The 71,687-nt window shown below is 33.7% G+C and overlaps 7 protein-coding genes and 1 non-coding gene across 8 annotated transcripts in view; 7 read left to right on the top strand and 1 right to left on the bottom strand.

Moving 5' to 3' along the window:
* The first annotated feature begins 4,478 nt into the window (after window positions 1-4,478).
* Window positions 4,479-5,834, top strand: LOC123895132 (ethylene-responsive transcription factor 4). The gene has a single exon (XM_045945347.1). The coding sequence runs from the start codon at window positions 4,831-4,833 to the stop codon at window positions 5,479-5,481; it is 651 nt and encodes a 216-aa protein (XP_045801303.1). The 5' UTR covers window positions 4,479-4,830; the 3' UTR covers window positions 5,482-5,834.
* A 17,395-nt stretch (window positions 5,835-23,229) lies between these two features.
* Window positions 23,230-26,834, top strand: LOC123895131 (protein yippee-like At5g53940). Its single transcript, XM_045945346.1, has 5 exons — window positions 23,230-23,463; window positions 24,550-24,593; window positions 25,524-25,632; window positions 26,308-26,363; window positions 26,471-26,834. Exons 1-5 carry the CDS (start codon window positions 23,368-23,370, stop codon window positions 26,553-26,555), a joined length of 390 nt encoding a protein of 129 aa, XP_045801302.1. The 5' UTR covers window positions 23,230-23,367; the 3' UTR covers window positions 26,556-26,834.
* Window positions 26,835-30,767: 3,933 nt separating this feature from the next.
* On the top strand, window positions 30,768-34,280 carry LOC123895129 (peptidyl-prolyl cis-trans isomerase G). The gene is made up of 3 exons (XM_045945345.1): window positions 30,768-31,036; window positions 31,735-33,651; window positions 33,782-34,280. Exons 1-3 carry the CDS (start codon window positions 30,983-30,985, stop codon window positions 33,845-33,847), a joined length of 2,037 nt encoding a protein of 678 aa, XP_045801301.1. The 5' UTR covers window positions 30,768-30,982; the 3' UTR covers window positions 33,848-34,280.
* A 1,485-nt stretch (window positions 34,281-35,765) lies between these two features.
* Window positions 35,766-38,779, top strand: LOC123895128 (PRA1 family protein H). The gene is made up of 4 exons (XM_045945344.1): window positions 35,766-36,234; window positions 37,144-37,280; window positions 38,059-38,130; window positions 38,220-38,779. The coding sequence occupies exons 1-4, from the start codon at window positions 35,828-35,830 to the stop codon at window positions 38,288-38,290; spliced, it is 687 nt and encodes a 228-aa protein (XP_045801300.1). The 5' UTR covers window positions 35,766-35,827; the 3' UTR covers window positions 38,291-38,779.
* A 1,599-nt stretch (window positions 38,780-40,378) lies between these two features.
* Window positions 40,379-46,210, top strand: LOC123895127 (E3 SUMO-protein ligase MMS21). Its single transcript, XM_045945343.1, has 7 exons — window positions 40,379-40,697; window positions 40,816-40,887; window positions 41,716-41,826; window positions 42,279-42,389; window positions 43,204-43,343; window positions 45,701-45,786; window positions 45,891-46,210. Exons 1-7 carry the CDS (start codon window positions 40,494-40,496, stop codon window positions 46,019-46,021), a joined length of 855 nt encoding a protein of 284 aa, XP_045801299.1. The 5' UTR covers window positions 40,379-40,493; the 3' UTR covers window positions 46,022-46,210.
* An 888-nt stretch (window positions 46,211-47,098) lies between these two features.
* On the bottom strand, window positions 47,099-47,171 carry TRNAR-ACG. The gene has a single exon. It is a non-coding gene; the product is annotated as a tRNA-Arg (tRNA).
* A 2,696-nt stretch (window positions 47,172-49,867) lies between these two features.
* LOC123895126 lies at window positions 49,868-60,266 on the top strand. The gene is made up of 6 exons (XM_045945342.1): window positions 49,868-51,713; window positions 52,761-52,901; window positions 53,008-54,760; window positions 55,181-55,482; window positions 57,890-58,743; window positions 59,042-60,266. Exons 1-6 carry the CDS (start codon window positions 50,364-50,366, stop codon window positions 60,162-60,164), a joined length of 5,523 nt encoding a protein of 1,840 aa, XP_045801298.1. The 5' UTR covers window positions 49,868-50,363; the 3' UTR covers window positions 60,165-60,266.
* A 9,632-nt stretch (window positions 60,267-69,898) lies between these two features.
* The window catches only part of LOC123895125, a 3,236-nt gene continuing 1,447 nt past the window's right edge, over window positions 69,899-71,687 (top strand). Inside the window, exon 1 of the mRNA XM_045945341.1 lies at window positions 69,899-71,687. This exon is cut by the window's right edge and continues 87 nt beyond it. Coding sequence (XP_045801297.1) covers window positions 71,196-71,687 — 492 coding nt within the window. The 5' untranslated portion in view covers window positions 69,899-71,195.

Genomic DNA, 71,687 nt, shown 5'->3' with positions numbered 1-71,687 from the left:
GCTTATAAAAAAAAATGTTAATAATTTTTTTCTTGTTAAAAAAAAACACAGAAGTATAAAATAATTTAGAAAACACATTTTATAAAAGTTGTTGCGTGAAAAAGAATTTGAAAGGTGTGGAAAGGAAGAAAAAATAAGGACGGCAGTCGGCAGTAGATAGATGATGACATTTCTGTATAAAGATGGCACCATATTCCTGTGCGTGTCTCCCTCCAGGGATCCAAACACCACGTGTCACTCTCTCAAACCATCATTATTACAAACCGTTCGATCCAATCCGAAATATTCAAACAAATTTCTTGTGATCCTAATCCATCTCACGCGGCGAAGAGGCGGAGAATACAGACAAATGTCTCCGCAATAATAATCATCACTTTCTCAACTTCTAACACCGTTATCACATTGCCGTAAAATTGACGGGTTACTTGACTGCCGTTATATATGAAACGCAGCCTCATAAAGAAACGAAAGAGACCGAAATAGAATGATTTTAAAGAGTTTAATTGTTGTGCACCGTCAGTGTAATTTTTTTTTACACATACATCCAATGACGCGTTGCCACATCATTTAATGAATGTGACACATCATGTATTTTTAATTACCATACATGATGTGTCGGTATATTATTGGACTCATGTGCAAAACAACTTTACACTGACGGTGCATATAAATTAAATTCGATTTTAAAATAGGAAAAATAACATAATTTAGAGTTTAATTCTTGTGCACCGTCGGTGTAAATATTTTTTACACGTACATCTAATGACGTGTTGCTAAATCATTTAATGAATGTGACACATCATGTGTTTTTAATTACCATACATGATGTGTCGGTATATTATTGGACGCATGTGCAAAATAACTTTAGACTGACGGTGCATATAAATTAAATTCTAATCTTTATCTTATTTTTTTTTGTAATATTTTGATTCTTTATTTTTTTTTTAACACTTTGGTCCTTATCTTATTTATTTATAAAAATAAAATAAAGGACTAATGTGTTACAAAAAAATAAGATAAACAACATGAAGTGTAATTTTACTTTAAAATATGAAGACTAATTTTATAAATGAGTTAAAATTAGAGCTGTAAAAAGGGCCTTAAGGGGCCGGCCCTTTAAGGGGCGGACCCACTTATTCCTGATTATTAATTTTATTTAAATTTTAAACACAGTTTTTTTAGGGTGCCGATCGTGGACAGTGCTGATTGAAGAAAAAGAGAATAAGTTCACGACACTAGAAAAATTGTTTAAAATTTAAATAAAATTAATAATCAGGAATAAGTGGGTCCGCCCCTTAAAGGGCCGGCCCCTTAAGGCCCTTTTTACAGCTCTAGTTAAAATATAGATCAAAATTCTAATTAATTTTAACTTTTGTATTATTAAATGTAAAATTTCTACTATTTTAACATGCGCCTTAAATTTTTGATCCAATCTCAAGTATATAGCTAGTGTAAACTATTGTTGTTGATTAAACTCATTTGATACTTAAATTAACTACCTAAAAATATTTCAAATAATTAAAATAATAAAATATATTATAAATGTATTTGTAATCCAATAAATTTAAAACACAAATATATCAACGAGTTATACTTTCAAGCACTAAAAAGACACTGTTTCGGGCGAGACTAAAATATTCTAGGATGGGTCTGATCTGCTATTTTTGTCAAAGGCTCAGAGCATACGTTTACCCTTCAATAAGCACACATCGCCAAAGCAGAGATTCGGCCACCCCATTGGTAGTCTCAAAAAATAAGTAGTCATTCAAAGGGTTTGGTCGTTCTACCTTATCCTATAAGGGGAAATAGGTCCGAAAAATAGGGGCACGTGAGATAACTTCCATTACTTTATCAACTAGCTCCACTATTCTCTATATATAAAAGGATTATACACATGAGGAAAGACGCGTTCTTCTTTAACGAAATACTCAAAATTTTATATTATACTTGTAGTTGTAAGTTCAATATTAATTGGAAATCAAAAAAGAAAATAAAATAATTTACTTTATTGAAAATTTTAATATTTAATTCTTTTATAGGACAGGATAGTAATTAAGCATTTGGTTGGTAATGGGAGCAACCAAACCACGTGTCGCATAAAAAAGGAAGCAGCGTGGATAGGGGCGGCCCAGTTTAAACGCAATTATTAATGTTGGTGGGACCCACGAACACGCTCTCTCGGCGCTGGGGCGGCGCGGTGCTTTATTATTATGTGGAGAAGTGCAAGGAAACAATGTTGAGTTGAGTGCTTTATTACGTACAAAACTAAAAACAGTAGAGTCAATTTTACCTCGTTGACCGTGCCAAGTGTTTTAATAACATGGGTCATTAACATTTACTATGTTGATCGGTTTTCTCCTACGCGCTTCTTGTTTTGTTGAGTGTGTGTGTGTGGGATACTTTATCTACACGTGTAACCGATTTTATTTCTTGTTGTCTCTTTCCTATCAAGATGCTTCGTTGTCCCTTCCCTTCTCCTCCTTGCAATCCGATGAGATCATTTTCTTTTTGGGTCTTGTTAACATGTGCCCTATACCAAAATAAAAATTCAGCATTTAATGATACAAAAAATTTAATGCTTTAAAAGTCAAAATGTACAAATTAGCATTTAATAATTTCTATTTTTGCTTCCTTAACATGTGCTTTAAGGGCACAAGATAACATTCTCCTTTCTTTTTTAATAATACTTCCTCGGTCATTTATTATACAAAGCGTAAAGATTCAATAAAAAATAAATATATTTAGTCTAAAATAATAAGTTTCATTGAGATTTTTACATATTAAGAGAAGTTGATAGTGTAATTAACATTAATATGTATCCTCTATCACAAAATATAAGAAATCATTGATTATTGCACTTATGTCAATATATAATTTTAATTACGAATGTCTTTAATTATTTATTAGCAAAAATTATAAAATTTTGATATTTTGAAAATATTCATCGATAAAAATCAAATAAGATCTTATATGATACTCTCTCCTATCGTTATTATAAGAAAAAAATTATTTTTTACATTCATAGAATGTTTGATGTATTTGATCCATATTATTGACTAAATACATCAAATATTCTATGAATTTAAAAAGTAAATTTCTTCATATAATAAGGAATAGAGGGAGTAGTAATATTTATATACTTTTAGAAAAAAATATGGTCAATGTAACAAAAAAAACGGTTAAAACAAGACATATATAGATAGTGCATTTAGTCAGAATTTCTTTATTAATAAAAAATACTTTTAAGATGTTAAATGTACAAATTTAAAAGACAAAATTTCTTTATTAATAAGTCTAATTAGTATCTCGAAAACACCGTTTAACATTTTCCCTAATACGGAAACCATTTTGATGCATAGATAGAAAAATAATTCTTTTTATACATTGAGTTGTTTTGCCATGGGTATCACAAGAAGACAACAAAGAAAGGGCAACCAATGTTTTTGGTAGAACCAACACAAAGTGTGAAAGTTATTTTTAGGGTAAAGAGAACTAGAAGTTAAGAATGCCGAATTTTAGCATATAAAAAGCCATTTTCCAATTTTGCCACCCTAAGTCCCTAACTACCAGTTACCACAGGCGATTTTGCCGTTAAACTTGCTTTTACAGCAAAGGATTAATTTTACACCATATTTGGTCACACACCACTAGTGCAAAAACTACCGATATGCCCTTTCCAAAAATAAAAACTAAGGGTGTATGTCCCCAACAAACCATGCACTACTCTTGTATTTTAGCGGTGCAGTTTGTGTTCGCTTACCTTCCATTCATGTGTAATTATTTTGACTATATATATAAAATTTCTGCAAAAGAGTACCAAAAAATACAGATACTATATGTTCAAAATTATTTCTAATATTTTTAAGGAAAATGCTAAACAGTGGCCCTGGACAATAGTTAAGCTTATTAATATGGAAATTATGTCTTTGAATTTGTGTATTAAATACCTCAAAATTGTAAAAAGTTATCTTTTTAACATTAACTTTATTTTATATTTCCTTTTTTAGTATGCTTAACAAGTGTCCGAGAGCACTATTTAGCATGACCCTTTTTAATTAGTTTATAAAAATACATAAAAAATAAACTTTTTTATTTGCAAGAAAAGGAAAAAAAAAAGTGATAATACAAGATAATCCTTTTTAATTTTTGTTTATTAGTAGAAAAATAAGGTCCATATATACCCTTATTTAATTACTCTTTATTCAACTAATTTATTTATTTTTAAATTCTCTCTCATAATAAATAAGGGCATAAGTGAAATTGAACATTTAAAACCTTTAAAAATTGGTCAAAGTTTCTTATAAAAAGGACCAAATTTTTTGCCCTAAGTGTTCCTTATAAAAAGGACCGGAGGGAGTAGTATATAACAGTCAACTGTGTCAATCAAATTGAGACATATGGAGTTTGGATCAGAACAACAATGAATAGGAAATGAAGATAAATATATGAGACTCAACTGAAGTTAACAAGTCAGGTGAATGGTTTATTTAACTAGAAACGATTGGCAAACAAACAACATCCACAAAAGCACTTCATTCGTGTTAAAGAAGCCACGTTTTAAGCAACTAAACAACACTCGCCTAAAACGCGCGTAGCTTTATATTAACACACTCCTTTCACCACGCAGTCACGCACACACGCACGCGCCGTAGTTTCTCTCTCTTCATTTCCCTCCTATAAAACCACCTCAATTTCCCCCTTATTTCCCTCAGACATTGTCTCAGTTTCACAAATCAAAAAGAAACATCATCAACAAAAAAAAAAAAACTCATAGTGCTTATTTTTGTTTGAGCTGTTTTGTTTCCACTTTTCTTTGTCTCCATAACAACAATGGCTCCAAGAGATAACAACAGAGTCGTCACCACCGCAATTAATGGGCCTAACTCAACGGCCCAGGCCCAAACTCAAGCCCAAAAAGAGATCCGTTTCAGAGGCGTGAGAAAACGTCCATGGGGTCGTTACGCCGCCGAGATCCGTGACCCAGGTAAAAAGACACGTGTCTGGCTAGGAACATTCGACACCGCAGAAGAAGCGGCGCGTGCTTACGACACAGCGGCACGTGAGTTTCGTGGTTCAAAAGCGAAAACAAATTTTCCAACACCGATGGAGATTATTAATAACCGTAGCCCAAGCCAAAGTAGTACTCTTGAATCACCTTCACCACCACCGCTTGATCTAACACTCACACCATTCGCCGCCGCCGGTTTCACCGGCGGAACCGGCGGCGGTGTTACGATGGCGTTTCCGGTTGCTCGTCCGGTTATGTTTTTCGACGCTTTTGCTCGGTCTGAAACAAAGCTTAGCGTCGTTGGTAGACGTGAGATGTGTGGATTTGATCTTCCTGTGACGGATTTTCGACGCGCCGCCGTTCAGAGTAGTGACTCTGGTTCATCTTCTTCTGTTGTTGATTATGAACATGTGCCACGTCAGAGACACTTGGATCTTGATCTTAATGTTCCACCTCCACCTGAAGTTGCTTGATCTATGATCTGTTTTCAAGATCTATAAGCAAAGATTTAATTTTTAATTTTTTTTTCTTTTTTTGAAAGACCCATTTTGATAAACGGAATCACTCTCGATTATTATTAAATATTTAACGGAGAAAGAAAAGAGAGAGAAGAAACGCAAAGTGTGTTGCTCTGTTGCTGTTGCTGACATAGTGCTCTGATTTGAAGATGATGATGATAACGAGCACGCTTTGTAAATATAACTGAAAAGAAGAACAAGAAGTTTTTATTATTTTTCTGTTTTTTTTCAACGGAGAATTTATTTGTATCTCAAGTTGTTTCTGCAATTAATCTTGAATCATGAATTGAAATTTTAGTTCTTAATTAGTAGTACTACTATACTAGTATGATATGAATATGATGAAATTTTTCATAATTTGTTTTTTTTCTTTTATTTCTTTGGTTTGATGAAAGTGGGGGACATAGATTTGAAAGAAGAAAAGAGTATTTTAATTTTTTAATTGATTTTAGTATTTTTATGTAACGTTATCCACTAGGTAGAGTTTTTTTATGTTCACTTTTTTAAGGTACAGTTGAAGCTATGTTTGTTTTTTAATGTATTCGGTGAGTTGTTGTTGGATTTTGGCGGTGGAGATTTTTGTGATTTGTGAATGTAGCCGCCGATGTGAGTTAAATTAGGTTATCAAAAAAAACTAATCGTGGTCTCTCGTGGGGTCTTTTTCTCTAACTAACGTAACTTGATTGGTTTCTTCTTTTGAATAAGGTAAGTGACTTGATTTGGCTACATTACAGTATCAATGTGGGCTCCATTTTGTTCTATTTTGTTAATCAGAAAAAATGGAATAATTAGGCTTTTGTTTTTTTAAGTAAGGAATACCTATGTTAAGTAAGTTTGTTGGGAGATTCAAATGGCTTTAACAATTGTGCTTCAATGGAAATTTTGGTTGAACATTACTATAAATTATCAACATACTCCTATTAAAGAACACACAAAGGCGTGATCATATGAGAACAACACCTATTAAGTTTTCTTATTAAGAATAAGGAGGCTAAAAGACTAATAGAGATATGCTAACAAGAGGAATATCAACAATATGCCCTTAAGAGCTAGGGTATAGTACAAGAGTTTGTTAGATGAATTGACCCCTAATTAACATAATTTGATTACATCTACTTTGAAGTCCTCATATACGATACAATAGTAATTTGAATTTAGCCATGTTCTGCACTTGGCCTAAATACAATTTAGGTGAGTTCAGTCTATTTAGGTGTAAAATTCCGTTTAATTGTACGTTAGTTCAAAGATTCGCTTTTCCGTTCAATAACCACAAAAGTCTCCTCTTATGTAACAACCGACATCAAATTGAATGATATTTACCGTGAATCATGACTCTTTAGTTGTTATATCGACAATCACCAACATTGAGGATGCCGGATCCATCCTTACATTGATAGTATTGGCTCTACATAAGAATAGTTTAGTTGAGTAATTATTAATAACATTATTAAAAGGGTGATATTCAAACTTAAGATTCCTCATTCCTTCACACTTATAGTGTATATTCTAACATCGGATTCCTCACTTCTTCACACTTATAGTGTTAATCTAACCACATATCCGACAACTCTAAAGTGAAAGTACATTTTAGAGTGTAAAATAAGCAATATCAGCCGATAATTAATAAATCATAGGTAGATGGGTAAAATGTGTAATATCAACCGATAATTAAAAAATCAAAGGTAAATGATCATAACAAATCATAAAGTTGTTACAATCACAACATTTGATTTTTCTCATTTTACTCACTTTAAGGCTAAAAAAATTTGGGGTTTCGATTCAACGTAATAAGTGCATCACAATTACGCATTTTTGTCATCTAATATGAAATTGATGGTTGAGAGTTGAGATTGTGTATAATTAATTTTTTTTAATGTGTAATCTAAACTCGTGATCTCTATTTAATAGTTGAAATGTGAAACTGTGTCAAACTACAAGTTTACTCAACAATAGACAATCTAGGTTTATTTAATAGCCAAAATATGTAACTGTATTCAAATTGAAATCACAAATCGATTTAAAAAACCAAAAGCTGCACACAACCAAATATTTTTTAACGTTCTTCTACGAAAAGCATTTAGATCGGATCTAATTTTGAATTTATTTTTTCAAAATTGATCCAAACAAAATCGCGTACATATATCTTAATATTTAAAACTAGTATTTTTTTATAAGACTATACTACTATTTTTTTTCTCCAAGATGTAAAGCCCTCAACTTCGGTGGTGCTTAGCCCCTCACGGCCGCACCACCGTCTCACCCATTTGTGGTTGGCCGAAACCCCTCTCCTTCTGACAATTGAATTGATCCAGCGTGTTTTCGTCCTCCTCCGTCGTCGTTTCTTCTGGTTCTTCATCGTTGGTTTGGTTCACGATGGATGGTGGTGGTTTCAGACTACGGATTTGGGTTTTGGTCCTCTGTTTCATCTATATTCTCTGCAAGTACGAATTAGGGTTGTTTATACTTGCTTGAGATTGGTTTCCGTTCAAGTCGCTGTTTTTAATTCATATAGTTTGTTGCTTTGTTTTTGTTCATGTTCTTATCAGAGATTGGACGAAAGCATTTAGTTTTGTAAACCCGTAAGGCTATTGGTTTTTCTCAACATGTTGGACTCATCCCTCGATCTAGGTTCAATTTTGTATGTTCTTGGTTTCTGGTTGTGTTAGTGCTCTTGTGCTATTTTATTCTCTAATGTTCCAGGTTTGATGAGATCAGCAGGTTTGAAGATGTCGGGTATCTTTACCTTCACCTCGTTTTCTTATCTGTCTCGGTCCTTATGACTGTGCTCGAATATGCCCGCTGCTTTTATTCAGGGGGTTGTTGGCACGTGAATCTAGTTCTATGTTAGCGGTTGATCCATTCTCTAAGTTTTGAACCCTTTTTAATCTTTGTTGATGCTCTCGCTCTTCATCTTTTTTTTGGTAACTTGGTTTCGTGCCCGTACAATATGAGTTCGTTGGATTGCGCTAGTGTTTGTATTGTTATGATTGATTAGGGTTGTTCCACCTAGTTTTGTATGATCACAATGTATTCCCTTCTAGTTTGTAGATGGATCAAGTCTAATGCTCCAAGTCTCTCTATGCTTTTATTTTTATTTAGGACCCGTTTGGATTAGCTTATTTTTGAGCTTATGCAAACAACTTATGAAATTTTTGTGTATTATTTATAAGTTTATCGTATTTTAAGATAAAATAGCTTATAAAAATACAATTTTTACTAATATGAACTTATAAAATAATATAAAGTTTAATTTATATTGCATAAGCTATTTGCATAACTTAAAAATAAGTTAATCCAAACCGATCCTTAATATATTTATCCTTCTGCTTAAAAATCTACTTATTTTTATTATTTCATATGTTTCAAATATAGATTATTGTTATTCTATAATGTTAATTTTTAATATATTATCTTATTTTTTATATCATTATTTTTTTCTCATATTTTTAAAATTATAATGTTTAATTAAATAATATAATGTATAATTTAATAAAATATACCAAAAAAGAAATTTAATTAATTATCCAAAATAAAAACACAGTAAAATTGTTGGTTTCTTGTTAGTAAAAATATGAAAGCAGGAAACAAAAAGAAAGTGACTTTTTGAGGTTAATAATGAATAAGATGAGAAGCGTGGGTATTTGATCTGAAGGGTTCAGAACAATAATGCAAAGAAATTGTTATCGTGATTCGTGTATTGATTGGGTTTATCTTGATTGCGGCGTGAATCTCAATGGAAAATTTAATCCTACGGCGCGTTATATGCGACTAGGTCCACACCAAATGAATGAATAGAGAGTACTAGTGTATTCGTTTCTTTTCTTCTTTTATTATCATGATGACTCGTTCTCATTCATTCTGTTATCTATTCCTGTGTTGCGTGTTGTTTAAAAAGAGATTAATTAACTAAGTCATCGGGCTCAAGTGGTTAATAAGCTTCAAAAAAAATGATGGATTTCGGGAGAATTCGTGTTCGAGTCCTGGGTGAAACAATTTTTTGGTCAAACTTTACTTATCTCGCGGCCGAACTCTGAACTACTAGGACCCATTCTCCTAGAAATTAGAGAGTTATAAAAATAAAAATAAAAAGAGATTAATTAAGAAAGAAAATGATTAAATTAGTGAATTGATTAATGTGAGTAATTAAAGTGCAGGCGGCACCGACGGCGAAAACACTGCTGCTGTGTAAGAAGAAAAGAGAGCGAATGAGATGGGGGCGGTGGGCCCCAAAGGAGTATTCCGTGTTGACTATGTGCATGTCGGAAGGAGTTCATGTTGTTGTTTGTCTTCACGTGATGTTTCAGCGCCCCCATCTTTTCTCTGTCTCCACCTTTTCCCACTCTATTCTCTTTTCCATTACACATTTTTTTATTGAAAAGAAAATTGGTAATCCCATTCGTTTTAAAACTAGTGAGGTAACTTCAATTACGCAATAAATGGAGTCAAAAATTAATTTCAAATCAAAATATAACTCTTGTAAAAAAAAATAATCAGAATATTTCGTCCTATAATGAGCGAGTCAGTTGATCGCGTCATACATGACAATACATAACTTTGACGATTAATATTTTTAATTATGATGACATTCGATCATTTGAGTATTTTTTATTATTATTTTAAGTATTTTAATTAGTTTTTAGTAGAATTGCATAGTCAAAGAGAAGAATTTAGGAAGAAATTAACATGTAAAAGAGTTTGAAGCCTAAAGACTAAAGGAGAAAAAAAAAAGACTTAGAAAGATACAAGTTTTGAAGCTCAATTAAGCCTGCACTTCTTGTATTTTTCGCAGCACTGTACAAGTTCTATAGTGGCGCGATTTGAATTTCATTACATGATAATGACGTGTGCCATAGTGACACGTGCAATTTGTTTTTTTATTCTTTGATGATGTGTCACAATGCTACAGGCTGGATGCCTTCATTAGTGGAACGATTTATCCCTCTTTGGAGGATATAAAAAGCAGCTCTCTTTAACCTAGAAACCAGGAAGGAACGCAGACTTGGGAGAAACCAGAGGAGAATCACGCATAACTTCTGGGGGAGAAAAAAATACGTGCGGCAGCGGCAGTGAAGAGAAGAAAATTCAAGGGTTTCGTCGTCGCGGTCTTCATCGGTTATTCATGTATAATTTTCTTAACTCTTTTGTTATGTCAATTATTATTATGAGTAACTAATCTCATTAGATTAGGAATTATAGATGATTCTCTTTGAAACTATCTGAACCATGTAACTACGTGTTCTAGTTTATTCAATGAAAACTTATAATTATTCAGTTAATTTTGTGTTTATTGCTTTTCGTTAATTGATCACTTTCGAATTGATTTTAAGTTATAAATCACTATTGACCCTAGGGTTTATACTGGAACTAGATTAATTGTTTGTCAATCGTAATTGCTATAGGAATATAGAATTAATTGGCATGATTGTTAATATAACATTCGTTAAAGCTTTTGATAATATTAGTTTCGCCTAAGGAATTAGGGTACTTTATTAGATAAATGGGATCGATGAGCCAAGGAATTGGACTCGGTCTATTTTGTTATATTGTCGTAATTATAAGAATTTCATTGTTGAGGGCTAGAACCTAGAGTACCAGATAGGGACAAAGAGATGATTCAAAATAATTCCTAATCGTCTTTCTCTCATAAAAGTTCACTTTTCAACTTTCTTGCAATTTTAATTATTGTCATTGTTACTACAAATCAATCTAAAAACCCCCCTTTGCAATTTATTAATTAATCCTAAATTCATTGAATTGTTTCGTTGAAATAAGAACAATCCCTGTGGATACGAATCTTATAAATTTTATTACTTAACGACGAATTTAGTTCACTTGCTAAAATTGTCATCAAGTTTTTGGCGCCGTTGCCGGGGATTGTTGATTAATTTCAGCAAGGCAATTTCGTTTATTTAGGATTTCTTTTATTTTTCGTTTTATTAGAAAAATTAAAAAAATTTATAGCATACTTATTTCTATTAATTATATTGTGCAGTGCTATTGAGGTATTTTCTGGTTGTTTATGCGAGGTAGAAAAGTTGCAAGAGAGCTTCTCTTCGACGCTGAAATCGAGAAAACCGCAAAGGCGAACAGGAAAGCAGTACGGTTAGCACGGTTAGCTGAGCAAGAGCTAGTTGAAGCATCAACAGGAATCTCTTCAGACACAGGTTCTCAGTTTGAAGAAGAAGGCAAGATGGCCAATAACCCACCACCGCCGCCTAGGCGTACTATGGGAGATTACTGTCGCAGAACTGATACAGGGCAAATTTCTATGGGGTTCCAACCGGCGAATCCTTTGACTTTTGACATCAAGAATACGGTTCTCACCGGGCTAAGGGATAATCAATTTGATGGAAGTGCAATCAGAGATCCATGGGCTCATCTAGAGCGTTTTTATGAGACATGCACCATGTGTCGTCCTGATGGGTACACTGATAGTCAGATTAAACTCAGGCTGTTTGGGTTTACTTTGATTGGAAGAGCAAAAGACTGGTTGCAGTGCATTCCGAGTGGCACTATTAACAATTGGAAAGAGCTCGAAGATAAATTTTTGGAGCGTTTCTTTACTAACGACATGTTTCTGGCTAGAAAAGCTGACATTACTGGGTTTGAACAGGGAGAATCAGAGTCCTTGTTCGAAGCTTATGAACGTTTCAAACTTTTATTAAGGAAATGTCCGAATCACTCTTTGGACAATATGGAGCAAATGCAGATATTTATCAGAGGTCTGAGAATGCAATCAAGAATTCTAATAGATGCTTCAGCTGGAGGCACAATTAGACACAAAAATGAGGATGAAGTCAGAGAACTAGTGGAGAATATGTGCATGAATGAATATCGTTCCAAGAGCGAGAGGGATCCTAAAAAGAGAGGAGTATTCGAGGTTGACACAAACACAGCTTTACTAGCCCAGATCGAGATGTTAAACAAAAAGTTGGCTGCTAAGACTTTAGCGGAGGCGAATGTTAGTCAGGTTCAAGAAGTCAGATGTGATTTTTGCCACGGGCCGCATGCTAATGGAATGTGTTCACTAGAAGCCGAATCAGAAGAAGCTAATTATGCCGGAGGATATCAGAAAAATAACCCTTATTCCAACACATACAACCCAGGTTGGAAAGACCACCCTAATCTGCAATGGGGTAATCAAGGAAGTTCTCCTCAAGGTAACTCTCAAAATCCACCTGCTAGAAAACCATCTCCCTTGGAAGAAACAATTAATAAGTTTATGCAGATGACTCAAAGTAACTTCGAAGCCATGAGAGCCAGTCAAGAAACATCCAACAGAAATCATGAGGCTTCCATCCGAAATCTTGAAACACAAATTGGGCAAATATCAAAACAGGTGGCTGCTCAATCAAGTGGGGGATTTGCGGGAAACACCTTAGACAATCCGAAAAATGAGAGTTGTAAGGCTATAGAGTTGAGAAGTAGAGTTGTGCCATCTGTAGTGGACACTAAGAGAGAAAATAAAAAAAAGGTGGAAGTAGAAAACAAAAGTGAGGGTGAGGGAGAAGTTGAAAATGAGTGGTTGATTGTAGACGAGGTTGAAGTTGAAAATGAGAGAGTTGAGGAAGAAAAAAGTGAGAATGGGGTGAAGGGAACTAGTGAGGGAGAAGTTGAAAAGAAAGAAAAATTAATTGATGAAGGTTCTATTCTTAGAAAAACCAAGAAACAAATTCTTGAGGACTGCGGTAAGGAGCAAGTCATTCCCCCTTATGTCAAATTGCCATACCCCCATTTGAAGAAAAAGAAAGACAAGGAAGAGGGTCAATTTAAAAAATTCATGGAGATGTTTACAAAGTTACAGGTTAATGTTCCCTTTGGTGAGGCATTGGAACAGATGCCAGTTTACGCAAAGTTTATGAAAGATCTCTTGTCCGGAAAAAGGAAGCTGAAGGATGATGAAAACATTGCCTTGTCAGAAGAGTGTAGTGCTATTCTCCAAAGAAAGTTACCACCTAAATTGAAAGATCCTGGTAGTTTTACTATTCCATGTTCCATTGGTGAATTGAAAATTGGAAGGGCTTTATGCGACTTGGGGGCAAGCATCAACCTGATGCCGTTGTCCATGATGAAGAAATTAAAGTGTGGAGAACCGAAGCCAACAAGAATGACATTGACATTGGCTGATCGATCTGTTACATACCCTTATGGGGTACTAGAAGATGTGTTGGTTAAGGTAAATGACTTGCTCTTTCCAGCTGACTTTGTTATACTTGATATGGATGAGGACTCCGAGGTACCGTTGTTGTTGGGAAGACCTTTCTTGGCTACTGGTAGGGCACTTATTGATGTTGAGCTAGGGGAGTTGATGTTGAGATTTCAAGATGAACAAGTTATTTTCAATGTGTTTGAAGCTATGCGTCATCAAAACGAAAATCCTCAATGTTATCGGGTTGATGTTATTGAAAATATTGTTGAAGAAACCTCTCGAGTTGAGAAACCAGTTTTACCGATGGAAAATGTGATCGTTAACTCAATTACGTTAGTTGACAAAGGCCAAGAAAAGGAGATTGAAGAGTGTGTGCGTCAGTTAGAAGCCTTGGAAGTTGAGAAAGTGCAAAATAAAATAGAGGATCTTAATGTTACAAGGTCGGGTGATTCAAAAGAAGAGGCGTCAACACCATCTGCACCTGAGCTGAAGGAGTTACCAACACACCTCAAATATGTCTTTTTAAGCGAAAAATCTATGCATCCCGCTATCATCAGTAGTTCCTTGAATGCTTTGGAAGAAGAAAAACTCCTAAGAGTGCTTAGAGAAAATAAAAAAGCACTCGGGTGGAGCATATCTGACTTGAAGGGAATCAGTCCAGCCTACTGCATGCACAAGATCAAGTTAGAAGAGGAATTTAAACCTGTCGTCCAACCACAACGGCGACTGAATCCAACCATGAAAGATGTTGTGAAGAAAGAGGTTACAAAGTTGCTTGAAGCAGGGATGATCTATCCCATATCAGACAGTTCATGGGTAAGTCCGGTACATGTAGTCCCTAAAAAGGGAGGAATGACAGTCATCAGGAATGAAAAGAACGAGTTGATTCCAACTCGTACAGTTACTGGGTGGCGCATGTGCATAGACTACAGGAGGTTGAATCAAGCAACAAGGAAGGATCACTTTCCTTTACCTTATATGGATCAAATGTTAGAGAGGCTGGCTGGTCAAGCCTTTTATTGCTTCTTAGACGGCTACTCTGGCTACAATCAAATAGCTGTAGACCCGGCAGATCAAGAGAAAACGGCTTTCACATGTCCATACGGAGTATTTGCTTACCGGAGAATGCCTTTCGGCTTATGCAATGCTCCCGCTACTTTTCAAAGGTGCATGTTTTCTATCTTTTCTGATATGATTGAAAATTCCATTGAGATTTTTATGGATGACTTTTCTGTGTTTGGTAAAAGCTTTGATATTTGTCTTGCCCACTTAGATGTTGTTTTGAAGAGATGTGTCGACACTAATTTAGTTTTAAATTGGGAAAAGTGTCATTTTATGGTTACCGAAGGAATAGTGTTAGGACACAAAATCTCTTCAAAAGGCATAGAAGTGGATAAAGCAAAAATTGAAGTTATAGAAAAATTACCACCTCCGATTAATGTGAAAGGAGTGAGGAGTTTTTTAGGGCACGCCGGTTTCTATCGACGTTTCATAAAGGACTTCTCAAAAATTGCTAGACCTTTGTGCAATCTCCTGGTGAAAGAGAATGATTTTAAATTTGATGATGAATGCTTGAATTCTTTTTCCATTATTAAAAATAAGTTGGTCACCGCGCCCGTAATCACAGCCCCTAATTGGGAATTACCTTTTGAACTTATGTGTGATGCCAGTGATTACGCGGTTGGAGCAGTGCTTGGCCAACGACACGCAAAATTTTTTCATGCTATATATTACGCGAGCAAAGTCCTTAATGAAAACCAAGTGAATTACTCCACAACTGAAAAGGAATTGCTTGCTGTAATATTTGCTTTGGAAAAGTTTCGCTCTTATTTAATTGGTTCGAAGGTTATTATTTTTACAGATCATGCAGCATTGAAGTTTCTACTCACAAAGGGGGATTCTAAACCCCGGTTACTTAGATGGATATTGTTGTTGCAAGAATTTGATATTGAGATCAAGGACAAGAAAGGGGTTGAGAATGTGGTAGCTGACCACCTCTCAAGGTTGGCAAACCCCGAAATAACGAAAAAGGAGAAAAGTATAGTAGCCGAGTTCCCAGATGAGCAGCTATTAACAGTGACTGAAAGACCATGGTTCGCAGACATGGCAAATTTTAAAGCCGGAAATTTAGTTCCAGATGATTATAGTTGGCAGCAGAGAAAGAAATTTTTCAATGACGCTAAATTTTATCTTTGGGATGATCCATATTTATTTAAGGTAGGTCCTGACGGTTTGATAAGACGATGTGTTGCAGGTGGGGAAGCAAAAAGTATCATGTGGCATTGTCATAGTTCAGCTTACGGAGGCCACCACGGCGGAGAAAGAACTGCAGCAAAAATTCTTCAATGCGGGTTTTGGTGGCCTACCATGTTTAAGGATTGTGTTGAATTTGTAAAAAATTGTGATAAATGCCAACGAACAGGTAGTATTGCCATGAGGAATGAGATGCCCCAAAATGGAATTTTAGAGATCGAACCTTTCGATTGTTGGGGTATTGACTTCATGGGTCCTTTTCCCTCATCTTATTCTAACCTTTACATTCTTGTTTGTGTTGATTATGTCACCAAGTGGGTTGAAGCAACTACTTGTGTTGCTAATGATGCTCATACTGTTGTTAACTTCTTGAAAAAGAATGTTTTTGCTAGGTTCGGAGTACCCAGAATTTTGATCAGTGATGGGGGGAAGCATTTTTGCAACAAATACTTGGAAAGTGTGCTAGCTAAATACAATGTCAAACACAAAGTTGCTACCCCCTATCATCCACAAACATGTGGACAAGTTGAAGTATCCAACAGGCAGTTGAAACAAATCCTTGAGAAGACTGTTGCTAACTCAAGGAAAGATTGGGCAAAGAAGTTAGATGATGCGCTTTGGGCGTATAGGACTGCATTCAAGACTCATCTTGGGTTGTCACCATATCAGTTGGTGTATGGAAAAGCATGTCATTTACCGGTGGAGTTAGAACACAAGGCCTATTGGGCGGTAAAATTTCTAAATTTTGATGAAAAAGCGGCAGGTAGGAAGAGGTTGCTGAAGTTGAACGAGTTGGAAGAGATGAGGCTGCAAGCTTATGAAAATGCAGTCATTTACAAGGAGAGGACCAAGAGGTATCATGATAAAAAATTGGTTAGAAAAGAGTTTTACCCGGGACAAAGTGTATTGTTATTTAATTCGAAATTGAAACTCTTTCCCGGTAAACTCAAATCTAAATGGTCAGGACCATATATGATCAAAGAAGTTTTTTCTCATGGAGCGGTAGAATTAGAAGAGCCATTATCGAAGAGGACATTTAAAGTAAATGGCCAAAGAATTAAGCTCTACAACGGAGGCGAGATTCCTACTGAGAGGGTCTCATTGGTACTGAATGACCTTTAAGGTCAGCATGAGTCAAGCTAGTGACGGTAAAGAAGCGCTTGATGGGAGGCAACCCATCCGGTATGCTTTATTTCAGTCTTTATTTTTAGAAGAAAAAAAAAAACAAAAAAAAAGAAAGAAAAAGAAAACAAAAAAAAAGAGAGACTATCAATGATGTCATTTGCTGACAATCCCTTGTGTTTCATCGTTCTGTTGTCTTTTTTATTATCAAGTTTAATGTTTTTATGTCTTTTCAGAATTGTCAGTGTGTTAATACCTGAATTTGCATGATGAAAATCTCTTAGACTTGCACATAAAAGAATAACAGACGTGTGACTGCTCATGAAGTGCAATGGTTCAAGAGACAAAGAGACGAATTGGAAAGATGGAGTTTTGCACAGTGTACTAGTTCAATCTTCAGATACCTCAGCTGGTGAGCATATTGAGCCAAATAAATTCCATGGTATACCCTTTTCTTTCACAGCTTATGAGTGTATCCATGCTTTGTATATTTTCTAGAACTTGCGACTATTCTCTACTGTTGATTGGTTTTGCATTTACACACATAGAGGCATATTTGTTTGGTACTCTGAGCCTTTTCAAGCTACCCTGTTTATTATTTATCCGTTGCTAAACCAATTTGAGCCTAAAAAAAAAAAAAAAATTCCCCTTTTCTTTCGGTGACATACCAAATTATAAGCCTTTTAGACCTGAAATTTTTTATCTGTTTGCCCTCCTTGGAGTTAGGTCGAAGCTATAAATTTTCTTGTCATGGCATCATTTTAAGTTTGGGGTTGCTTCTGGAATTAGCAACATCTTAAGTTTGGGGTAGGGGTACTAGAGAACTTGAAAAAAAAAAAAAAAAAAGAGAAAAAAAAAAGATAATAACAAGAGACTCACAAAAATAATTGAGTTTTCTTCAAAAAAATAAAGAGCCATTAATCATGAAAAATAGTGGCATCTTCAAAAAAAAAAAAGAAAAAAAAAAATGAAAGATAAGTTCTCTAGGTACCTTATTAACAATGAATTTAGCCCTGGTAATGGTAATGCTTCAACAAGGAATAGTAGTGGATACCTAACTCCAATTTAGCCTACTTTTCCTAAAATTATCCCACCAGTTACCCAAGCCAAGTTATAACCCTCAAGACCTCAAAAATGTGTGTGATGTATTTACTTTGATTGACATTTAGAATTTTTTCAAGCTTATGGTAAAATAGCATTTGCATGTTGATGGAGTGAATACCCTGTCAAAAATTGAGTGAATTAGTGAGTGAGAGATAAGTTTGAACTTTGTACATTGTGTGGAACGGTCATCGGACCAAATTTGATTCAAGTCTTGGAAGCCAAAGTGTTTATTGAGCATGATCACTGAAGTTAACACCGGTGGTTCTATTGCCGGATGAAGAGAAAAAGGTTTATGAGATTTTTATCATTCAAATTAATTTGTTAATTCCCTGACAGTTTTGTTTTGACAGGCATGTCACTTGAGGACAAGTAACAGTTTAAGTTTGGGGTTGTGATGACATTCGATCATTTGAGTATTTTTTATTATTATTTTAAGTATTTTAATTAGTTTTTAGTAGAATTGCATAGTCAAAGAGAAGAATTTAGGAAGAAATTAACATGTAAAAGAGTTTGAAGCCTAAAGACTAAAGGAGAAAAAAAAAAGACTTAGAAAGATACAAGTTTTGAAGCTCAATTAAGCCTGCACTTCTTGTATTTTTCGCAGCACTGTACAAGTTCTATAGTGGCGCGATTTGAATTTCATTACATGATAATGACGTGTGCCATAGTGACACGTGCAATTTGTTTTTTTATTCTTTGATGATGTGTCACAATGCTACAGGCTGGATGCCTTCATTAGTGGAACGATTTATCCCTCTTTGGAGGATATAAAAAGCAGCTCTCTTTAACCTAGAAACCAGGAAGGAACGCAGACTTGGGAGAAACCAGAGGAGAATCACGCATAACTTCTGGGGGAGAAAAAAATACGTGCGGCAGCGGCAGTGAAGAGAAGAAAATTCAAGGGTTTCGTCGTCGCGGTCTTCATCGGTTATTCATGTATAATTTTCTTAACTCTTTTGTTATGTCAATTATTATTATGAGTAACTAATCTCATTAGATTAGGAATTATAGATGATTCTCTTTGAAACTATCTGAACCATGTAACTACGTGTTCTAGTTTATTCAATGAAAACTTATAATTATTCAGTTAATTTTGTGTTTATTGCTTTTCGTTAATTGATCACTTTCGAATTGATTTTAAGTTATAAATCACTATTGACCCTAGGGTTTATACTGGAACTAGATTAATTGTTTGTCAATCGTAATTGCTATAGGAATATAGAATTAATTGGCATGATTGTTAATATAACATTCGTTAAAGCTTTTGATAATATTAGTTTCGCCTAAGGAATTAGGGTACTTTATTAGATAAATGGGATCGATGAGCCAAGGAATTGGACTCGGTCTATTTTGTTATATTGTCGTAATTATAAGAATTTCATTGTTGAGGGCTAGAACCTAGAGTACCAGATAGGGACAAAGAGATGATTCAAAATAATTCCTAATCGTCTTTCTCTCATAAAAGTTCACTTTTCAACTTTCTTGCAATTTTAATTATTGTCATTGTTACTACAAATCAATCTAAAAACCCCCCTTTGCAATTTATTAATTAATCCTAAATTCATTGAATTGTTTCGTTGAAATAAGAACAATCCCTGTGGATACGAATCTTATAAATTTTATTACTTAACGACGAATTTAGTTCACTTGCTAAAATTGTCATCAAATTATATAATAGTAAAAATTATAAAAATATGATATTTTGAAAATACTCATCGAGATGAATCCAACAACATCTTATATGCTAATATTTATTTTTATTTATTAGTAGAAAAATAGAGTCAAAATAAGATGTGTGAATAATATATATAGTCAAAATGACTTACTCATTTTAGGACGGATGAAGTATAACTCTACTTTGTTTGGTACCGTAAAATACTACTCTACCCGTTCCAAATTTTAAGTCACTTTGAGAAAAAAATTTGTACTCCTACCGGACACAAATATAAGGAAAAAATTGTTTACGCGGTGTTTAAGAAATTTAGTTAAGTGTAGTTAATTTTCTTAATTTAATGCAAAACATGAGTTAAATTTATTATATTACCCTTTGAAAAGTGATTTATGCCTCGAGAATCACATAAACTTTTGAAAAATGAAAATAAGTGTAAACATAAAACCAGACGATAAAGCAATAAGAAAGTAATTGAATTATACCCAAATTGTATAAATTACAAAACAAAGCATTCGTAAGAGAGTTCCTCGACTCCACCTAACCTAGGAAAAATAAATTACAAAAGCAGAAAGAAAAGAACCTTGTTGGCCTTGGAGTTCCTTGGCCTCCTTGCCTTCTCATTAGAGTTTTCCAACTTTATAGTGAATATTGAACAGGTCTCAATATTTCTGAATGAATAATAGTGGAGGAAGGAGACTCTATTTATAGTTTTTCAGCTGGGTTTGAGCTTTTTCTACGATCCATCGCACTCATCGTTGCCACGATGGCGTGTATTTTCGCCTCATCGTGGACACGATGAATCCTATCGTGGTGCGATGGAAGATCTTCTCAGGATTTTCTGCGTATTCTTCAAATCATTATTGTGCCACGATGACAAGCCATCGTGCCACGATGGAAAAGATTTTCTGCAGATTTTCTTCAATTAAACCACCTTCTCATCGAGTCACTCCGAGATTCATCGTGGGTACGATGGTTGCGCTGCCTTATTACATTTTTGCCCTTCTTTGATGCTTTTTCCATTTTTCTTGCTTCTGGGTCTTGTAACTTCATTTTTTCAGATATTTGGTTGCTTTTGAGCTTCAATTATTACTAAAACTACTCTAATTGACTACTAAAAATATCATATAATTGGTTGCCATCAATTATTAAAAAATCTTTTAAATTACTTTAAAATCATTATCCAATACATCTCCTAAATTTCTTTTACTCTAATAATGTAAACAAATTAAATTACATTCTTAAAACATTGATAAAATAGGCTAATGGAGTAATAAAATACGGAGTAACCATTATTTTAACTTTAAATTACAAATATCTTAAAATAAATACATTAACTTTTACTTCTTTGGCTTCTGCAGAATTTTTTTTAATAAAAGGTTAAAAAAAGGGGAAAGTTTATCTAATTATAACAGATTTATCTAATAATCTTTTACTAGTTTTCTAGGATTGGAATAAAAATTTAGAATAATTGAGAAAGGAGGCAGAAGATGGGTCCATGAATGAAATGATTTTGTTGATGGAGGCGCTGCCGCCGATTCAATATGCGGGCCTGTGGATTCCTGTGTGTCCCTTTTATCTTGTGTTTTCTTTCCTTCTTCCGTTCTCAAATGTTATACTGCATTGGAAGAGTTTCTTTTTAGTTGAAGTTGATTTCGGGATGATTTTTTTTTCTTTCTTGAATAGCTTTTTAATACAAACAAATCCAAAATTAGAAAGCTTATCCTTAAACTAATCCTGAATGAAGACATGAGACAAAATTTCTCAAAAAATAAAACTTCTTTAAAGTATCCAAGAGAAATCGTCTTGCCAACACTTCATTATTCCACTCTAATACTCTCATAAAGGATCATTGAGAGTATGAGTGTATGATAGAGGTGGACCCTTAGACCTATTATGATTCCCAAGGCTGTGTGCAATCCATATGTTGCGTATTTTAGTTTTCTTAGAGACGTACTGAGTTAATGAAACAACTTCTTCAATATTTATACATGTTCTATTTGCCAATGCTTGTTTTATTTTCTTCACATCGTATCCAAAATTACATGTGGTAAAGCAGGGATTATCAAAAAAAAAAAATGTGGTAAAGCAGGCTGCTGCAAAATAATTTGAGTTTCAGCTACTACTTCATCTTCCGAGTCAGATGATAACACCAACATATCTGAATCTACAATCAATGGATTATTTTGTGCGGCATCAATATATAACTGCGCTATTTCCCCTTTCAAAACTTCCACAGAAGCACTATAATTAAAATATTTATCGTTCTGCCTCTCAGAAGTAGTAACCATGATTAATATGTGTCGACATATCCATATTTTGCAGTCATGTAAGGCATTCTCATATGACTTTGTTACATTTACATAGTCGTTTTACGATACTCCATTTGATTTTGACTATAAACAAAAGAAAAACGTATTTTACATTCATTATTTAAAACATGTATTTGGACAATAAAATAGTCTAAATACATATTTTATACAATAAACTTAAAAAGATACAGGGAAGTGCGAAAAATGATCATCTTAATTAATTAGTTGTGATTACTACCATAATCAAATGACATTAATTGAATCATTTAATTTGGTTTGAGAGAAAGAAATAGGAAAGTGCGAAAAATATGGAATCCAATTAACGTATTTGGCCTATAAGTTCTTTCTCGTAAAGCACTATTGCTATCATTCCCCCGCCTTACTACCAAACGTAATAACTAAAGAGCTAAGAGTATGCCTGTCGAATACATTAATTGGTTTATGTAGTTTTCTCTCTTCTCTTTTTTTTTTTTGGCACACACTCTCTTCTCCAATTCTTTTTCTCGAACCAAACATAACACACGCTTATTATTTTATGGGAAAAATTAACATGTGCCCTTAAGACACTTGTTAGTGTATAAATATAGTAATTTTGTATTGAAAATTGTGCACTTTATCTCATTAGAAGTCAAAAATTGTGTTATACAAGATTTAATTATTATTTCAAGTATCCTTAACATATGTCTTTACGGCACATGTTAGCATACACTTATTTTATTATTATTATTATTATTATTATTAGAATAATGCTAGCAACACACTCTTTAACAAACACACTCCAACACACTCTCTTTTATTGGTTGAAATTCACATGGGTCCCATAAAAAATGTGGACCCATATAACTTTTATGGGACCCATATAAATTTTAACCAATAGAAAAAAAGTGTGTTAAAATGTGTTTGTTAAAGAGTGTGTTGCTAGCATTCCTCTTATTATTATTATTATTATTATTATTATTATTATTATTATTATTATTATTATTATTATTATTATTATTATTATTATTATTATTATTATTATTATTATTATTATTATTACATTACATGTGTAAAAGTACAGTACTTAACCGACCAGGAATACCAACACGTGTATGTCTCATTTCACCTGCTGGTCTCTATTGTTTGCCATTACCATTAGATTATTAGATTACTGTTAAAATCTATCCATTTTCTTCATTCCATCAATATCTGAATTCTTAATCTTCAATTCCTTTTGAACTGTGACAAACAAAATGGGAAGAATCTTTGTTGTGGAGCTGGAGGGTAGGTCCTATAGATGCAAATTCTGCAAAACTCACTTGGCCCTTGCTGATGATCTCATCTCTAGGGTAGGTACCCTTTAAATTTTTTTCTCTTAAACTATCAAGTTAATGCTTTTTTTTTTTCTTTCTTAAATTGTTGCTGGAGCAATTATGACATTAGTGCAGTGCAGTTGCAAAAAAAATACTAGTACATATAGTTATCTATTTTGAGAGAATTGTAAATTCTTATTCTTATATATACATTTTCATGTATTTGAATATGAACATGAAATATTATACCAATTTATATTTTGTTAATTTAACAATCTTATGTGAGCTTAGCAAAGATTTTCAAATGCTAGTTAAATTAGATAGCTGATGCAATTTTGAAGTCAATTTGATGCAATAATTGTTTCTTGAGTTAATTGGGATTATCTTAGGCTTTTTTTTTGTCCTTAAGATAGTTGCTACTAGAAGCATTATTCATGCCTTGTTAGCTATCTTACTCTACCTTGCTTGCAAGTTATGCACCCTTTTTAGAACTCAGGCCTTCTAGTAGCTCTTCCATTTTTTTAAGAATCGGTATCCAGCCTAAGGACCGACTAATCTGAGAGATATCAATCCCACTGTCCACTAAGGATGGGGGCGGGGGATGGGGGGGCATTTAAAGTCAGAGATTCGCGAAGCTCTCTATGGACTGACTCAACACAAGAAATGGCACCTGGAGGAAGCTCTACCATATTTTTGTTTTGTTTTTGACACAAAATATTAGATTAGGGGAGGCACACCTTGTGCAAGGTCCAAGAGGACCATCAACCTCATTGTGGATTTACAATACTGTTTATGGATAACCTACAAAATGCTGAATTCCGAACTTGAATGCAAGTTGACTTGCAGGTGTGAGCAGAAGGTCCAACCATTTGTGCCGGCCGCAGTTGGCATATTTAGCATATTGTTGGTTCGTAGTTACCTTTACTTCTCTGATAAATGATAAAGAATGTTAAACTTCTACTGTCTTCTCTGATAAATGAATTTATTACCTCTTCCAATGGCATTCATAGTCTATCTGTTGATTTTGCTTGCTTCTTTGCCAGTACATAAATGCTCCAAGTTTCCATATACTTTGCTAGATTATTGTATTATCCTAATATTTTTCTATTACTCTTCTTTCAGTCGTTTCATTGCCGGAGGGGAAAAGCATACCTATTCACTAATGCGTGAGTACATTTCCGTTCTTATTGGATAATTCTTTAGTCACTAAAATCAAAATTTAAGATACTGTTGTTTCAAAACATAACAAACTTTTTGTGACTCGTGTTATGAAATACTATAGATTCATACTGTTAGTTAATAATTGCATCCGGCATGAGATACTACTACTAATAATCCAGAAAATATGATAGTCATGTTCTGCAATAGTCATGTTGACATTGATGGTAACAACATAGTATCACCGAAATAGTATAATAAAGTATGATCTTTTCTTGCTTTAGTAGTTGCTGCTTCTTCATTCATGTCTGAATTCAGATACAATTTATTAAGCACGATAAAACGACCACATTGTGAACTAGCCTAATCTTTCTATGTTATTGGCACAAGTTTGACGTATGCTTTGAAATCACCTGAATAACATATGAGCTGGTTTGAACTTGCAGCTGTTGAAAAGAATAATAGCAGGTGCACTGTTACATTGTGGCTGTGCTACATCTAGTCATGGCCTCAATGTTACATCTATGTAAATTTTGTTACAAAAAGGTTTAACTCTTAGGTTTATGCCAATAAATTTATATGCTCGCTATTCAAAGCAGGTATGCTTTTACATTGTGACAGCTGACATATACATTCCTATGTTTTAAAATCGTTAACCGCTTCTTGCTTCTCTTGTTAACTAGAGACTATTAGCATGTCGAGTTAAGAAACATGAAAGATTAAGACAAAATGACTACATTAGAAAGAATTTGTAGTAGAACTTGTAACATGATATCTATGAGCTAATATCTATGTAACATATCTTGATCGCACATAAAGTCGACAAAAATTTGGGAACGTGTGTTGTCATTATTAGTTGATACTTGATAGTGTCACTAGCTAGACCTTAGTATTCTATATCCTCGATGATGTGCTTATGTTTTGATGTTGTGATCCAGTGTGAACACCACAATTGGAACACCAGAAGAAAGGGTGATGCTTTCAGGATTGCATACTGTGGCCGATATCTTTTGCTGTTGCTGTGGTCAAATAGTTGGCTGGAAATATGTAATCCTCTTTTTACTCTATCTATCTAGACTTCATGTAACTGTCTTGCAGATGAAATCTCGTAGAATGTCTATGTTCGAGGAATAATCCGAAGTTACTTATTTACTACTTCCGTTCCTTTTTCTAATCTCTCTTTACAATTTTCACCTATATTAAGAAAAGTAGGTATTGTATTTAATGTGTCCGTTTTGTGTATAGATATTCCTAAAATATCCTCTTGTATACGAATGTGTTCAACTCTGACTTATACATTTAGCAGTATTGATTAAGGATATATATGAAAAGACTTAATACTCATTTTAGTCCTTCACAATTTTCTGACGGCCCAATTGAATAAAACTCAAATTAGTCCCTGATATTTTCAAACCAGGGACAAATTAGTTCCTTTATTATAACAAATCAGGGATTAATTTGTCCCCAGTATAAGACAAATTATTTTCATCAGGGACTAATTTGGATTTTATTTTTGTTAGGGACGGAATTGGACCGTCGGAAAATTGTGAAGGGCCAAAATGGGTGTTCACTCATGAAAATAAATAAATATATCTAGGACCAAATTTTTGACCAAAAGGGGCTTATATTTAAGGACAGAAGTAGTAGTTGTTTGCTTATTCTGCACCAACTTCATTCTGTAGTTCACAAGTTTTGATCCTTCTAATTTACTATTCCTTCTAGGAATCTGCACATGAGAAGAGTCAGAAGTATAAGGAAGGGAAGTTTGTTCTTGAAAGGTATTTTATTTTAATTTTATGAACTTGGTTAAGACAAATTAGTTTCACTTCTTACTTTTTTAATGTTTATACTTATTGTGCATATTCTGCACATGTTAATACAACAGAGGAAGGATTGTTGATGATGTTGATTTCTCAACTGAATTCTTTATTGATAGTCATGCCAACATGAGTGATGGCGAAGATGCTTAGCATCTTGAAAACTTATAGTGGATGTGGATGGACTTGTTGGATCATGAGAAAGGATATTTCACTGCTTCTGTATATGAATAGCAATAATAATGGCGACCCGAGAAAATGTCCTTTAGAAAGAACTTGTTTAGAATGCTTTTGTTTATATGACAGAAGCGAAAACTCAGTGGTGTGTAAATTATACAAAATCTCTTTAGAAAGAAAGAACTTGTTTAGAATGAGATTCATATTTCAATGCTCCAAGAAACACTAATAAACTATCCACCTTTGCTTCCAAAATTTACACCAATCTAACTGATTCTGATTAACTTGATAGGCTTTATAAATGCTTAACTAACCAAGATATGAAGTTTATTTCAATGGAGAGTTTGCATTTTATTAGATATACAAGTAGTTGATAATTAGGGAATAGTTGGTTCTATGTATAGTATGTAGTCACTTGATGTAAGGATAACTTTTCTCATTTGTATCATTTCGCTATCATCTTCAATATGCAACCAATATCAATGTGTTTTCGTCTATCATGGAAGTTAGTATTGGTTGCGATATAAGAAATGAGCAAATTTTGTTAAGGTCTCATGTTTGAATTCTCTCGGTGCCACTTTATGTGTTAAGTCGGTCAATATTGAACAATGCTCTAACTTTAGATAGACCTTCGCTAGTGAATGTTGTGATTGATGCCCCTCGAATTAGTCGATTTTTGGCCAGATACCGAGTCTTGAAACAAAATACGAGCAAATTCATTGTGACAATAGGGCCATTATATGGTTTTCAACGAGATAAATTCTCTTCCAACCCCCCTTGATTCTTTTTAACCCCCGAAATTTTAACTTTGTCCTTGCAGAAAAATTCGGTACGCAGAAACCAAATTTTTTCTTAGTGCAAATTCAGAAAAAATTCTGTAAATAGAAACCGAATTTTTTTTTTCAAGGCAAAAAAAATCGGTAAACATAAACCGAATTTTTTATACAAGGGCAAAAACGGAAATTCAATGGGTAAAAAAAACATGGGGTGGGTAGAGAACTTATCTTTCAACAATCCTTTGATAAGTAGGGCCATTATACAGGCCTACAAAACTCCTTTGATTTGTAGGGCTTATTCACTGAAAAGTTGTTATCTGTGAATAAAAAATAGATGTTTTCTCTTCCCCCCTCCCATGAATCTTTTATACCCCCCAATATTCCAATTTTGCCCTTGCAGAAAAATTCGGTTCGCAGAAACCGAATTTTTTCTAGTGCAAATTCAGAGTAAATTTCGGTATTTAGAAACCGAGATATGTTTTCAAGGCAAAAAAAAACTTCGGTTTCTACGAACCGAAGTTTTTTCGAGGGCAAAATTGGAAATTCAGGGGGATAAAAGATTCATGGGGGGTGGGGAGAGAAAATATCTAAAAAATAAGAAAGATCATGTTCATAGTAGTGTGGCTTTCCATATTGCATCTGAATCAACCACAAAAAGCACTAGTACAAATTTTGTTGGCATTTGCATAATCTGAAAAAATTTGTACTTTGAAGATCTGCCTCAGAATTTTTAAAAGCATGCAATTTCTTATAAAGGACTTCAGACTATGAGTGGAGTAATCCATGATGTTGATTCTGTTGCTATCATGATGTTTGGTAATCATGATGACTTTATTAAAATTACTGTGAACCAACGTAATAATACCAAACATAGAAATAATATAAGGATCCGAATCCTCTCTTAGCGGCATGCTAAACAGTACTTTCCGAGATACTTGTTAAGCATACTAAAAATAAAAATAAAAAATAAAATTAATGTTGATAAGACCATTTTTTATACTTTCAATGTATTGAATACACAAAATTTTCATATTTACTATGTTTAACTAGTGTCTGTGTCTGTGCTAGAGGCACTGTTTAACATTTTTCTATTTCTAATTAGTAGCGGCCTAAAGCACATTTTTAAAGAAGAAAATTGGGAGGGGAAACTATTGGACCAAGATTCTATGTCGTCAAGGAAAATCCGCATTCACAGAGGGTCGGCATGCTTGGAGCTAGACGACGCAAATTCCATGTTTGAAAATTTCAAAAGTATAAGAAAAATAAAAAAAAATAAGATCTATATTTTCTATATTGTTAATTTTAGGGTAAATAGTGTTATACCCCCTGCAAAATAGGCGAGTTTTGCGTTACCCCCTGCAAAATATTTTTTTGAGATTACCCCCTGCAATGTCAAGATTCTTTGCGTTACCCCCCTGGTTCAACAAGTGGGCATATGACATGGAAGAATCTTAACGTGGCATGACACGTGGAAATTAATTTATTTTTTATTTATTTTTAATTGCCAACTCATTAATTAATGTGGGTTTTTAATTAAAAAAAAAAAACTTAAAAGTTGTTATATTTTTATGAACTTATTTAAAAGAAAGTTTTTTTTTTGACTAAAAGTTGTTATTATATATATATATATATAGAGTCAGGATCCGTTGACACCAACTAGTTTGACATCAAATGTTACACCTCTCAATAACGTTTTAACCGATATAAATTTTATAAAATCCACCGTTGGATTGAAAGTTTACATCATATAGATCATTTGTGTAAAATTTCAGACAAATCCAAAATCATTTGATATGCTATTGAGACACATAAAGATTAACGGCATTTAAAAAAATACAAAAACCGTTAATTTTGATGTATCTCAATAACATATCAAATGATTTTAGATTTATTTGAAATTTTACACAAATGATCTATATGATGTAAACTTTCAATCCAACGGTGGATTTTATAAAATTTATATCGGTTAAAACGTTATTGAGAGGTGTAACATTTGGTGTCAAACTAGTTGGTGTCAACGGATCCTGACTCATATATATATATATATATATATAAAATTCTTATATATATAATAACTAATAATAGAGTAAAAAAAAACGAAGATGAAAAAAAAAACTAATAATAATAATAGTAACAAAAAAACTAATAATAATAATAGTAACAAAAAAACTAATAATAATAATAATAATAATAATAATAATAATAATAATAATAATAACTAATAATAATAGAGTAACCAAAAAAAACTGCAAACACATAGTAACGCAAGAACAATCGCTTTGCTCTAACCCCCAAATTGAAATTGAAAACGAAGAACAATCGCTGCATATGAACGGAACGAAAAAAAAGTTTCTTTAAATAAAAAAATTTCTTTAAAAAAAAAAGTTTCTTTAAAAAAAAGTTTTTTTTTAAAAAAAAAAGATTTCTTTAAAAAAAAGTTACCGTAAAAAAAATTTCTTTAAAAAAAAAAGTTTTTTTCATTTTTTTTTAATTAAAAAATAAATAATTACTGAGTTGACAATTAAAAATAAATAAAAAATTAATTAATTTCCACGTGTCATGTCACGTCAAGATTCGTCCATGTCATATGCCCACTTGTTGAGCCAGGGGGGTAACGCAAGGAATCTTGACATTGCAGGGGGGTAATTTCAAAAAAATATTTTGCAGGGGGTAACGCAAAACTCGCCTATTTTGCAGGGGGGTATGACACTATTTACCCTTAATTTTAACATGCTGATTTCCTAACAAATAACAAGAATCTATTTTCGAAACAATTAGGTAGAAAGTAATGCACATTGATATTGGTAGCTTCTTTGCATGATATACATCTCTTCAATTTCTCCAACTAACTTTGAGCCGTTCATGAATCCCAAATAGCATGTCTCCTGATTAACACAAAGTATGTTTGATGCAACTTTTTTTCTTCTTCGTATAAATCTCCTTCACTGAAAGTAGTTTTATTTGATAAATGTCAAACACTAAGGGCTTGTTTGATTTGGTTTTATTTTTTAGTTCTTAAAAACACTTTTGCAAACCAATTTTTAAAAACTATTTTTGAGAAAAATGATTAAAAAAATCTGTTTGGTAAACTCAGTTTTAAAAATGGAAAACTAAAAAGCTTGTTTGGTAAGATTATTTTTAAAATATTTTTTGAAAAGTAAATTACAAGCATAAAAATTGTAATTAAACAAAGTAATACTAGTATATGTCGGTTCAAGCTTTTAAAAACTTTAGACTTAAATATGTTTTTGAATTCTGTGCTAAACTTTGAAATTGAGACTCAAAAACATATTTTGTGCAAAGAGAGCAAAACTGCATTTAAGCCTTTGTAAAAAAAAAAAAAAAAACCTAAAAAATACCTTTCCGTAAATAATTAATGTGATATAATATTATTCAATTATTATCTTAAAAAAAAAACCTAGAAAAGTATATATATTGGTGGTTTGAGCCACAGAGTTGCGAAAAGGGAAACAAAACAAAACAGATCGAGTTTCTTCGCTAACTACCTTTCTCTGCAATTCATCTAACCCTACCTAGCTATTAGCTATTCGCTTCTTTACACAATCTCTATCTCTTCGATTTTCTAATCCCTTTCATTTTTCAAAGTTCATTTTGCAGGTTACTCTAATGGGGAAATCTTCTACTTCACTCAAACACAAACATTCCAAAAATTCCTCAAAGGTAGTATTACTAATCTCTTTTATCTAATCACTTTCTTCAATGTAGCCTCGTTAATTTTTGTTCGGATTCAATTTTTTTTAGTTTCATGTTTTTCTTTTCTATTTAATTTTTGGGGAAAATAATCAAATTTTAATATTGCTTGTGTTTTTGTGAACTCAACTGAAACTTTGTTTGTGATATTCTCTTAAAAGCTGTTTTTTTAATCCCTTTTTGTCGTGTGTTGTGGTGCCAGGTATTTTTTTAGGGTTTTAGGGTCTATTTGGATTGTCTTATTTGAACTTTTCTGCTATCATAAGCACTTGCGAGACTGTTTAGAAGAGTTTATGGAAAGAACTCATGACCATAAGTTTTTTAGCTTATTTTCATAACTTATAGCTTATGAAAATAGATTATAATTTATAGTTTAGATCTATGAAGCACGGACACAGATACGTCGAAACCGATAATAATTTGAGAAAATGACAAAATTCAATATAAATAGCTTATACATAAGCACTCATATGATAATCGTTTATGGTATTAGCGTTTAATTAAGTTGTTTATTCAAAGATGGCATTAATGTGTTGAGTTTTTTTTGTTTGATTTGGTTGTTGGGTTTTCCCACCTGCTGAGTGTATAATAGCTTGTTGAGTTGATTAATTTAACTGAACATGCATTTTTCTATTTGTGTCTAATTTATACTTAATTTGGTGGTTTAGTCTAAGTCAAGCAGTAAAAGTAAGAGTAGGAAACATAAATCTAAGAAGGTTCGTCGCTGTGAGGTTTCTCTTTCTAGTTCAGACTATGATGATTCCAAAAGCTTGGATACATCGTTGTCCTCTAGTTCTGAAGATAGGTCTAAAAGAAAAAGGGACCGGTCTCGCACAAGAAAAGATGTGAAAAGTCGTAAGAAGAGGGCTCGGAGACGTTCAAGCAGCCGTGACAGCAGCGAGGACTCTGTCTATGCTAAGAAAAGAAAAAAGTTGAAGAGGAAAAACAAGTATGATGAGAGGAAGGAGAAATCGCGTAGGAAGAAAAGGGTTAAGAGAGAAGCAAGTGTTAGTTCCAAAAGCAGCGAGTCACGAAGCTGCTCACCGTGTCTGGGTGGGGTTGATGGCAATGATAACATTGAATACGAGAGCTCCAGGGGAAGAACGGAAAGAAAGGAGAAAGACAAAAGAAGATCGAGGGGAAGAAGTGGAAGTGAAAAGAGTGGTAGATATAGGCCTAGAAGTTGTTCACCTTGCGGTAGTCCCCGTGGTGAATGTAGTTATGAAGGGACTGAAGACAAATATGTGTCCGAGAACAAATCTAGGAGGCTCCGATCAGTTATCACTGTTGCAAAAGAGGAGGATGAATCTAGGGAATTGTCTATAAATGAAACAAAAGAGGAGATTGTAGATGATCTTGATTACCCTTGTAGAAGTAATGACAGTAACGATGGGGGAACAAAGAGGGAGACGGATGATCATACACATCCTGCAGATCATACACATCCTGCACCAGAAGAGGTATCAAGACCTGAGGATGAGACAGAAGATATGAATGCTGATGTTAACTTCACAGAGCCCAACCGTAGAGATATGAGTAGCCTTAAAGTTTCTAGTGTTAGGACAAATGAATCTATAAAGAACGAAACAAGTGATACTTCTGGTGCTAATCTGAATGATGTTGATTTGGAGTCAATTCTAAGACAAAGAGCGTTAGAAAACTTAAGAAAATTCCGAGGTCAAGTTCAGTCTGCTGCAAAAGCTTCTGAACAGAAAAATAAAATTGTCAGCCAAGTGAAGCAACCAGTATCTGATAAAGAGGAACTGGTTCAAGATAAACCTAATATCAGTGATGTTGCTATAGCGACAAAATCTGGTAAGCAAACACTTGTAGAAGAAACTAGTTTGCCTGTTGGGAGGAGAAATTTAGTAGCTTCTCCAAGAAACAGTGGAAGGAATTTGAACGTGGACAAAAACATATCTGGTTCTGCTAAGATTCAAATAGCTTGTGCACCAGAAAAGGTGATTGATGCAGACAACCAAAGCAAAGTAGTCACTGAATCCACTAATACCATTAAGGGCAATTTGGATTCAACCCCATCAGAATCTTGCCATGATTCACTTCAAAGTCGCTCATCTCTAAAGCGATCAACCGTGTCTGGACTTCCTCATGAAAAGTTGGTCTTAGCAGAAAGTATTAAAAATAAAGGTAGCAATGATAATGTCAAAGACATTAGAGGAATGCCTTCTGCTGGGGGTAAACCTTCTATTGCTGGAACTACATCTTCTATTGATGGACCTACATTTAAGCATAACAACTTGGATAAAGGGCAAGACGGTGCCAGTGATCACTCTCAGTTTCAATCAAAGCAAACATCTGATTTGCGGGAACCTTCCTATGCAAAATTGCCGGTGAGTGAGGCTGATGAAGAAAGGAATGTGGCTAAGACTGCCCAATCTTCCATCCAGATTATTAATAGCAGTGGCAGAGAGGTTGACGGGTCACATGATGCTGCTACCCTCGAATCAGGCTTTAAAAGTTCATCAGTAGAGAATATTTCAGGCAAAGCACAAGATGAATCCAACCAGGGATCACAGTTTGAGCAGAAAACAATGACTGTGATGCGGGGTGGTGAATTGGTACAGGTAAGTGTGTGACAATCTCTCTTACGTATTATGAAATTCATGTCATCATGGGGAGCCATAAAATACTGTACGCAAACGATTTCTTTCCTTGTCCTTTTTATTATTACTACTAATAATTTATGATGTTCAGGTTAGCTACAAGGTCTATATCCCTAAGAAAACCCCCGCTTTGGCTAGAAGGCAACTTAAGCGATGATCTTATCCGATGAAACTTATGAAGAGGTTATTTGTGGTTTCGTACATGTATGAACTCTTAAGCTACATCAATTTTCTATTAGCTGTATTTCATTTAGGTAGACATTGTACGGTAAGGTGAAAGTAATCTGTCACACGAATAATGGTGCACCCATGGCAACACAAAGAAGAGTTGAAGACCCTTCAATGTTTTCTGGCGGAACATGAAAACCTTGTGTAAGTCTACTTTTTGTGTTGCTCCACTTGGAATTTTGAGTTGCATGCAGTCATACAATCTCGGGTTGAGGATTTGGACTATTCGATCAAGATCGGATGGTTCTCGTTTTGATTTTGTGTATTAAACATGTTTTGATTCTGTGTATTAAACTCATTCTGCAAAGTTGGAATTTCCTCATAGCTAATAGTTCACAGGTCATGATTAACTTCAAGGTTTACTTTCCTGAGTATGACTAGGTGACATTTATAAGTCTATTGGCAATAACCAATAATAAACTCCAACACCGACTATTTTCTGCAAAATGAAGAATTTCTCCAACCCTGACTATCTTAAAAATAGCACAAAAAAATAATATTAACTTACTTTTAGCGGTCTTTGGTACAACAAATATTTCATTTGATCTGATTATAATCTAAACAAATATATATTTTGAAAGCTAGTAGTATAATTATATATATTTTTAGAAACCCTTCAAAGTTCAAAGTAATTTTTCAAAATAAATAAGAGTATTGTTCTATCAATCAACATTTTGAAGTGATTTAAGGTCTACAGGGAGATTTGGATCCCACTTAATATCATACTATTATATGCTTATATTGTCAAAGATCTAGTCTAGTAATAATGGAAGAGATAGAGAGGATTTATTCTCAGCTTCACTATATAAGAGCTCGACATTTATTTATGATGTAATCTACATCACATAAACAGATATTAGTAACTCATTATTTTGAAAAAAGGTTAAACACCTTTTTTAAACTCTCTGGAGAAAAATTGTGCTTATAATCAATAGTATTATTTTAAGATGGAATGAATGAGGTTAATCAAGAGAGTATTCATAAATAATTTTATAATTCTTTTTACCAAGTACGAAGTAAATAGAATTGCAAAAAAAATAAAAAAATAATAATGTTTAATGTTTGTTTTGATCAAGAACCCTGATTATCACTAAAGTCGACTATGATTTTTATGGGAAGAGAGTTTTGAAAATTTAGAGTTTATTCGAGATATAAGTAGAGATTGAGTAAAATTTATGATGGTTAGAAGAAGTAAAGAGTCTGGTTAAATTTTCACTTATATGAGTCTTTTTGGAAGAAAAAAAGCGAACACTTTAGCTGAAATGAGAAATCAAATTATAATCTAATGACTTGAAAACACCTAGAAAATAGCACCATCTTCAAGTAAAAGCAAGACGCGTCGCTGAACACCTACGAGCGAGTGAGACATGTTATAGTCACTTCACCCCAATAACGTCTTTTCACTTCTACTCAAAGTACACGTCAACACGCACTAACTATTACAAGAAACAATAACTATTCTAAGATTTCTTTCTTCACACAACATTCTCATATCACTACAGAACATTCAAGATGATGAGCATATACATGTTAACAACACAAAGCTTCCGTCCTCCATAAACACACTCCCATTATAGATTTGAGTAACTTCACAAGACAACGATTCTTTTTTCTCGTCATTAACAATAATTAACCTATATTAAAGAACTTATAAAATACATATGGTAAACTCTTTTCTTCAGCCAAATTTTTTCCTACATAAAAAATATGAATCGAACTTCTAACCAACTTAAAAAGTCCAAGTTTGCCACTTATCAATTCACTATTAGTGTTGAGTGAATGACAATTACATTAAAATAAATAAATAAATCAAAGAAAAAAAAACATTAAATACAAAAAAAAAAAAAAAAAGAAAGGAGAAAATAGCAACAATAGCGTTTTTGTTGCGAAAGAAAGAATAATAACAGCGATGGTGTTCTCTTCTAACCCTTTGGCGCTAAGCGTACCCGAACCCGCCTTCGAATCATGGCTTCGCGACACCGGCTATCTCGAAATCATCGACCAACGTACCTCCGACGCCGCCGATGCCACCGCCGCAACAACCACCATCAACTCCTCTCCATTAGTACCCGCCACTTCTTTCTCTTCTAAACTCCTCACCCTCTTATCCTTCATCACTCTCAATCCCTTCACCAAACTCACCGCCGATGATTTCTCCTCCGATACTCCTTCTTGGTCACGCTCCTTCATCGGTTCCTATTCTTCTTACTCTTTCCCTTCTTCGCCTTCTCAAGCTCGCTTCCGTGTTCATGAAAATGTTAAACGCTATGCTCGTAATTATGCTTATCTCTTCATCGTTTTCTTCGCTTCTGCACTGTAAGCACTCTTTTCGTTCTTTTTATAATCAATTATTTGTTTTTATTGTTTGCTTTCATTTTTTTAATTTAATTGCAGATTTTTTTTGTATCTATAACTGTGTTTAGATTTTGGAATATGAAATTTTTCTGTATCAATTATTTAGTGTTTATCATTATGTTAATACCAATTGTTTTGGGTATTAACCCTCTAGTTCAGGGGGAAGGGGCCCGATAATCCAGAGTTCGGATTCGGCCGAGGTAAGTAAAGACTGACCAAGAATTGTTCCCACCATAATGGAACTCTGATTCTCTCAAACGATTTGTCCTAGAGAGAGCTCATTAGCCACTTCAATGTCTTGGTTGTTAATGCCAATTTAGTCTCAGAAATAATCATGAAATTGAAGAAAAAAGAAATCATAGTATTAGGTCCTGTTTGGATTGTATTATTTGAGTTTATCTACCTTACATAAGTTTCGTGACACTATTTGGGAGAACTTATGAAAACAACTTATGACAATTTTCATAAATGTTTTTCAGATTATGCTCATAAGTTCTCCAATATAGCTTATGGAAACAGGTTGTAGCATATATAAAAATATTTTATCTTTTGCTATAAAAAAAGCTTATGCAAGCTTATACACAAGTGTTTATCATGATAAGCGCTTGTTCTATAAGCCGCAAATGCCCTACTCCTTTTTTTGACAATTTCAGGCACTGAATTGACTGATATATGTATAGGACTGATGTGATCGATGATTTCAATTTTTGGGTTATTTTGAAGTATGGTTAATTTTTAGAATGAACTTGTTTATACCTACAATTATGTAGGTTTACTCTATTTGGGTATTTTTTTTTATTTGTTGTGAATTGATGTATTTCTTGGATGTTGTTTGGTAAAATTGTGTTTTGTTGTTTTTGATATTTGTAGGTATAAGATGCCACTTGCTCTTGTTGGATTAATATCATGTTTGGCATTGTGGGATTTCTTCAAGTTCTGTAGTGATAGATGGGGATTGGATCAGTATCCTGTGGTTCGACAGTGTTTGCTTCGCATTGCCCAATTAGGTGAGCATTAGTAATTTCTTTAAGGAGGAGAATATTTGTGCTATTCTGCTTAGATTTTGTTTATCTTTGCTTCTTTTTTTATTGCCTAGCCTTAGTATATGATGATATCAATAATCAATAATAGAGTAACAATTGTTAGTTACTGTTAATTGAGATTCTGTTACAAATTATTTGTTATTGGTAGTTTTAGTTTGTTGTTTCTCAACTCTATAAATACCATTGTGGCATTGTATCAACTCAATTCACTATCTTTTAATCAATTACCCTCATGGTATTTGATTTGTTACAGATGAACTGATTTTCAAATGGCTTTACTAACACAAAACATGATTTTTCTATAGTCTTATTGAGCATGTAACAATAGCATCTAGTAGGCATGAATGTCACTCAATTCATGATGTGCAGACAGCACATGCCTACTAAAAGCATGAATGTCACATCATGTAACAATAGCATCTAGTAGGCGAGCTTTTCGATTGAATTGAATGCATTATCATTCCACCTTGCAAAAAGAAGGGAGAAGAAATTCACTTGCTTTACCCTTTTGCATGTGTACTTTTTTTTAACCTGTTATGTACTTAGTGGCATGATTTTTTCATTGAAGTGTTTTGGGCTGAATTCATATGGCATATGTTCTCTGTGTATATATTTTTTCTTTTGTTTTTTAATATGATGTGTGGTGCTTTGCTTATGGATGCTGGAAAGATATCTCTAGCTTGATGTTCATAAATCATAAGGTTAATTGCAAACTCATGTTTCTGAATCTCATCTTTTGCAGCAACAGCAGTTATTCTAATATATTCCCATGTTCAAATGGCTCTCTTTTGTGCCATGAGTGTCAGCTATGCAGGTGAGTCTGCATTTGTAGTCAGTCTCATACCTTATTGCTGTTATTAGTGGATTTTTAACTTTTTGTTTATAAAATAAATATGTATGTAGGAGTGATACTGCATGCTGCATTTCGGAAGTTGACCCCTGCAAAGCAATCTTCTCAGGTCAGAGGTGGATAGTTAGTTGATCGAAGAGGAGTGACATTCTTGCCATTATCCAGCATATCATTATTCAGTGATTAACGAGGCTTTGGAATGGAAGATAGTAGTTCTTAGTTCTTACAATGTAGAAGTGGACATAACTTTGGTACAGAAGATTATGCAATGTAGAATTCAGAGAACAGGTATAGGCTTAGGTTTTGAATAAAACCTCCCTTCCATTGCAAGAGCAGGGCTATGTGGTCTTTCTGTTGGCGCTGTTAGTCTCTAGTTTGGTGCTTTTCTTTGATTATAGTTACATGTTTAAAGAAATGGTTTCAATAGTTATACATTTAAGTTAATTTGATGGCTCAATTCACATTTTAAAAAATGATAACACCAATGAATACTTTTGACTTTTGAGTGTGTCTTATGTTAGTAACTTCCGAGACCAAGTTTACTAATGAAACAGCCAATATTTTTGTAATTTTGATACATTCAATTAGCAATTGAAGACAAGTTTACTAGTGACAATGTCTTTACATGTGATCAAAATGAATGTTTACTCTTTAAAATTTTGGGCAAAAGTGGTCCATATTTTATTGATAAATTGCAGTCCTTGGTTTTGTAGGTTACTTTTTTTTTTGAGAGGCTTGTTGTAGGTTACTTAATCAACCTCATGTCATGTCTGTAACAAAAAAAAAAAATCAACCTCATGTCATTTTTATGTGCTGAACAATGTTGTAGGTTACTTAATCAACCTCAAGTCATCTTTTATGTGCTGAACAATTAGAATCCTCGTCCCTTCTACTACTTCTTGACAAATAATTGTACAAACTTCCATAGTACAGTACTATTTATCAGGAAATATTTTTCGGTAGTGTAAAAAAAATTATACTGAAAATGCATTGAATTTAATCTTCAACAAGACTAAAACAACATAGTTAGACTAATAAGATGATATTGAATATTAATCACATAAACAATCCTCAACCATGAAACAAATGTCCCCAATTACCCTTAACTTATGATCCACACACGTTACATACATTTTACATCATAAATTTTATATTCAACTCAAATTTATTTTTTCTTAAGACAGGAGTCTTATGTTGTGGTGATATTCATGTATCATCTATGTGTGAGTCCTCATATTAATTTGTCACGTTATAATTGGTGAGTTATTTGGTTGTTTGATTAGTCGTTTTCTTAAACTGATAAGATGATATATATGCTAAATTGCACTTAAGACAATGATACTCCTTTTTTATCAAGTGACTATGGTGAGAAAGAGAGTTTGTTTATCAACCGCGGGTTTCTAAACTATTTCAAAGATTGTTTGATGTTGAATGATGAACTACTATATAATAACAAGACATTAAAAATAAACGATAGTAATAAAGGAAAACAAATAGATATATAAAGACTTATTTTATCATTGAAAGAGATAATATAATGTGTTAGTTTTTCCTATTTTTTTCCTTCCAGGTGAGTCAATTTTTGAGTCATAAATGAGTTGTTGTGGATTGTTATTATTGGGGAAAAAACATGTTGAGTTGGTCCACTCCTTTTCTCACTTATCCCATAATCAGATGTACATTCCTATAGTAATTCAACCCTAAAAAATGCAACACAGTTCATGACTCTGTGATGGGCAAGACTCTATAAATTGAGAACATATTCACTTTGTTTCATGGTCACCAAAACATACTTTCTCTCTATTCATAAAATTACACCATCGAGTTTGAGTTAGAAAATGTTTGGAATAGCGAAACAGAACAGTTGCAGCATCAACAAGGAGCTTTTGAGATTTGGATCCTCTTCAATTTTTTCTCTCAAGTTATGTTGTAGTAAACGTAGCCATTATAATTCAACTTTTGACATAGCAATGGCTGGAGGTTAGTGGTTTTTAATCTTGCTTCCGCTTTCTAGTTTAAACGTGTTGTTTATGATGTATAACATGCTTAAATCAATTAGAAATCAAATAATTTTTTACATTTGGTCTCAGAGCTTGACCCGGTTGACAAAAATTGACAACTCATTTGACTTACGTGGAATGCAAGAAAATAGGAAAAACTAAGGGTATATTTGCAAATTCACAAAATTGAAGGACCGTTACCGTAACACAAACACAGACTTCCATTTCCATACAGGAAAAGCTGGACTCGCTCGCGTTTGGAGGAAAAAAAAAACACGTTTGAGTGTTTTTCCCGCGAAACCAAACACAGTCTTATTTATTTACTTTATGAACAGATGCATTTCAAATTTCGATTTTCACGTCACGCTTAAACCTAACCCTCATATCTCCCTCCAAAATTCCCCTTTCGCGGAACTCCGACACCACCAATCCATCGGAACAACCATGGCGTCAACTTCACACGGCGGCACTTCTGGTCGTATAAAGAACTTAACTTCCACCTTCGGCTCCGATATTCAACCACTCGTTGCGGTAACTCTCAAACCCCCTTTTTAGAGTACTCTTAAACATTTTTTCGTGTTTGCAAGTAAAATTTAAGCAATTTATTTATTACTTATTATTTTGTTACATTTTTATGGATTTTTATTAGGAAATCCGAACAACAGTGGGTGTGATGAAGGATATTGCAGTTCAATTGGAAAAAGACAATCTTCCAGACAAGGTTTTTCTTTTTAGGGTTGAATAAATTTTTAATCCCTAAATAGGGCATTTTGATTTTAATGGATGTTATGTTTTTGTCCTCCCAAAATTTTTCATTTTGTTTTTGGTCCCTAATGACTAATTTATGTTCATGTTAATGTCAAAATTATGACAGTTTTATGTTCAATATATATGTTAACAAGGTATTAAATAGCGGTCGCGTTAAGGTTTTCGCGATTTCGGTCATTAAGGATGCTGCGTTGCAAATTACGGTCGTCGCGGTGTGAATTAATCACAACTTAAATTAGAGATGAATGTGAAGTTTGAACTAGAAAAGAGAGTTAAAAGGAGATAACGCTTTGTAATTTATGTTCATATTTGTACTAAAAATGTGATTTTTATTCATTTCAATTGAAAAAAACGGAAGTCTCTACCTACTAGCATTTTGTTGCGGCCGTAATGGCGTTTCGTCGTGGCCATATCGGTGTGATTTATTTTCACTCTATAAAAACGGTAATGGTAGCTACCTATACTGTTTTGTCGCGGTCGTTTTCGCGGTAATGGACCATTTTTTAAAACCTTGTATCTTAATCTTATGTCCATCTATTATGTTAAACTTACGTATGTCCATATAATGTTCAAAAAATGTCAAAAACATGATAAAATTATGTCGATTAGGGACAAAAAAACAAAGCAGAAAATTTTGAGAGGACAAAAACATCTCATTTTTGTTTTTAGGGACCAAAAACTTAGTTGTATGTGATTGATATTGATGGGAAATTCAAGTTGTTTTATTTTTTGGTTTTGGAATATTGTTCATATAATGAGTGAAAAGTGAAAATCATTTTAGGTGAAGGAGACGGAAGATGCTGTTGTTGAGTTAGTTGGCTTATCTGAACACAGTGTGCATTTTTCATCTGCTGTTCAAGCTTTTGGTAATAGATACAAGCCTGGAGAACAGGTTATTGAATCTCATCACTTATTATCATTTAACTATTTGATAAATGTAATATTGAATAGTTAGTTAGATTAGTTTTCAAATTTGCCAATGTGGGTTGGTCCAGTTGGCACATATCCCGCAAGGGTGTGGGTTTAACTCCTGTCTGTCAGTGATGGGACCTCATTGGTGGATAATCTATAAGCACATTTGTCGGCACTCTCTGAGCATTAAGGTCTGTCTTGACCCTGATGAGCCCCTAAGACTCGACTCACCTAAACTTTATGTAATAAAAAAAAAGTTACCATTCTGTTATGTATGTTGTTTGATGACCTTATCAATCATTTGTCTTTGTATATAAACTCCAATTACTATCAATAATAGGTAAGTTGTTATGTTTTCATATTTGTTATATTAACACTAACACTAGCCTTTCTACAAACACTAACTTTCCTTTTGATGTTGCAAATATACAGTTGACTGATTTTCATAAGGTGTTGGAAGATGAAGTTTTGCAGTTTAGGGCCAATCGAAATTCAGATGTTCAAAGAAATCCTTTAGTGCGCCAATTTAAGGAAGCTGTATGGGTATGTTTTTTGTCACTCTTTAAGTGTTGGGAGATTCTTACTCCTCCCCCTCTCCGCTCCATTTTCCATCCTTGGTGTTATTCAGTAGTTTAACATGTCTATGAAGTTTATTTTCTTATTTCTTTTTTGGTTAGTACTCAATGAACTTCCCTATTTAGTTTGTCTAAAATTTGTGTACTATATTTTTTTTTTTCCAAATACCTTGTTCATAGATTCATGCAATGAGTAATACTGGTATTAACGATTGTGAAACCTACCACTCATCCAGAGTGTTCTCTTTACCATTGAGCGCCGGCGGTGATTGGCAAAAGTAGGGATGTAACTGCTCTCTTTGGTTAGAATATATTCTTGCAATGGCATAAGTTGTCACATTGCTTTACAAGAGTAGGATCCCAATCAACAGATACATACTTTCCCACCATTTGATATGTTTATATCAGATTTATGTTTTCATTAATGCAAATTTCAGAATCCGTTAATTGCAATATATATTATGTGTGTCTTGTGTCACATTCATGTGAGTATGTGATCTTGTACTCTCTCTCTCTCTCTCTCTCTCTCTCTCTCTCACACACACACACACACACACACACACACACACACACACTCACACCAACACACATGTATGTGCTCTTATGTTCTGAGAGGGGGAGATATTAATTGAACAATCAACAATGGTTTATGCCGCTGTAATTTTCTGTGTGACATAGCAATAATTTCTTTTTACGGAGTACTGTCATATTTCCAAGTTCTTTCTGCAAAACTGTTATTGGTTCAAGGAACAATCTAATTGCTTGTTTATCTTTGTCTTTAGAAAGTGCATCACAGCGGACAGCCAATGCCTGGTGAAGAGGAGGAAGACATTGTAATGACTAGTACCCAAACTAATATTTTGAATTTTAGTTGTCCAGTGAGTGGAAAGCCTATTACTGAGCTTGAAGAACCAGTTCGCAGGTACTACATGAATCATTTAAAACATCGCTGTTTCTGTTTGTGATGCTTTCTTTTTATATTAATAGTTAGAGTTATACTCCCTCCATTCCTTTTTAAGTGTCGTTTTAGCATAAAACTCTCCAACCAAGATAGTGGATTGTTGGAGTTTTATTCCTATTCTACCCTCATTTTGAAAAAAAGAATGTAGTTTTGAGAAAGAATGAATTAATTTTATGGAAAATGTGAAGTAGGAGTTATTGAGAGAATAAGGGTATAATTGACAAATTGTAACTTTAAACTATCAAAACACAGTTAAATAGGAACAAAAAAATTCTTCTAAAACGACACATAAAAAGAAACGGAGGGAGTACCTTTTTATGTGTTGTGTTGTGTTGTTTTTATTCTAAGTTTGCATAATTTGATTGAGTAAATTCATTTTCATCCTGATTTTATATCTTGACATAAGTAAATTTGTAAAGTATGCATGTGTAGTCATTCACTTGGTATGCTGAGTGTGGAAATGGAAAAATAATTCTCAGGCGGTATGAGAAAATTGACTTTAGAATTACAAGTACAATATCTGTTATGTAATCATAAGTTGATCTTATTTATTTACCACCAATGTCTTAGAAAATGCTTGTCGGAATTGTGACTTAAAGATATTCAGGATTTAAAGCCTAGTTTCTAGTGGACTATGGCGGTGTTTTTAGAATCAGTGTGGCTGATGTATCAAGGATTTAAGAATCTAGGATACAGATTATATTGTTTTAGGTTCTTTCACCTCCCCTCTATGATAGCAGTCTGTGTTGTCAATAGCCTGCTATAGCGGAATAGCGTAGCAGTGGTAGGTTTGGCGTGATGCCATTTATGTTCCCTCAAGCCGCCTTCAGCAATAGTGGTTGTAGCTGCCGCAAATTGCGGAAATCCCGCTATAGCAATCTAGACTCACTATAGTTGTGCCTAATGGATATGAGGAGTTGGAGGTGGAAATACAAGAGTTTTGTATCAAATTATGAACAAAATAATATTAATGTGGTGGAACTTAGAAGTGAAGATGAGGCAGACGCAGATGCAAATCATACTTTTGATTACTTTTAGATCTTGATTTTAATGGCTTGTCATTTTGCTTACTTTTAGAACTTGATTTTGTCAATTTGATGAGATGTCATTTTGATTACATTTAGAACTTATTTTGATGGGAAATGACAAAGTTAATTATAATTATTAAGTATGATTGTCCCTTTAATTTTGTGTATTTATGTATCTCATTGGAATTTATGTTTACTTTGTACACCAATTTTTAGTCTTCACAGTAGCTGCCATCCTGCTATCCACTATACCGCTATAGCATTTTTGTGGTTCATCACGATGCGCCGCTATCTAGGATTAACAACATATTATCAGTAGGGTTTAAATTGGTTGGCTTTGGGTTAAACTGTTGAAGGATGAAAAACTCGCATTTTTCACCCGTGCCTGAACTCCAATAACTATTTTGTATTAGAAAAAGAGAATTACTTATCAGTTTTATTTATAGATTTGCATGTGTATTTCTATAAAGGGATACAACATATCAATCCAATACTCATTTCTAAAAAAAACCTTCCTCCATGTATGACTTCTCTCTCCAATCCCAGTGCTGACACATGTATGCATTTATGTTTGGGTGTACATTAATTAAGCTACCTGTTAACTACTCAAACTTGGATTATTTAGTGCTTGATTTAGTATTTTGCTGCATATTCTATTGTATGTAGTTAGGCAATTCAATAAAATTCCTGGATTCTGGTAAACTACAAAATTAAAATTCAAAATTTAGCAGGCTAGGAGTTTTCTTACTGTGTTTGCCGGTGAATGATGATAATGCTTCATGACATGGCTGATAAACTACACCTTAAATACTCGTTAAGTTTGCAACTAGGTAAGCCATGAGAGACAACACAGCTATAGATAGTACAACTAGACTACGAGAAATCAACTCTAAACATGGCATATTTTGCTGTGAATTTTATCACTGAATAGAAAGAACAAAACTATTTTGTATAGATTTCTGAACCAATTGGAGTGATAAGACAAGTAGAGACGTGAATGAACAACAGAATTTCTTGGAATACAAGAACAGGATGAAAATTACAAGAAAATTATATAGCATGGAATAAGATATTACTGCTAGTTTTGGAACCACCAGTTGTATTTGTTAGTCCTTAGTATCAATGATGTTTTACTTGTTTTGTATTAGTATGGGATAATATATTACTGCGAGTTTATGTGTTTTCACTGAAACGCATGTTCTGTGAATGATCTTGTGAATGTATTTTGGATATTGATATTATCAATATTATTATTATGCATGTAACTGATTCTCTGTTTCATTGATGCAGCATGCAATGTAGGCACATTTATGAAAAGAAAGCGATAGTGCAATATATCAAGTCAATGAATAACCGTTCTCAATGCCCAATACCGGGTATATAGTTGTTTTTTTATAACCTTGTTTATTTTTTGTGACGGGAGATAACCTTGACATTGATTACCATTGCATTGCTTTTTAACCAAATCTTTCTGTACCAGGTTGTCCAAAAGCGGTGGATGTAAATGTGCTGGTACAGGATCCGTCGTTGGCTGTGGATATTGATGAATTGCGAAGAACGAGCAACAAAGAAACTAATGTAGAAGATTTCACCATGCTTGATGAAGATTAATGATTGATAAATCCAACTGGTGATAAGGTTTAGTCTGTACATTTTGATAGTTTTGGACTTCAACTTGATGACTTGTGTTTATGTTTTATGGCAAGTGTTTGTTGAAGTCGTTTCAACTTGCAAATTCGCATCATAGACGAAATGTTAGTAAGCTAGTGGTTATGTTATTGAATGAATCTCTGCTTTGAACTCCTTCGGTGTCTCGTAAGTTTTTGTGACTTTGTTTTTCATATCTCATTGCTCAATCTTAGAGTGTCATGCTCCGTACTGTGCCTGTTATCTTATGCCTATAATTATTGTGTTTCCATTTCCTATGGAACTTCGTTTTTTATTTATATATAATAGGGCAAAAACATGTTTGTTTCAATTTGGTTTTGGAGAAATAGTAAAATTCAATTATTTTCTTTAAATAAGTCAATGTGAATAATACACAGAATAAAATATATAAAAAAAAACCTATGATTTCTGACTTCATTTATGCAAAGCTTATGCTGGCTGATAATTTTTTATTTTGACAATCTTTAAAATTCTTGTAAATTTTGTCATTTGATAGTTAGTCCTTAATTTTTGTTGATATATTTTGTCCCTGTGGTTTTAAAAGTATTTTTGTTTGTCTCCAACATTTTAAAATTGAAGTTTACTACAATTGGTATCCGGTTGTTTTGTTTTTTACTATAATAATTTTTTTCTTTTCATTTTAACCCATGTAATATTCTTTTACTAAAATTTACAAAAGAAATGTTAGGGACTAAAATCAAATGTTAGGGACAAAAATCCAAAAGAAAAATTGGTAGACTAAAATATATTAACGAGGATTAATTGTAACATATTCTAGAAATCAAGATAACAATTTTTTGAGGTCACATGACAAGCAAATTTAAAAGAAATCATGGACCAAAATATATAGAAATATAATGATATTGATTAATGTCTGAAATCTTAATAGATTGTCTATGAACTAAAATTTTCTGGTTTGCTAATGGATCTAGTTAAGACAAAACAAAAGAAGATTAAAAAGGGAGAAAAGAAGCCAACTACGGATGCACTCAATTACCAATAAAATAAACAACATGAAAACGACTCCACTGGGGATCGAACCCAGAATCTCTGGTTCCGTAGACCAGCGCCTTATCCATTGGGCCATGGAGTCAATATATTTAAATGTTCCGGATTTACAAATTTACTGTTACTAATGTAACCATTTTTACTCACATATTTACGATTGTGACCTTGACACTACCAAAAACTTACATGGTTGATTTAAGAATTGAAATATTTGAAGTATATAGTTCCTCCGGTACTTTTTATAAAGAACATTTTGAAATTTTTTTAATTCTTTTTATAAGAAATACTTTTAAAATTTATTCTTTATTAAATATACAATTTTATAAAAAAGACTTAAGGGAGTAAATATGCAATTTTTTGATACATTTTTTTTGAAGACTAGATATACATTAACATATCAACTTCGATCAACTATTGATTGGATCGGTGACTAGATATTCACAAATATACATTAAGCATATGTATTTCATTTTGTTTTTGTAGGTATTTGTAGGCATGAATTATGTCATTTTGTGTTGTTAATTTGAACGTTGTGAGGATGTTCACAAATTTATCATTTTCATTTTTTTTTTACAAACACACATTTATCATTTTCATTTTAAACAATATTAAACTTGTATTTCTATTTGTTTTTGTTTTTACCGTTGTATTTCTATTTGATGTATTATATATCATGTTCATACATTTTTGTTCGATATTTAAGATTGTCATTATATTAATATAAAATTTATTTATCATCCTTTTTATTCACTTTTGTAATTATAAAATAATTTTTTTTTGACAATACTTAAAATAAAAAGTTAGAATTTATATGTACAAAAAGAAAGTTAGAATTTATTTATCATTATTTTTATTCACTTTTGTAATTTTTTGTTTAAAATTCAATGAATTCTTCGAAATCTTAAAAAAAATCAATGAATTTTACGAAATCTTAAAAATTTATAAAGTACTTTTTTTTTGACAAATCTATAAAGTACTTTGAAATTTAAAAAATTCGTGTTAAGAATCTTTGATTGTAAAATGTCTTTTATGAAAAGTCTTTTATAATCTCACAATGTCAATAAAATTTTACGAAATCTTTTAAAATCTTCAAGATTTTTTTTTTGTCAAAAAATCTTTTAAAATCTTAATCCCTTAAATTGCGGTGAACTCGACTCTACTCATATATACCCTACATTGAAACTAACTGCATATACTCCCAAACTTTTTTTTTAAGAAGCTAAAGAATTGAATTAAAACATCCGAGCACAAGATGTGCTTAGAATGACAAGGATACAAGAGTTCAAACACAATAGGTAACCAAAACCTATACAAACAAAACAACTAACAAGTCAAGGTGTAAACTCAATACAAAACATCGGATGAGTCCACCACATATTAACATTATAATTGAACCCCGGTTTCTTAGTTTTGAGCCACCACCAAACCGTAATCTTAACTTTGTCCAACAATTGAGCTTGAGATATCATATGATTATTGAAGATGCGAGCATTTCTTTCTTTCCAAATAATCCAATAGCAAGTCAGCCAAATCAATTGAATACACTGCTTAATCTTTTTCGAAACATATGAACACCCCGAGACTGAAGAGCATGCTCTTTAGGATTAATCGGTAGAGCACAACAAATACCCAACCATTTTAACACTCTGATAGTTATGACAGATCGAGTCCTATCACACTCCAACCCAAAGTTGACCAAACAACTTACAATCAAAAAACAAATGAGTAACATTCTCCTCTTTCTCACAAGTGCCATAGCACATCAAAGAACTAGGATTCAATAGTAGAAATAATACACGATAGAGCCTTGAAGAAGGAAATAAATAAGCAAGTAAAGAGGACATGACATATTTAAGCAACACCAAGCGACCACCCATAGTTAAGTTTTGACTTTTCCAACTAGACAGTCTCTTTCTGATACGTTCTACAACTGAGTACCAAAAAGAAAGTCTGCGAGGATTTCCCCCAATGGGGAGACCAAGATACACAAAGAGGACTAGGCCAATTTTGCAATTTAGCACCAAAGATGCATTTACCAACCAAGACTCTGCTACATTTATTCCCACCAACATACTTTTGCGAAAATTCATTTTAATCCCAAAATAAGTTCAAACAGAATCAAAATAGCCTTCAATGTTCGAATATTCCCCCAATTTTTCTCACACACTAATAATGTATCATCTGCAAATACCCCCAAATCTTACCCTTGAATACACTAATACTCTCTCTGTTCATTTTTAAGTGTATTTTGACTGCGGTTTTAGTGTTTCTTTTTAACTATCGTTTTAGTATTTTAAGAGTATGATTTGTCAATTATATCCTTGTTAATTACTTTTATCTCTTTCAATAAAATTAATCGATGTTATATATTTGGAAAAATAAATTATTATTTTTTTAATATATTTCTTATTGGTACATAACATATTAAATTTATCGAAAAAAGAAATTGTGTACAACGAAAAATAATATTACGGCACACACTTTCTTTTTTCGATAAAACTAATCAATGCTATATATTTAGAAACCTAAATATATTTTTTTAAGCCCGATGACTAAGTTTATTATTCACTTTTACAATAAATTTATCTTCTTACCTTTTAATTTTTCACTACTTGAACTTTTCAATTTTTACAAACTTTCTCTCTTAGATGTACTCTTCTTATACATTTTAATTTATCAAGTATCAATCGATTTTTTCTCTTCCAATTATTTTCAATCTTAGGAGGGAAACGCACATACAAGAAATACAAAATAAATCTCCAAACCAAATATACATCGCGTGAAATCACGCTCCATAGATGCGCTTGTTCTTATGAGCATATAAATACCTCACCAAAAACCCTCTTCAATTTTCTTTTCTATAAACACAAACACAGAAAAAACTTCACTCAAAAAAAACAAAAACAAAAACGAAGAACAAAGTTTCAGAGAATCACAAAACCCAGAAACCAAAATCTCACTGAAAAAATCAACACAGAAGAATCTCCCTTCAATCGAACCCAAACTCAGATGAAAATTATCTCCCCATTCAATTTCTAGGGTTTCGTTTTTTCCACCCTTTACCATCAAACTCAGCTCAAACTAATGCCATAATGTTATTTTTCTTCTCAATTGGAGTGAATCTGAACACCCAATTAGACGAAGAAGATAATCATCGAATACCCATTTGCTAGTTTTCTACATAGCGAAAAAAGTTTTTCCATTTTTCAAATTTTCATTTTTATTTATACAGTGCTGTTTGGTGAAGTTTTATATTTATTTTTTGTTGTGAATTGTCATGCGATCATCGTCTTCTGCATCGGGTATGGGAGACGGTGGATCAGGTTCGAGGGTTAAGAAGAAACATAAGAAGTTAGATGCAATATGTGAGGAAGAGTATAATCGAAATCATGGTGAGTTGAATGAGGGTGATGATTTGAATCCTGATTTGGGGGTTCGGAGAAGCTCAAGGGTTAGGCGTGCCCCAGTTTTACTTGATGTTTCTCCTTCGCCCAAGAGGAAACGGCAGAAATTAGGGAAGGATGTAATGCCGAAGAGTGTGGAAAGTGATAAGAGTTTAGGGAGAGAAGGTGGTGGGAATTGGAGTTTGAGGTCGAGATCAAGGGGTAAAAACGTGGAATTTGAGGTGAAAGAGGAGATGGAATTGCCTAGGAGGAAAAGGAAGCTGTCTGATAAGGATTTGGAGGTTGTGGAGGTTGATACGAAGGACGGATTGGAGGTTGTGGAGGGAGATAGGGAGGAAGAATTGGAGGTTGCGGAGGGCAATAGGGAGGAGGAATTGGAGGTTGTGGAGGGTGATAGGGTGGAGGAATTGGAGGTTGTGGAGAATGATAGAAAGGAGGGATTGGAGGTTGATAAGAAAGAGGATTTTAAATGGTTCACGCGAAGAAAGTTTAAGTCGAAGAATAGAACGGGGAAAATTGAAGCCACAAATAATGAAAAAGGGCTTAAGGAAAATGAGTGTCAAGAAGTGGAGCTTGTAGTTGACGGGAGTGTTTCGGTTCCGGAGACCGAATTGGCTGATGAGGATCCAATAGATTTGAGGGATGAGAATGCTTCGTTGACAGGGAACGAGGAGAGAATTGAAACAGACAATTTGCAAGCTGAGGAGTGTAATGGTGACGTTGAACCGTCTCTGGTGGAATGTGTAGAAATTGTGGATGAACAGGGTGATCAGGTAGAGAGTGAGAAGGATGGAAAAAATGGTAGTGATGTGGCTGAAATTGCTGGAGTCTCAACTGAACGTGTAGATAATGAAGGTTCTGTTGATAAGGAGGTTGACATTGATGAAAACGTATCAAAAGATAAGAATGTTGAGAGAACGGATGAGTTGAAACAAGCATCAAATGACAAGTCCGAGTACCGATGTATCAAAGAGGGAAGACGGTGTGGATTGTGTGGAAGAGGGAGCGATGGTAAGCCTCCAAAAAGGTTAATTCAGGATAACGGTGAAAGTGAAAACGAAGCCTATAGCGGGTCATCAGCTTCAGAGGAGCCCACTTACGATACCTGGGATGGTTTTGATGATGAACCTGGCTGGCTTGGGCGTCTCTTGGGCCCTATTAATGATCGTTACGGTATTGCTGGAATATGGGTGCATCAGAATTGTGCTGTATGGAGTCCAGAGGTTTCATTTTAATCTAAAAGTTTCCTGAATCTTTGTTTGCATCAGTAAATTCTGCATATTTTCTTGAATCGTGGTTTGCCGCATTAAAATTCTGCATGTGAGCTAGAACGTTAGTCTAAGACTTAAGAAAATGATCATGCTCTATTGCGGCTTATTTTATAATATGCATACTTGCTGATCATAGTGGCATGCTAAGACCTACTACTAACTACTAAGTGCATGTTAGATTCTATGGTGACACAAATTGATTTTAAATGAATTGTTTTTGTAAAATTTATTTTAGTTAAAAAAAGTGAGTTGAATGTCAAGTGGTTTATGTTTAGATACATTTAGGTAAAAGTTAATAAATTTGATTGTAAAAATTTCATTTGGAGTCAAAAACTAAAAATCCAAGGTTCTAATTAGAATAAACTCTAGGCAAAATCAATTTAAATCAACATCACCCAAACATGTCAAAATCAATTTTATGTGTTGGAAATCACCTTTGACTCTCTACTGTTAAACCAAACACACTAAATACGGTAATGCTCCATGTCCGTTTGGTAGCAAGAGTCTTGCTATGATAATTGTTATTTGACAGAGAGGTAGCATGTGTGTTGATCACGTGCATCTCATAGTTATGGCATAAATATAACTCAACTTTTTTACTTTTACTTGGCCTAGGATGTAGATATAACGCTAGACATGAGGTGCCCAGATGCTGCCTAGGATGTAGATATAACGCTAGACATGAGGTGAACCCAGATGCTTTATAATTTTGAAGCTGTGGCTTTTCTTTGAACTTATTTAAGGCTTCTTTTATTTAATCTCCTGTGCATTATTTAATTTTTTTCATCTGTACCAATTTCCTAATAAGCATATACTTTTAAAATTTTGATAGAATATGGCTATTACATAATTATTATTGTCTATAGAGATCGAGCACCTATTGTCAACTTATGACTTATGAGGCAAAATGTTCTTCTTAAGTTTTGTCAGCTTAATAGTTTTGTTGCTTAGACTTGTCATGTGCTAATAGTTTTGTTGCTTTTTGATAAACGCTTGCAGGTTTATTTTGCTGGCTTGGGATGCTTGAAAAATGTGAGGGCTGCACTTTGTCGAGGAAGAGCATTGAAGTGCACACGTTGTGGGAGGCGAGGGGCAACCATTGGTTGTCGTGTTGATCGTTGTCCTAAAACCTATCACTTGGTTGGCCACATATTCTGAACTTCCTTTACTTTGCTTTCGCTAGTAAGGAAATCATTCTTTTTGTACCAATCATAACCAGAACTAACACCCTATCTGTGTTTTGCAGCCTTGTGCTAGAGCAAATGGTTGCATCTTTGATCATCGCAAATTTCTTATAGCTTGCACAGACCATCGACATCTTTTCCAACCTTCTGGTAATAAATATTTCACCCGGATAAAGAAGTTGAAGGCTAGGAAAATGATGTGGGAGACAAATAAACGTTCAAATGATGCTTCCAGAAAGGATATTGATGCAGAAGAGAGATGGTTGGAAAATTGTGGAGAGGATGAAGAATTTTTGAAACGCGAGAACAAGAGGCTTCATCGTGATTTATTGAGAATAGCCCCAGTATATATTGGTGGTTCAGATTCTGCCGCCAGTGAAAATTCATTTCAGGGATGGGAATCCGTTGCTGGGCTTAAAGATGTTATCCGTTGTATGAAAGAAGTTGTTATTATTCCTCTGCTCTATCCTAATTTCTTCGATAACTTAGGGCTTACACCTCCAAGAGGCATTCTTTTGCACGGGTATCCTGGAACAGGGAAAACCTTAGTAGTCCGGTCATTGATAGGTGCATGTGCTCGTGGAGATAGACGGATTGCATATTTTGCCCGTAAAGGTGCAGATTGCTTGGGGAAATACGTCGGTGATGCTGAGCGTCAACTAAGACTATTATTTCAGGTTGCTGAGAAATGTCAACCTTCTATAATATTCTTTGATGAGATAGATGGACTGGCACCCTGCAGAACTCGGCAGCAAGATCAGACTCATAGTTCTGTCGTGTCAACGTTGCTTGCTCTTATGGATGGTTTGAAATCTAGGGGATCAGTTGTAGTCATTGGTGCAACAAACCGTCCTGAAGCTGTTGACCCTGCACTTAGGCGCCCTGGAAGATTTGACCGGGAAATTTACTTTCCATTGCCGTCAACTGAAGACAGAGCTTCCATTCTCTCACTTCACACACAGAAATGGCCAAAACCAATTAGTGGATCTTTGCTTGGGTGGATTGCAAAAAAAACTTCTGGCTTTGCTGGTGCTGATCTCCAGGCTCTTTGTACACAAGCGGCCATGAATGCGCTGAAGAGGAACTTCCCTTTGCAAGAGGTGCTATCTGTAGCTGAAAAAAGACATTCTTCTGGTTGTAAGAACACTCCTCTTCCATCCTTTACTGTGGAGGAGAGGGATTGGGTAGAAGCTTTTTTGTCTTCACCATTACCTTGTTCCCAGAGAGAAGCTGGAAATGCTGCAAATGATGTAGTATGCTCCCCTCTTCCTGTCCAACTTGTTCCTTGTTTACTGCGGCCATTATGCACTATTCTTTTATCTCTTTATCTCGATGAACGTCTGTGGTTGCCACTTCCTATATCGAAAGCCGTGACATTGATTAAGAATGTAATGATTTGTGCTCTAGACAAAAAGAAAATGCCTATTGATCATTGGTGGTTGCACCTTGATGATTTTCTTCAAGAAACAAATGTTGCTTATGAGGTAAGTAAGTGCCTTAGTTGTTCTGGCATTTTATCTGCAGACCGTGGCTTTTCTGGGTCTTGTGATATTGTGGATCGTGATGATGATAAACCCTCCTTAAAGAATCATGCTAGCATGTGTAATGGTAGATTACCAGACATGTCATTTGCATCGACCAACAAATCAGGATTTCGAATACTGATTTACGGAAATCCCCGGTCTGGCCAGAGACATCTTGCTTCATGCCTTCTTTACTGTTTTGTTGGAAATATTGAAGTACAAAAGATTGATATGGCAACTATTACACAAGAAGGGCATGGAGATGTTGTGCAAGGGATTTCCCAAATATTAAGTATGTCTCTTTTTCCTAGATTTCACCTACGCAATGTTGATTATTAACTTATTATCCTTTTGGAGTTAAGTGTTGTTGAGTTTACCACTGTTGACTTAGGCTTGCTAAAAATGCAATTTTTTTTTTCACTAGCCATTAAAAGAAGACTACTTTTTCTTGCATGACAAAATGGGCAGAATACGTAAAATGAATTTGATAACGGTAAACAAGAAATATATAATAAGCATATAATAATAACAAGAATATGATGTTCGTTAAAAATACAAAGAAAAATCCGACGTTCGTTAATAATATAAAGTAAAATATCTGCCAGTGAGAGTAAAATCAACTTTGGTGTTTCTATGTTAAAATATTGATGCTCAACTACTTTATAATTGTAGTAACTTCTAGATCTGATACTAATCAGTTTCTATGTGGCAGTGAAATGTGCTAGCATGAAATCTTGTGTAATATTCATGCCAAGAATTGATTTGTGGGCTGTGGTGGAAGATTCCCAAATTGCTGAGAAGACTGATTCTTGCTCAATATATCATCTATCATCTGAGACGGACACATCTTCTTTCACTCCAAGCCAAATTGTTGAGAAGGAAAATGGGATCAATACTGGGAAAAATTCAGCAGAGATGACCAAATGCCAAGCCAACAAAAAGGCTTCATATGCCTGGATGTCGTTTATTGAGCAGGTGGAGTCCATTGGTTCATCCACATCCTTGATGATTCTGGTATGAACACTTTATCCTGCTTGTAATGCGTAAACAAATTTATTCAATTGGTTCCTAGGGTTTTTGTTCCTTCATATATAGTTAAATCTAAATTTTACTATGACATAGATTATACTGAGCATATATTAATTCAAAGACATATTTCTTAATTCTCATGTAGAGTATATATATTAATACAATGGCATATTCATATTGATTAATGCAGCTTTTAATATTTAAGACATTGTGATAGGACTCGATCTTGATTACGATTAAACATTGATCAAGTAGTAAAATATAGAGAAGAATAGCAATGACTGATATATTGATAATCCAATAGAATCAAGTGATTCTATGGCTGAATCACACTATAACATTGAATGATAAAATGCAGAAAATGTAAAGATAAGCTAGGTAGTTCGAGACACCCAGAATCTCCCAAGTAGAGTGACTAGTAAAAACTATGCATAATTCCCTACCCAACATTCATTCATCTTATAACCATCAGATCTAGATCTACTTTTCCTTTCCTCACTAAATAAGGAAACATTCTTATAAGGGAATGATTCGCTGTATCCCTCTGCCCACGTTTCCTTTTATAAACCATGTCATAACTATCACATTGTTATCAATTTCAAATAGTCTAGTTTAGCAGCCAATCTAAAAAAACACTAGCGACATATCGGATAGCGGGATGACCTTTGTTTTGAAAAATTTATGCAGTTGATATATTTTTAGTCTATCCATAAAAACTCAACAACTAGCTATTATTGACCAGTGAGAGTAAATATGACATGAGTAAGAAAAATTGAGAGAAGCCCAAATTCTGTTATGATGTTTTTTAATTTTTTCCCCTTCAAAATACCCCTATCAAAATGCCCTAATGTTTCAATTTTAAGTTCTGTTTTGGGAATTTTCATTCTCACTATGGGTGCAATGATATAGCGATTGCAATAGTCTCTTGTTTGGCCATAGCGGCCGCTACACTAAACTGCTTCGCTTACATGTCCTGTAGTGGCCAGGGGCTACACTGTTATAACATGCTATTTGACAACACTGATATACAGCAGTACAATTGTTTATACAGTAAAATTGCTAAGCAAAATGTCACTCATTGGATCATTACTTAATTATCTTTTTGTTTTTCCTAAAATGTGATTTATTATTTATTAAGATTAAGATTAGCTAAACTTTTATAATATTTTTGTACGGGGTTTTAATCACTCTAGAACGTGAGATAGGAATTTCTGAATGCTTGGGTTATTTGTACTCAAATCTTCTATTTATTCATAGCTTTTAAGAATAAATAAAATGTATAATTACAGTTTTGATCCTCCTATTTTAACCCACTCACGAAATTGGACCCCCTATTTTAAAATGGACAAAACTTAGGTCCTGTTCCAACTGTGCTGTTGGTGCTGTTCTCCAATCAATAGGTAACACGTGTATACTCATTTTAAATCTTTATAGAAAAGTTTAACGGTGTTACTTTATTTTATGTTTTTTTTTAGGAAACAAAAAATCTCACTCCTTCTTTTACCCTCACCCATGCCACGAAGATCAAGCGCCGACGACGAACCCGGACAAAATAACTAAATAAGCACTAAATCCAACAAACCATGAAAGAATCTTTATTTGTGTGAGGATAGCATGGAGAACACTTAACACTCTTGCCAAAATTTGGGAATTTTTTGCCCCATGTCTATTGGGACCATTAGAGATCGAAGATGAAAGATAGGAATTGTAGACAGTGGTAGGTAGGGTACGTGTTAAAAGCAGAAGGTAACGGAAGAAAACAAATTTGGGTTGGATGATTTTTTTTTTAATTTAACGTTATTTTAATCCGTTTGCTGAAAGGTGGAAATATATCCACGTGTTACGTATTGGTTGGAGAACAGCACCAACAGGACAGTTGGTACGGTACCTAAGTTTTGTCCTTTTAAAATTCCCCAGTTTTGGTCCCTCCTGTAGGTTTTTGAACTTAAAAATAGTGTTGTGACTTATTTTAAATGACGTGTCATACGGCATGATGATTTAGAATGATCAAACCCATTAAACTACCCTAAAAACTTCAGTTTCAACTTTGTAAATTGTTCATTTTTGTAATTTAATTAATGAAATGTAAATAATTAATTAGCCTGGATGATTCTATATCATCAGGTCGTATTTGTTTTATGCCACACCATTTTAAATATGTTACATCACCTTTTCTAAACTCAAAAATCTGAGGGAGGGACCGTAACTGCAATTAAGCCTAAATAAAATTTACATTTATGAGGAGATTAATAACACTCTACTTCCTATTTTTATGTATGATATTCCGTAGATACATAGCTAACTATGTACATGGATTTGAAAATAATTGCTACAACTCCTAATAATACTAATTCTAATAAAATCCTTATATTTTACTTTCCATTTGTACCAGGCTACTTCAGAAGCTCCCTATACTGAACTTCCACACAAGATAAGAGGATTCTTCAAGAGCTATCAATCTAAGGATACCCAATCAAGTTCTTTAGTACAAACAGTTCCTCAATTCTCTCTGCAGATTGATGGGAATTTTGATCACGACTTGGCGATCAATCTATCTGCAATCGAGCTTTTAAGAACTGTAGTTGAGCAGTGGGTTCAATTGATTCATCAGAGATCTCACGCTCGCATGGATGTCCATAAAGGAGACATAGCATATGAGTCAATTGAAGTTCGTAAAGAAAAGGTAACTCAGAGGAATGAAAACGAACCAGCCAACATGAATAAGGGCGAAGTCCAATCTCCCGAGTTCTTGACCAAAGGTCCACAGCCTAACAGTAGGTCACTGAAGGGAAAGTCGAATCTTTTAATGGCAATATCCACATTTGGCTATCAAATTCTTCTATACCCTCATTTTGCTGAACTTTGTTGGGTCACTTCAAAACTCAAAGAAGGTCCTTGTGCTGATGTGAGTGGGCCTTGGAGGGGTTGGCCTTTCAATTCATGTATAATTCGTCCTAACAATTCACAAGACAAGGTGATAATTTCCAGTAGCTCTGGTGGCACAAAAAGCAAAGAAAGTGCTGGCTTAGTTAGAGGCTTGGTTGCTGTTGGTTTATCAGCATACAAAGGTGTCTATAAATCAGTTAGGGAAGTTTCCCATGAGGTAAGGAATGTACTCGAGATCTTAACCGAGACAATTAACATGAAAATTCAAGCTGGGAAAAACAGATATCGGTATCTGCGTATTTTATCACAAGTTGCTTATTTGGAAGATATGGTCAACAACTGGGCTTATGCATTGCTTAGGTACTTCTATTTTACCTATAATATACATTTTTTTTTTCTTTCTATGTAGCACCTACAATTCAGATTGAATGTTTCCGCCAGTGTCCGACTGATCACATTTAATTACTTCCATCTTTTAAATTTTTACTAGCATGTGTTCGGTGTTTGTGTGCGTCACTCACACCGGCACGTAATTACATTCAATTACTTCCATTTCTCAAATTATTGTGCCATGTCCGGTTTGTGTCAGCGCTTCATAGTTTGTTTTTATGTTTTTTTCATGGCCAAAGTTTCTGAACAGTTATTCCTTCCATTTCAGTCTAGATCAGGATTCCCCAGAGCTTGCAGCAAAGGTTATACCAGCCGCTGCCGGGCCTTTAAACAGTCATCTCGCATGCGAAGACCACCACCAAGCTGAAGGTGAGGATTGCCATTTGGTTGTTCCTGCTAATGGTGATGATTTGGAGACACTGGCGACAAGTCCTAAGGGAGTTCCTACTGCAACAACCGAGCGGCTTTCCTTGAATGAAATAAATGATAATTTAGCTAATACTGACTGTGATGGCCAAAAAGCATGTTCTGAAGGATCTCCAAATAACCATCCTTGTCCAGATACGCATATGAATGACTCTTGTCTTGGAAACCAACCTCTTCAGCCATCATTGAATCAGGAGAATGGGGTATTACCTGGACTGTCTGAATCGGTAACTGCTGAAAATCACGACACTGCAGACGGAGAACTTGGAATGTCGAAAGACTTGAATAAATCAACATGCACTGACTCTGCCGTCCTTTCTGAAAATGGATTTCACACAAACTGTGAACAAGGGAGTGTTGAGATTGGTAACTTAAAATCAAGTGATGTTGAATCTGATAAACATGAGAATACTATAGATCTCAATGCCTCTTCAAGTAAGGACAGTGGTCCAGCTGAATCTGGAGTTGTTTGCTTTTATCAATGTTGCCCTCAATGTCTCTGCAGTCTCTATCATTTGACACGCAAAATATTCGTTTGCGGGTGGGAATCGAATAAAAGCCATTGGACAATAGAAGATGTCCATGATGCTGTTTCGACATTATCCGTAGATCTTATTTCAGAAGTTAGAAAATGTTACATGGTAGAAGATTTCACTGATTTATCTAATAAAACGTCAAGACATGAAAAGCATGCAACATTTCTGATAACGTGCAATACCGAAAACCGAGGCAAAGATGTTGTGCCAGCTGAATGCGTTTCTCACTTGGCGAGTCAAGGTACAAGTGTAAGCAAAGACACTGGATCAAATGAACCAGCAAAGCTTGATTTGAAATTTGTTTTCAAAGATGGTGTGTTAGTTCTTGCAGAACCTGCAAAGGATTCCCCTCTTCACTGTAAATTTGAGAAATTGTGTCTTTGTTCACTGATAGAGTTAATAGTAAAAACTAAGGGCCCTTTAGATTAAGCTATATTGGTTTATTATAGCTATGCTTAGCAAAATTTTGGCGCTTGTTTGGCAAGTTGTAAGTAAATTTTTAATAGATTAATTAAGATATAATTTTGACCACAGGAATTCCCATGCAGCTTCTGAGTGTTTTAATTTTATCAGCAAAAATTAGACGGCTTCAATCATCCCATGCCAACTAACTTTTCCAACTCGATTATTACTGCTGAGATGACCATATGTTTAATAATAATTTATAGTTGTGTTTCTTAGGCTTAAATATATTTTTGGTTTATGCAATTATATAAGTGACATTATTAATGTTGCATGAAAAAAATATGATATTATTGGTCTTATATAGGCTAGCACACCATCTTTGTAGGTATTTTCTTTAGTTGTGGAAAAGTCAAATAAACAAGATTGTTAGCATAGTTTTTTTTTTCGTTCAAGTAGTTATAGTGGCTAGAATTTTACCATTTTAAGGTGAATAAGTGAAGTGTCTGGAAGTTCGATCTCCGGCTCTTGCATATAAAATTCTACTTAATGTCTTAAGGTTTTGGGTGAAAGTGTGGTGTTAAAGTCACTTGTGTGGTTGCTCAATGTCCAATGTGCCAAATCCAACCCAAGTAGACTCCCCCTCTCGGCCTAACAATGGTATCAGAGCCCGGTTCGAGGGAGTAATAAGTGAGTGGTGAATGGTGATGGATCGTAGACGCATAGAGACTCACACTTGAGAGATGTTGAGATCTATCAAGTGAGTTAAGTCCTATATTGGTTGGAAGAGTTGAAGTTGAGCAAAAGCAACATATAAGTGAGAAAATTCATAAACAACAATGGTATCTGAGCCCAGTTCGGGGGAGCAATAAATGAGTTGCGATGGATCGTGGACATGGAGAGATTCACAATTTCATTCACACTTGAGCGAAGATGTTTAAATATATCAAATGTGAGTTAAGTTTCACATCGGTTGGAAGAGTTGACCGAGAGACTCACACTTGAGCACTTGAGCGGAGATGTTTAAATATATCAAGTGTCAGTTAAGTTTCACGTTAGTTGAAAGAGTTGAGGTTGAACAACATATAAGTGAGAGGACCTATAAACCTAATGTCTTAAGATTTTGGGTGAAAGTGTGGTGTCAAAGTCACTAGCATGATTACTCAATACTCAATGTATCGATCCAATTCGGTGGAACTCCTCCTCTAAGAAAAACAAAAACCATAATCTTTTAAATGTAACCAATACATTCATTCATTCAATCTTTATTATTTAATATATTAAACCTCTCTCTTGCATACACACCACAACATAGGTGATGCTAAAGTTAAAGAACACACATAAATTCATAGAGGCATACAACTTTTAGAGTCATATTTCACACTTCAAAAACAAATCACAACATATATACATACACTAGTAATTTAGTATCAACCATCAACATAATCGGCAGAAAAACCTAAAATCGGCCAAAATCCCAAAAATCGACTATAAATCATAAAATCGGCCGAAAACCCAAAAAATCAGTTGAAAAACCAGAAAAATGCCGAAAAAGCCAAAGTCGACCCTAAACCCAAAAAACTCGGTCAAAAACTTAAAATCGGCAAAAATTCCAAAAATTGACTATAAGCCCTAAAATCGACCGAAAATCCAAAAAATCGGATGAAAAACCAAAAAAATGCCAAAAATCCCAAAGTTGACCCTAAACCCAAAAAAACTCGGCCGAAAAACTAAAATCGGCCAAAATTCCAAAAATCGACTATAAGCCCTAAAATAGGCCGAAAACCCAAAAAATCGACCGAAAATCCAAAAAATCGGCTGAAAAACCAAAAAAATGCCGAAAAACTTAAAGTCGACCCTAAACCCAAAAAAACTCGGTCGAAAACCTAAAATCAGTCAAAATCCCAAAAATCGACTATAAACCCAAAAATCGGCCGAAAAACCTAAAATCGACTATAAACCCTAAAATCGATTGAAAACTTAAAAAATCGACTATAAACCCAAAAAAACTCGGCCGAAAACCTAAACGGCCGATTTTAGGGTTTATAGTCGATTTTTGGGTTTTCGGTCAATTTTTGGTTTCTCGGTCGATTTTAGTGTTTATAGTCGATTTTCGGGTTTTTGGCCGATTTTAGGTTTTTCGGCCGATTTTTTGGTTTAGGGTCGATTTTTGGTTTTTCGACTGATTTTTTGGTTTTTCGGCCGATTTTAGAGTTTATAGTTGATTTTAGGGTTTTTTGTCGATTTTAGGTTTTTCGGCCGATTTTTTGGGTTTAGGGTCGATTTTTGGTTTTTCGACTGATTTTTTGGATTTTCGGCTAATTTTTGAATTTACAGTCGATTTTAAGTTTTTCGGTCGATTTTTTGTGTTTACGGTCAATTTTAGGTTTTGTGCCGATTTTTTGGATTTTCGGCCGATTTTTCAAACTAGCCCTTATGAGAAGTCACACATTCCAAAACAGGCCCCATGGATAAAAAGCCCAAATACTTTGCGAATATAAAAATATATATCTAGCAGTTTCAAGAAATTTCTTTCATTTTCCCGGTCTCTATCTTTTCCCTTGCAAGTTCACTTACTTCGTCACTTCCTCAAGCAAACTCATGGATGAAAATCACTTTCCTAAAGAATTACTTCATCACTTCATAGATCCATGTTCACTTTCATTCTTTCTTTATTTATTTCTTTCATTCTTTTTTTTATTTCTTTCTTTTTTTCTTCAACATTATAGTTATAGTTTCTTTGAATTTGTTGACTTGAAATTAGGGTTTATAACATACCTAGGTTGTTTGATTAGTATTGGTTAATGATTGATTGTTACTTAATATTCATGGATTCGGGTTCCCTTTCTTTCTTTATTTCTTTCTTTCTTCAACATTATAGTTATAGTTTCTTTGAATTTGTTGACTTGAAATTAGGGTTTATAACATACCTAGGTTGTTTGATTAGTATTGGTTAATGATTGATTGTTACTTAATATTCATGGATTCGGGTTCCCTTTCATTCTTTCTTTATTTCTTTCTTTCTTCAACATTATAGTTATAGTTTCTTTGAATTTGTTGATTTGAAATTAGTATTGGTTAATGATTGATTGTTACTTAATATTCATGGATTCAGGTTTTCTTTCATTCTTTATTTATTTCTTTCTTCAACATTATAGTTATAGTTTCTTTCAATTTGTTGATTTGAAATTAGGGTTTATAACATACCCAAAACCCAAAAATTGACCGAAAACCCAAAAATCGACTATAAACCCTAAAATCGGCCGTTTAGGTTTTCGGTCCGAGTTTTTTTGGGTTTATAGTCGATTTTTTAAGTTTTCGATCGATTTTAGGGTTTTTGGTCGAGTTTAGGTTTTTCGGCCGATTTTTTGGGTTTAGGGTCGATTTTTGGTTTTTCGACTGATTTTTTGGATTTTCGGCTAATTTTTGAATTTACAGTCGATTTTAAGTTTTTCGGTCGATTTTTTGTGTTTACGGTCAATTTTAGGTTTTGTGCCGATATTTGAATTTTCGGCCGATTTTTCAAACTAGCCCTTATGAGAAATAACACAATCCCAAATACTTTGCGAATATAAAAATATATAGCTAGCTTATGCAATACGAAATCTCATAATTTTCTACCACTTTCAAAAATTTTCTTTCATTTTCTCGGTCTCTATCTTTTCCGTTGCAAGTTCACTCACTTCATCACTTCCTCAAGCAAACTCATGGATGAAAATCACTTTCATAAAGAATTACTTCATCACTTCATAGATCCATGTTCTCTTTCATTCTTTCTTTATTTATTTATTTCTTTCATTCTTTTTTTTATTTCTTTCTTTTTTTCTTCAACATTATAGTTATAGTTTCTTTGAATTTGTTGACTTGAAATTAGGGTTTATAACATACCTAGGTTGTTTGATTAGTATTGGTTAATGATTGATTGTTACTTAATATTCATGGATTCGGGTTCCCTTTCATTCTTTCTTTATTTCTTTCTTTCTTCAACATTATAGTTATAGTTTCTTTGAATTTGTTGACTTGAAATTAGGGTTTATAACATACCTAAATTGTTTGATTAGTATTGGTTAATGATTGATTGTTACTTAATATTCATGGATTCAGGTTCCCTTTCATTCTTTCTTTATTTCTTTCTTTCTTCAACATTATAGTTATAGTTTCTTTGAATTTGTTGATTTGAAATTAGGGTTTATAACATACCTAGGTTGTTTGATTAGTATTGGTTAATGATTGATTGTTACCTAATATTCATGGATTAAGGTTCTCTTTCATTCTTTCTTTCTTCAACGTTATAGTTATAGTTTCTTTGAATTTGTTGATTTGAAATTAGGGTTTATAACATACCTAGGTTGTTTGGTTAGTATTGGTTAATTATTGATTGTTACTTAATATTCATGGATTCGGGTTCTCTTTCATTCTTTATTTATTTCTTTCTTTCTTCAACATCGGTTCCTAACATCGGGTTCTCAAATTGGGTCTTTTTTGTTTCCGTGAGCTTAGCTCAGTTGGTAGGGACATTGTATATATTATGCAGGAGTCGGGTATCAAACCCCGAACACTCCATTTATTTACCTAAAAATTGAAATTTCTAGTCACTAGACTACTAGGCGTAAAACACAAATTTTCAAATAAATTTAGATAAGACAAATGCAAGCACTTAAGATACAAGTCTCAACCTAACAATTAACAAATACTAACACAATCTTATGAAAAAATAAAGTTAATCAGGTGCTAATTCTTAAAATAAAAGATGTAGCTCAAAGTGGGATAGAAAAATAAAGTAACAACTTACCAAGACAACAATACAATAAAGAGTATATATATATATATATATTAAATTTAAACTACTACTTGGAAAGAAATTCGAGATGAATGGAATTGGAGAAGAAAACAAAATATGTGGTCCAAAGCTTCTTTATGGTTTTGCAATTTGGAATTAGGGTTTATAACATACCTAGGTTGTTTGATTAGTATTGGTTAATGATTGATTGTTACTTAATATTCATGGATTCAGGTTCTCTTTCATTCTTTCTTTATTTCTTTCTTTCTTCAACATCGGTTCCTAACTTGTAACCGCCAATGCACCCGCACTCTCATAACCATCATCACTAGTAGCAATTTGAGCCGATGAACTACCATTGCTCTTTCTTTGAGGACAATCCTTCTTGAAGTGACCCGGTTCCTGACAATGATAGCATTTGAACTTGCCACCATTTTCACCCTTCGGCCTAGACTTAGACCTATGCTTCTTTCCTTTCCCCTTTCCTTTGCTCTCGCGTCTACCCCTCGCCACATTCAACCCTTCTCCACTATCATCAACCTTCAAATCTCTCATCTTAGTCATTTCCTTGGTTCTCAAAGCCGATCGGACTTCATCAAAAGTGATAGTGTCTTCTTTGCCATAAAGCAATGCATCCTTGAGGTTTTCAAATGGCTTGGGTAAAGCACACAATAGGTGGAAAGCTTTGTCTTCGTCTTCAATAATCACATCAATGTTCGCCAAATCGTCAATAATCTTATTGAACTCCGCAAGTTGCTCCACCACGGACTTGTTCTCCGACATACGGTAGAAATACAACCTTTGCTTCAGACGCTGCTGTTTGTGAGCCAAAGACTTGGTCATATACAATGAGTCAAGCTTTGCCCACATAGTCGCCGCCGTCCTTTCCTTAGCTACCTCCCTCAACACGTTATCCGCGAGGCACAAGATAATGGCGCTTAGAGCCTTATCATTCATCTCGTTCTTCTCCACCTGTGAGAGAGTAGTCGGCATATTCGCCATTCCCAATAATGCCTCAACACACTTTTGTTGTGTCAATATTACCCTCACCTTCACCTTCCACAACCCAAAGTCGTTACTCCCAGTGAACTTCTCAATATCCCATTTAGAACCCATTGGTACTTAAATCGAACCCTTGCCCCTCGGTGGGCACCAATTGTTGTGAAGTCGAACCGAAAACCACACCAATAATAAACTCAAGTGTGTGGAGCAAAACGATTAAGTAACCAAAACTAACTTATCGAATAAGCAATAAACACAAAGTGAAATAAAAGCGATAAAGATACGAATATTTGTTTACCCAGTTTTGCCCAATAATGACCTAGTCTGGGGGAGAGAGCAGCTCTTCGTTCCACTATCAAACTTGTCTTCTTGATTACAAAAGATCTAATACAAGAGTTGCAAGAATTTAGAGTTTTCCTAAATTTTACCATTTTCCCGAATCTCTCCCCGTGACCAAGAGATTCAATGATAATAATTACAAGATGGAAAGAAAGTGATTAGAATCCCTAGATATACCCTAGAAACAACCTTCCTAGTATCTAGCCTCAAAGTTGATGAAAAATCATTGAAATCTGCACTTTCTCTCTCCTGTGGCGGCTGCACTGAAAACATAACAGCAATATATACTGCTATCTGCGCATGGGGCGCAGGAACTGGCGCATGATGCGCAAAAGCCAGTGGCCTGCCCCCATGTTGTGCCTGATGCGCCAAAGACAGGGTATGGTGCGCAAAGTCCAGCAGCCAACACAATATTTATCATTATTTTTCAAGGCAACTCTCAACAATATGAAACACGTAGTAGTTGTACAATATTTAGTGAGACAATATGTAAATATTTAGGTAAAATTTATGAAAAGTTTAGGTTGGTTCTTTACCATTTTTTTAACAAGTAGGATATGTATTCAAACTAATGATTACCACTCATTTTGTTTATGGGGAGAAGGGGTGTGTGTGTGAGAGAGAGCTTAACAATACAAACCATAACAAACAAACAAAAATCAATTATCAAAGGAAACAAAATGAAGGCACAACATATAAAAATATCCTACAACTCCTATTAGTTGCCCAAACCAAACTTAGGGTGTAAACGACTTGATTAGATTCCCATTCATCTACTCTATTGCATAAACAATAAACAATGATAATGCAAACTCATTCCAACAATGATTATGACAAAAAAATTCTAGGTGTTTTATAGTTAACTTAATCAAAAGCCTACCTTGATTTGATTATATATATGACTTGGTTAAATTCGGCATTACTCCTTCTATCTCAAAAAGTGTTGTTTAAGATATATAATTATGTAGTCAAAAAGGTAATCTTTTTACTAAATTATCCCTAATAAATTATTGATCGGTTTCTTTGCGAATAATGCATATAGTAATAATTATTATGGGGTACAATTATAAACTATTGCTCTCGAAAGTAAAAATGACATTCATTTTGAAATAAAATTTTATTCCTAAAATAACATTTATTTTGAGATCGATGGAGTATTTAAGATTTACGATGAACATTAACTTTTTTTTTTAGGTTGCCATGATATATATGTAAGAAATTTTAAACATTATAAGTGATTATTAATTTCAATAGAAAAAATCTATTAGATACACAGAGTAAATTATCTCCTCCTAACTGAATTAATAGAAGAACGCTAAATTTAATATCACTTTTTTTATTTAAACATCAATCAAACACCTTAAACATCTCCTTCATATAATTCTATTCTTCTAAAATACTCATAATATATATTTGGACAGCTAAGAACTTTGTCGTCGTGACTTGTGAAAATTAAAAAAAGACAAAGTCATATGCACCGTAATGGAAGGAATAAAGGTCTTACTCAATTAAATTACATGCTATAAGATATAACATCTTTCATTTCTTATGCCTGCAATATCCTTTAGCTGTCACATAGCTACCAAGAAAACAAGATCTTGGAAAATTATGTTTTCTCAACATATATCTTTTTATTAAAATAATTTCATGATAAAACATTTTAATTTTTCTTTTGACACTGCATGATAAAACATTATAACATCATTTAATTTAAATAACAAATTTTATTTAAGTTTGCTGTTGCATTTATCTAAATTATTTTCTTATAACAATGTTATAGGTACGATATATATTCACATTCATATATAATGGGAACTAATCTTTTATTAGGTGAGTTATCTTCTTAACTGAGTTTTCTTTACACAAATACTATGTATTAAATGTGCGATCACTTGAAATTACCACACATGAGTTATTGGACATGTTAATTTTATATACCCGGCCATTTGATATCTATTTATCCGAGAATTAACGAATTCTATCCGAGCATTGTTCACAAAATTTTGGTTGATCTTTTTTATCTCCGATTATTTGATAATTTCCACAAACACAAATCCCACTTTTTATAGGCCCAAAATTTTTTCACAAAATAATCCATGTTATAGATACGAAATTTTTACTACGTTTAGTAGTTACTAATCTTCGTTGAGAAATCTATGAAACACATTAGAGGTATTCTCCTTCTCAACCGAATTTTCTCCTCACACTAAAGTTAATGATCAAACTTATGACTACATATTTAAGAGGCTCAAATTCTTTACGATTTAGATCAGTTCATAGTTAATGCGACACGTTTATCTTAATATATAAATTATTTAGCCAAATAATGTTAAACAAAACAAAATAATTAACATCTAATCTAAATATACTATTGATCAAGGCCAATTCTAACATGGAAGACTTCATCAAGTCTTCCATGGTGCACAAGTTGCTCATATTATTATAACGAATACGAATTTTACAAAATCGACCGTTGAATTGAAAATTTATATTGTATAGATCATCCATAATTTATTTTAAAAAAATCGAAAATCGTTTGATATGTTATTGAGACCCATCAAAATTAACGGTTTATGAGTTTTTATTGTATACCGTTAATCTTGATTGGTCTCAATAACATATCAAACGATTTTCGATTTTTTTAAAAAAAATTATGAATGATCTATACGATATAAACTTTCAATCCAACGATCGATTTTGTAAAATTCGTATTTGTTATAATAATATGGGCAACTTGTGCACCATGGAAGACTTGATGAAGTCTTGCATGTTAGCCAAAGCCATTGATCAAATTATTTGTTATAATATTCAGACCACCAAACACAATAATTAATTTAACTTGTTCTGTGATGTGAAGTGGATACATAAACAAAAACTACATCACATGGGGATGTGCTGGCATGACAGAGCCAGTTCTAGAGAAGTAGTCCCTACCAATTATTTTCTAGTTGTAGAGATTCAATGCTACATAGCCCCACTTGGCTTCTTTGTACTCATCCATCCAGTGTTTTAAAAACCGGACCGGACATCGAACCGACGAGGACACTGGGTCACTGGTTCATTGGTCGAACCACTGGGTCACTGGTCGAATCGCATGATAAACCGGATTAAATCGGATTAAACCGGTGAAATGAACCGGTCTCTATATAGTTATTGATCCGATCTCTATATAGTTAAAAAAAAATCATAAAAAATATTAAAATTTGAAAATTTCATAAACTCATAATGTGACAATGTCACAAGTTCTTAAATTGTTCTAGTGGCGTAGCTATGAATATGGATCAAGGGTACAAACGATTTTAATGGGTCAACCTATGATGTGTAAATGAGAAGTTACCGTACACACACTTATTAGATTGTATATCTATATTCTTTAGAGTTGGAAAATATCATATATGTGTATAAAAAATATATAAGAATTTAACTAAAATAAAACTTTATATTTCAATTTTTTCAAAAAAAAAAAAGAAAACCTAAATGATATGATAGTGTCAAAATATAAACATTAGAGCCAAAATAATAAAACAACATTCCTTCAAAAAAAAAAAAAATATAGTTTTAACCGGACAAGTTTTATATTTTTGTTTTTGACATCTCTGTTTTATATATATATTTTTTTTTGATAAAGTTTTGACAATTGGGCCACACATAATTAAAAGTCCAACATTGTTACTTAAAAGAAACCCTAATTTTCATTTTCCTTGTTGCAGCCGCTCTCCCAGCTTCTTTTTTCATGTGAATCTCCCAGCTTCTTTTTTCCTTTTTCACAATTGCTACTGGTTTATCCATTTTTCTGCATCTTCTCAACTACTCCGCCATTCTAACATCTTCAAGTTTATATTTTTTTTCTTCTTCTGTGCGATACTGCGATTACGATCTCCATCTACTCTTATTTTCAAAATTCATTCTTCCATCTTCAAGTTTCTATTTTTGCTTCTTATCTGTGATACTGCGATTTGGATCTTTGTTATGCTTCTTTTTGTTAAAAAAAAAGAAAATATTAATAATAACAAAACGACGTCGTTTTGGCCGGAAAAAAACGCGTGTAATCAAACCGACGGTTCTGGTAAACCGCCGGTTCACCGGTTTTTCCGGTTTTTCCGATTTTTTCCGATTCCCGCCGGTCCAACTGCTTGTCCGATCCAACGTATGAACCAGACCGGACAGCCTCCGGTTCCCGGTTCGACCGGTTCGACCGGCCGGTCCGGTCCGGTTTTTAAAACACTGCATCCATCTCTTGTATTATTTCATGGGTTATGCTGACAGATGGGCGTTATGCTAACGGGTGCCTTCGGGACACTGGTTAAGAAAATAAAAAAAAAAATCTTAAATTAAAAATAATATTTTTTAGGTTTTTAAGGCGTTGATTGTACAAAGTTTAATGTCATATTACTATATTTATTTTCTTAAACAGTGCCCCGACATTTTTCTTATTTCATTTATTATTATTGCATACAGCGGATCGCAAAAAATAATAGTTTGTTCAAATTCTATTACGTTATAGTATAATAGAGTCGTTAATAATTTTAATTTGAGGACTCTATTTGACAACATTTTACACTAAATAGTGTATTACAAAACAACAATAATTTATATAAATACATTTACCATATAGAATTACTATAGTCACTATTTGACAACATTGAATTCCATAGACAAAACCACTTCTTATGTTTTTTGGACCTTACCTTAAGTTCAATATGTCTAAAAAAATAATATAAGGACATCTTAAATCACATGGTGACATATCTCACATGGCTTATCTAGAAAGTATAGTTCAATCATCATTCTTTAATATAGTCAAAATATTAATATCAACTCAGCCACATTCAATTAATTTAAACAAAAATTCAGTGTCACAAGATGCAAAAAGATCATATATAAATTGAGAATACAATAAGTGGTGACAAAGTTAAGAAAAAAAGTTGAAACTCATAATGGATCCAAATGATAATAGCTCTTGTGAATCTTCTTTTTGCAAAGATGAAAAAGTTGAAGCAATGAATCTTCTTGAAGAGTGTTGGTTCTTTGATAACTTGTTAAATATAAGACCTAAAATGTTAAGGTCTCATTCTGATCCTTATCCTTCAATGAGCTCAGATTTTTTGGTGAAGGATTCTAATGTATCAACAAATTCATCACCAAGTAAAAAATCTAACAATAGTAGTTTTGTTCATTCTAAGAAGATTCAAAGAACACCATCATTGCCACCAATTAGAGTGAGAAAAGAAGAAGATTGTGATGATAAAAAAGGAAGCAACTCAAGCAAATTGGTGCATCAACCATTAGATTATGTTGTGTTTCAAGCAAGTAGTTGTAAACCTCATTGTGCACAAATGAAAGGACATCATCATGGAAATAGAAGGAAAAGCAAATTGCTAAGAACACCATCTTTGCCTCCATCAATAGGGAGAGAAGAAAAGTTTCAA

This window comes from Trifolium pratense, linkage group LG7 (assembly GCF_020283565.1).
Source record: "Trifolium pratense cultivar HEN17-A07 linkage group LG7, ARS_RC_1.1, whole genome shotgun sequence".
NCBI classification, from domain to species: domain Eukaryota; kingdom Viridiplantae; phylum Streptophyta; class Magnoliopsida; order Fabales; family Fabaceae; genus Trifolium; species Trifolium pratense.
This window is presented reverse-complemented; position numbering and strand designations above follow the sequence as displayed.

Bases quoted from the DNA above. Each gene is read 5' to 3' on its own strand.
- LOC123895132 (XM_045945347.1), top strand. From the start codon at position 4,831: ATGGCTCCAAGAGATAACAACAGAGTCGTCACCACCGCAATTAATGGG.
- LOC123895131 (XM_045945346.1), top strand. From the start codon at position 23,368: ATGGGAAGAATCTTTGTTGTGGAGCTGGAGGGTAGGTCCTATAGATGC. The intron at 24,594-25,523 runs GTGAGTACATTT...GTTGTGATCCAG, and splicing joins GCATACCTATTCACTAATGC to TGTGAACACCACAATTGGAA. The intron at 26,364-26,470 runs GTATTTTATTTT...TTAATACAACAG, and splicing joins GGGAAGTTTGTTCTTGAAAG to AGGAAGGATTGTTGATGATG.
- LOC123895129 (XM_045945345.1), top strand. From the start codon at position 30,983: ATGGGGAAATCTTCTACTTCACTCAAACACAAACATTCCAAAAATTCC. The intron at 31,037-31,734 runs GTAGTATTACTA...TTGGTGGTTTAG, and splicing joins ATTCCAAAAATTCCTCAAAG to TCTAAGTCAAGCAGTAAAAG. The intron at 33,652-33,781 runs GTAAGTGTGTGA...TATGATGTTCAG, and splicing joins GGGGTGGTGAATTGGTACAG to GTTAGCTACAAGGTCTATAT.
- LOC123895128 (XM_045945344.1), top strand. From the start codon at position 35,828: ATGGTGTTCTCTTCTAACCCTTTGGCGCTAAGCGTACCCGAACCCGCC. The intron at 36,235-37,143 runs GTAAGCACTCTT...TGATATTTGTAG, and splicing joins GTTTTCTTCGCTTCTGCACT to GTATAAGATGCCACTTGCTC. The intron at 38,131-38,219 runs GTGAGTCTGCAT...ATATGTATGTAG, and splicing joins CATGAGTGTCAGCTATGCAG to GAGTGATACTGCATGCTGCA.
- LOC123895127 (XM_045945343.1), top strand. From the start codon at position 40,494: ATGAACAGATGCATTTCAAATTTCGATTTTCACGTCACGCTTAAACCT. The intron at 40,888-41,715 runs GTTTTTCTTTTT...AAATCATTTTAG, and splicing joins AAGACAATCTTCCAGACAAG to GTGAAGGAGACGGAAGATGC. The intron at 43,344-45,700 runs GTACTACATGAA...TCATTGATGCAG, and splicing joins CTTGAAGAACCAGTTCGCAG to CATGCAATGTAGGCACATTT.
- LOC123895126 (XM_045945342.1), top strand. From the start codon at position 50,364: ATGCGATCATCGTCTTCTGCATCGGGTATGGGAGACGGTGGATCAGGT. The intron at 54,761-55,180 runs GTATGTCTCTTT...TCTATGTGGCAG, and splicing joins AGGGATTTCCCAAATATTAA to TGAAATGTGCTAGCATGAAA. The intron at 58,744-59,041 runs GTACTTCTATTT...CTTCCATTTCAG, and splicing joins TGGGCTTATGCATTGCTTAG to TCTAGATCAGGATTCCCCAG.